Source organism: Ascaphus truei, chromosome 7, assembly GCF_040206685.1.
Source record: "Ascaphus truei isolate aAscTru1 chromosome 7, aAscTru1.hap1, whole genome shotgun sequence".
Lineage (NCBI taxonomy): Eukaryota > Metazoa > Chordata > Amphibia > Anura > Ascaphidae > Ascaphus > Ascaphus truei.
In genome coordinates this window covers 8,215,218-8,281,292 of record NC_134489.1, presented here as the reverse complement: position 1 = coordinate 8,281,292, position 66,075 = coordinate 8,215,218, and the positions used below count along the sequence as shown (strand labels likewise).

The 66,075-nt window shown below is 44.3% G+C and overlaps 1 protein-coding gene across 1 annotated transcript; it reads right to left on the bottom strand.

The window, feature by feature from the left end:
* Nucleotides 1–5,632: 5,632 nt before the first annotated feature.
* On the bottom strand, nt 5,633–38,617 carry LOC142498611 (cytochrome P450 2G1-like). The gene is made up of 8 exons (XM_075606816.1): nt 38,385–38,617; nt 31,443–31,605; nt 30,027–30,176; nt 23,104–23,264; nt 17,609–17,785; nt 16,990–17,131; nt 15,445–15,632; nt 5,633–5,833 (listed from the first exon to the last, which is right to left on the bottom strand). The coding sequence occupies exons 1-8, from the start codon at nt 38,562–38,564 to the stop codon at nt 5,633–5,635; spliced, it is 1,362 nt and encodes a 453-aa protein (XP_075462931.1). The 5' UTR covers nt 38,565–38,617.
* Between the last annotated feature and the right edge of the window lie 27,458 nt (nt 38,618–66,075).

The following is a 66,075-nucleotide window of genomic DNA, read 5'->3' as shown; positions in this document are numbered from 1 at the left end:
TTGTAAATACGACATTTACACACACACACACACACAGACACACACACACACACACACACACACACACACACACACACACACACACACACACACACACACACACACACACACACACACACACACACACACACACACACACACACACACACACACACACACACACACACACACGTAACAAGGACTAATTGTAGTATAATGTAATACAATAAATAAACTTATGTCGAAAACAAATGTTGTTCTTACTAAAAAAAATAAACCGGGCTGGGGGCGGGGCTGGGGGGGGACTAGGGCGGGGCTGGGGCCGCGACTAGAGCAGGGCTAGGTGGGGAGTAGATTTTTTTGTTCTGCGATTTGTAGATTTTTGGGTGATTTGTCGACCACTGTATACAGTATATATATATATATATATATATATATATATATATACAGTGTTCGACAAACCTATACAATTGCTCGCCCCGGGCGAGTGGATTTAACCCCCGGGCGAGTAAATATTGGCCCAAGCAGCACACGTTTGGTACAAGGTGGCGAGTAGATTTTTTTGTGTGGCGAGTAGATTTTTTGGGGATTTGTCAACCACTGTATATATACAGCTAAACCCCGTTATAACGCGGGTCTCGGGGTCCACCCCGAGACCACCGCGTTACTAACGGGGTCGCGAGAAAAAAAAATGGCCGCCGCGCTTTAGCTCATATTCATCCCGCGGGACAGGAGATGGGAGCGGGCATGTCCCTCCGCTCCCCGCTTCCCCCTGTCACCGCGGGACAGGCCGCGGGGCAGGAGATGGGAGCGGCGATGTCCCTCCTGTCCCCGCTTCCCCCTGTCACCGCGGGACAGGCCGCGGGGCAGGAGATGGGAGCGGGGATGTCCCTCCTGTCCCCGCTTCCCCCTGTCACCGTGTGACAGGCCGCGGGGCAGGAGATGGGAGCGGGGATGTCCCTCCTGTCCCCGCTTCCCCCTGTCACCGCGGGACAGGCCGCGGGGCAGGAGATGGGAGCGGGGATGTCCCTCAGGTCGCCGCTTACCTCAGATCCCGCTGCCTGCATGGAGGTGGTAGCGGGGGGTTTCTTCTCCCCACCTCTGTCCCTGGCGCTCCCGCTGCCTGCGCGGGAGGAGGGGGGGGGGAGCGGGTGGTGGTGCTGGTCGCGGCCTTTCCTCTGCTCCGACCCCACCCCCCGTCTGTGTAGAGTGAGAGAGTGTGTGTGTGTATGTATATATGGGAGAGAAAGTGTGTGTGTGTATATGGGTGTGTGTATGTGGGTGTGAGTGTGTGTAAGTGTCTGAGTGTGTGTGTAAGTGTGTGTAAGTGTGTGTAAGTGTGTGTAAGTGTGTGTAAGTGTGTGTGAGTGTCTAAGTGTGTCTAAGTGTGTGTAAGTGTGTGTAAGTGTGTGTGAGTGTGTGTGAGTGTGTGTGAGTGTCTAAGTGTGTGTAAGTGTGTGTAAGTGTGTGTAAGTGTGTGTGAGTGTGTGTGAGTGTGTGTGAGTGTCTGTGAGTGTGTGTGAGTGTCTGTGAGTGTCTAAGTGTGTGTAAGTGTGTGTGAGTGTGCGTAAGTGTGCGTACGTGTGCGTGGGAGTGTGTGTGTGTGCGTGTGCGTAAGTGTGTGTGAGTGTCTGTAAGTGTGTGTGAGTGTGTGTGCAGTGTGAGCAATGAGGAGTGTGTGTGCAGTGTACAGTGTGTGTGCAGTGTGTCAGTGTGTGCAGTGTGAGCAATGAGCAGTGTGTGTGCAGTGTGCAGTGTGTGTGCAGTGTGTGTGCAGTGTGTGTGTGTGCAGTGTGAGCAATGAGGAGTGTGTGTGCAGTGTACAGTGTGTGTGCAGTGTGTCAGTGTGTGCAGTGTGAGCAATGAGCAGTGTGTCAGTGTGTGCAGTGTGAGCAATGAGCAGTGTGTGTGCAGTGTGCAGTGTGTGTGCAGTGTGTCCAATGAGCAGTGTGTGTGCAGTGTGCAGTGTGTGTGCAGTGTGTCAGTGTGTGCAGTGTGAGCAATGAGCAGTGTGTGTGCAGTGTGCAGTGTGTGTGCAGTGTGTCCAATGAGCAGTGTGTCAGTGTGTGCAGTGTGAGCAATGAGCAGTGTGTGTGCAGTGTGCAGTGTGTGTGCAGTGTGTCCAATGAGCAGTGTGTGTGCAGTGTGCAGTGTGTGTGCAGTGTGTCCAATGAGCAGTGTGTGTGCAGTGTGTCAGTGTGTGCAGTGTGAGCAATGAGCAGTGTGTGTGCAGTGTGCAGTGTGTGTGCAGTGTGTCAGTGTGAGCAATGACCAGTGTGTGTGCAGTGTGCAGTGTGTGTGCAGTGTGGCAGTGTGAGCAATGAGCAGTGTGTGTGCAGTGTGTGCAGTGTGTGCAGTGTGCAAAAAAAAAAAATGAAAAAAAAAATTTTTTTAAAAATTTTTTTTTTTTTTTTTTTTTTTAAAACGGGAGCCACGGGAAAACCGCGTTATAACCGAATCGCGGTATAACGAGGCGCGTTATAACGGGGTTTAGCTGTATATATATATATATATATATATATATATATATAATATATATATATCTATATATAGTTGCATGATGAAGCCACTGTACAAATGAATGGATGAAGGGTGGGTTAACCCCTTAATTACCTTTGTGGTTATTATCCGATAAGGTGATTAAGGGGTTAATTGATATCACAATGTAATAGCAATGTATTGGCTATGTATTTTATTGGCAACGGAGGACAAGGATTTTGTTGTTGAGGGGGCTTCATATTGATCATGTCAGTAGAACTTGATTTCATTTATTATGCTACTTAATGTGTTTAATAATGGGCAAATAATCTATTATCACTATCTGGATAATAGTTATTTTGCACATTATTGTACTGTTTGTGTTGGGGATTGATGTATTTAATGTATAGGACATGTTTATTTATTTTTACATACAGGGTTGTTTCCTCAGGTCTGCGGGAGACATATGGAGACCACCTGAGGTCTCCTCGGACTTTTCACGGGTAAACAACTGCCGGGTCCACGGGGGACACCTGCTGGGAAGAACCGGTGGCCCCACATCTGTGGGGGCACCATGGACCCATAGGGACCATCCGAGGGCCCCAAGATCCCCATGTGAAGCACCCGAGGCCCCTCAGACACCTGTGGGTCTGACCCGGGGCCCACCAGACAGACACAGGCCTACCCGTGGGGACCCCATTATGGACCACGGTGACCCACGGAGACCACCTGGTGGACCATGGCACCTGGCGGGTCCACCCACAGCCCTCCAGACCCTGTTTGAAACATGGTGCTGGGCTACTGTAGGTCTGTGAGGTGACCCGTCAGGCCCACCGGGGACTCCCGTGGGTGTGGGGTATTAACCCTGTATGTAAAATAATAAATCATGTATTTATGGGGGGGCACAGGGGGTGGGTTATCTATGTAATAAATATAATGATGTTTATTGTGGGGCTGTGTATTGCTTTTATTGTGGGTACTGGGGGTGGGGGAAGGGGGTATTGGTCCCAAAGGTATGTGGGTAGGCCTCCCGGCTGGGTAGTGTATGAGGGTGGTTAGGCTTCACGAGGTGGGGGGGTAGTGGGGGAGGGTATTTATGCCTCCCAAGTGGTGGGTGAAGGTGGGTTAACTCCTTAATTACTGTAGCGGTTAATAACTGCTATGTGATTAAGGGGTTTGTGGACATTACATTGGCTGTTTTTATTCTTGTTCATGGTTTACAGCATCAGAGTGGACATGGACAGTTATGAAGATGAGGATGGCCTTCACCGTGGCAGATGGACATGGGTGAGTGCAATTTGTATTTAATGTATTTATTGTTCTTTATGTATTTTAGATGGGCTCATTCACTATTATCCATATGTGGATAATAGTAATTTTGCACATTACTGTACTGTACTGTATGTGTTAGAGGGGGGTGTATTTATTGTAAAGTATTTGTGTTGGATTTTTTTGGGGGGGCACAGAATTGGTACAGCAGGCCTGCGGGGAACACCCGAGGGCCACCGCCGGCCTCTAGTATCATTGCTGTGCATCCCAAAAATTTAATATATGTAATGCGGGTATAGGGGTTGTTGGGGGCACAGGGGATGTATGTTGTTTATTGCAATGTTTATTGGGGGCAATTGTCCCCAATAAACATGCTATTATGCCTTAACCCCTTCATTGCCTTAGCGGCTATCCGCTATGGTAATGAAGCAGCATTAATATATTTTAATAATATTGTGCGAGAGCAGGGGGTCCCCTGAGCTGAACCGCATTGATTTCTGCCTCAGAGACCCCTGCTTCCCGAGTTACAGGCCCCGGTATGGGGCATCGGAGGCCAATGTTGCCGCCATCTTTATAGCGTCCAAGACGTGACGTCGGCTCTATAAAGATGGCAGCGACACTGGCACCCGATGACCCATACCGGGGCCTGTAACACGGGAAGCAGGAGATCCCTGAGCCACAAATCAATGTGGTTCAGCTCAGGGGACCCCCTGCTCCCGTTCACTATTATTAAAAATACATTAATGCTGCTTCATTACCATAGCAGATAGCCGCAAAGGTAAGGAATGATTGTTTATTTATATATGTGTTTTACTCAGTGTAGATGTGCAGAGGGTCTCCGGATCTGAACCGCTTTGATTTTAGGTCCGGGTACCCGCTGCTTCCCGAGATACAGGCCCCTTTATGGGGTGCCGGTATCCCTCTGCTTTGTTTACATTCCGTGGTCACGTGATCAGGACATTTAAATGCAGAGGGATACCAGCACCTCATAAAGGGGCCTGTATCTCGGGAAGCACGGGGTCCCCGGACCTGAAACCAATGTGGTTCAGCTCCGGACACCTCCTGCAGATCTAAGCTATAAGTAAAAATTGTTTTGATATATTTTTATTCTTGCCGATGTTTGAGCAGAGAGAGTGGCGGATCTCTCCCTGCTGACATCTCGGCAGGGGACGGCGTATCACCAGGTTATCGGGAGACAGACTGTCTCGCCACCGGCTACTCTGCGTTTTGCTTTCGCAGTGATTTGCCAGGGATTCGGCCTTTCCTGAATACTGCGAGGGCAAATCGCCAAAATCATGCCGATATTGAACCCCTGCCGAGAGCACTTTTTCGGCGCTTACTGCATGAGGCCCAGAGTTAGGAGAGAGTAACATGATTTTAGCAGCATTGGTTAGCATACTGCTGCGGCCCCTCCTATCCTCCTACTTACCCGGAAAAATGCGGGGATTTTTTCCGTTTCTCTCGGAGTTTCCCGTGCGGCGGCCGCATCATCAGACAAGCGCTAATGGCGCTTATCATTGAAAGCGCCCGTGGCGCGAGAAAACTGAAGAAAAAAAGCCACAGGAGGATAAAGGCGGCCGCCACTGTAGATTGTAGGGGAAACAGGTGAAAGGCAGCAAGGCCACACAGTAGATGGTTACAATAGTCGAGATGGGATAGAATGAGGGCCTGCATTAGAGTTTTAGAAGTAATGGATGTACAGTACTAGTGTATACAGAACTAATAGCATTTTTCAGGGAAAGATCTAGTCTTGCTGTTTCTCCTGACATGAAATTGTAGCATCAGGTACACGGTAACTGAGCGAAGCTCTGTGTAAAACTTTATCTTATTGAAGCCTTACAGTACATCATCAGATTGAGCATTGCATTTAATGGCATTCCTCATAACTGTATTGTATGTAATGTCCTTAAACAGTAAACAGAATTTCCTGACCCAAAGCTGATCTTGTGCAACAAAGTATTTTACCTGTGGAAAATGGCAGAAAGGCGTCACTTTTCTTGAAGCAGCCATTGTCATCCAGAAAGTGGCCGGGATTGAATTTGTTAGGAGTGGCAAATTGGCTGGGGTCCCAGAGAACAGAGCACAGCAACGGATAGACATCAGTACCCTGTATATGGGTGAGAAATGTATTTAGGGCAGTATTTGTAGTATGATCCCCCAAGAATTGCCCTTGGTATGGCTTTGTTTTTTTTATTCCTAAAGGTAGGGGAATTAATGATACTGTATGTTTATTGGTGAAGTTTTCTTTATTGAAATGTGTGACAACCGCTAACAGTTTTTTTATTACATAATGACACTCAATTAAGTACACAAGTGTAGCCGGGATCCCCATACCACCAGTTGTTGTTGTTGTTGTGGGGTGGGAAGGGCCGCAGTACAGGGAACACTCCGATATCGGAGGTTCCGCGCAGAGAGAGTCGCCATGTTGAAGGTTGGCGCAGGCGCAGGACCGGCCCGGCAGGAGGTTGCACATGCGCGGGCATATTTGCCAAAGCCCGCGAAGGAGGAGAGCTCTGATAGGAAGGGGGCGGGTCCCAGCAGCCCCGCGAGAACCGTGACGCGCGAGGACCAATCAGGCATGAGTAAGGGAGGAAAAGGGGTCGAAGGGCACGCACGTTGTTCAGAGCTAGCGGGAGGAAGAAGGAGAAGGATCTCCGGTGTAGGGAGGCATCCAGCTTCTACCTAGGCCTTATACCCCAGGCCCAGATAGGCCCTGAGCCCCAGTAGTGTGAAGCTGAGATAGGGACTGGCCCTAGATAGGTTCCGGTTCCCTTACTGTGTACGTATCGCTAACAGAGACATTACCTACTCCGCGGAAGGTCTGGGCTCAGACTCCGCTGCTGTGCTGATACGCGTCTGGGTGGGATCGCCCCGGACGCCTATGGCCGACATCACCTCGGCTCCACACTGATCCTTTGTGAAGACTGTTGCAGGACCGGGTACTGGAGGGCCCGGCAGGTAAACTACAAGTGCACCAACTGTATCACCATTTATTCAGGACACAGTGCAGTCACACACACATGTTCATTGTCTCACTTGAGGGTGGTGGGGATATTGCACGAGGGAACTGGACACGGGGTGGGATCACCCAGTGAAGGAGGGAAGTGAGCGTCCTGCGAGACGCAGTGTATAGTGTCCCCTCTAGTGAGGGACACCTGTTAGAGAGAGAGGGAGGCTACGCAATATCCATTCATGTTAGTAAAGGTATTGGTTGATTATATTGCTGTTTGTGTGTGTTGATGTACATAAGTGTCCTGCGAAGAACCACTTCCCCTCTGGCGGAAGCTGTCGCAGGTGGAGGCGCTGCACCAAGTAACAAGTATTGCGCGTGCCCCGGGCTCTCCGTGGTAGACGCTTAGGCCCTGTGAGCCTACAGGTTATACAGCATACGGTAGCGGCCTGTGTTCACTAGGAAACAGGGCTACACAAGGTACAGAACTTTGTTTCCCTATCCATTTAAAAACATGTATATATCCGTTAAACTGCATTGCACAGGAATTAACAGGTAAAAAAATGTAGTTATGAAAGTGCAGAATCACCATAAAGACAACCTGCAAAGCAATTGCATTGAAGTGCAGAGGAGTCTAATTGAACTGATCACAATGTCTTACTGCCCGCATTATGACAACGGGTGCACGCGCAGGAGTCCCAAGCCTCCAGCTGGGAACTTGCCAACATCACTTGTATGGGCACCTGCCTGCGTGCTGCAGTTCTATGTTTTGTACATTAGTACTAGAATGATGGGTTAAGGGCGCATACAGTATAGGGCTAGTAACTTTCACTGCTTATTGCAGCAAGTGTACTCACGAAAACAGTGCCTGGACCCGGAGCACTTCTCATTGTCTGCAGGGATTTTACACCACTCAATATGAGTCTTTTAGGCAACAGGATGCAATGGCGGGTTATCTTAGGGCACGGGAGGTTGTTTACGAGTGCATGTACCCGACATTAGAGGGATTTGGTTGGTGAGAACAGCAGTTCACCTGGGGTCACTTCAGGTTATGTAGTCCAAGACATAACAACAACTCCTGCACACCAGCTTGCCAGTTTATATGTGGTAGTGCGTTTCTGGTGCATTACAGCTACATGCTTGGAGCAATAGGACACACATTGCTACACTAGTAGATTATATCCAGGACACCACCACACTGTATATATAGCACTATCTATGAGTACGGTAACCTGTCATCTGCAGCTATCAATTTTAATTTAATTAGGTGCTTTATTACTTGTATACACCAGTTACACTTACTCTGTGGACAAATACATCATCTGTCTTGTTTGTATGTTGGCTATCATACCTAATGGTGTGAATTTAACAGTAATTATACTGTAGAGGGTCACAATTAAGCAGACCTGACAAGGGTCCCCTATATAGGATGTACCAACCCTCTTTAGGGAACATGCTGCAATAGTTTGTCACTGCTCAGATACCATCAATTGTTCTTATTGTAAGGACAGTGGACTTTCAGTACCACTTTGTTGGTCTCTGGATACATTTTCCAGACACAGCAGGTGATAGGGCTTCTAATACCCCTTTACTCTTCTCTGTATCCTGGACACTTATGTAGGGTCTGAATTACAGGTTAACACTTATGTTTAATGGTCATTTTAACAACCCTTATTTTAATTGGATATTAATAAATACATTTGTCTAAATTTATCGCAATACAGCCAGGTTATGATTGAGTGCCCTTACTAGGTTACATTTTCTTTGTGCTTATATTCAGTTCTCTACCAAGGGAGCACCATCATAACACATTACATATCCAGCTGTTGCGGGGGTATCCCTCTAGTACACATGCCCGCAGTATGAAGACGTTAAATAGTAGAGATGAGCAAAACATTTCTGCCAATTAGGATCCGCCTCGGATCTAACGTTTCCTTTGGTCTGCGGATCAGTCCCAAAACGGGTGTGACACCTTTTTTGGATGTTTTTTTTATCACTGACAATCCACATGGCGGATTAATAATCCGTGATCAGATTGTTAATTTTTTTTTCTCATATTAAATCCAAGGGGGGAGAGAACAGGTTTTTAACAATCTGAGTGTGGATTTTTAACACTCTGCTGTGCGGATTTCGGATTCAATTCATTGTAGAATCTGAGTGTGGATCCTTAAAAATCCACCCAGATTCTACCTAATTGTCAGGACTCAGGGCACACGCCGCCCTCAGCGCTGCCTTCCTTATCTGTACCGCTGGCTGCGGTCTCCTCCGCCCCTGCTCGGCATCACGGCCCGTTCCTACGCCCCCCGCAGCTTTCACGCACGCCGCCGATGCTGAACACGCGCCAGCTCCTCTTACAGGGCGCACGCCTCTCAACTTTTAGGGGCGTCCTAAAAAATGATTAAAGGGATCTAGGCCAAAAGCTTAAGGCAAGGACCTCCAAGGTAGTATTTTCTGAAATACTACCAGTGCCATGCGCTACCGCAGGGAGACAGTCAGAGATCAGGGAGGTTTATGCATGGCTAAGAAAGTGGTGCAGGAAGGAGGGGTTTGGGTTTTTAGAGCACTGGGACTCCTTTTCTGAGAGGTGCCATCTATATTCTAGGGACGGATTGCACCTCAATGAAGAGGTATCTTCTGTGCTAGGGGGGAGAATGTTAAAAAGGTTGGAGGAGATTTTAAACTAGGATGGAGGGGGGAGGGGAATGAAACAGATAATGAACTAAATGGAATAGATGAGGATACAAGGTGGTATGGAGGTAGAATGGGGGCAAGTGCAAGTTTGACAAGCAGTGAGACACCCATAGTAAATACAGATAATACTAGAAGAATTCTAAAGACTAAACCAAGTGGGAGCAGAAAGGAAGGAGCAGATAAGATAATAGTACAGGCTGAAAAAAAACTTAAATGCATGCTTGCTAATGCAAGAAGCCTGACAGATAAAATGGGTGTGCTTGAATTAATAGCTGCAAGGGAGCAGTATGATATCATAGGCATTACTGAAACATGGTGGGATGAAACTCATGACTGGACAGTTAATTTAGAGGGTTATTCTCTTTTTCGGAAGGATCGAACAAATAGAAGGGAAGGTGGAGTATGTTTATATGTTAAACCGGATGTAAAACCTATTATAAGGAATGATGTCTATGAAGGGAATGATGAAAATGTAGAGACTTTGTGGATAGAAATTAGCAGTGGAGGTAAAAGTATAAAGAAAATGTTTGTGGGAATATGCTATAAACCACCAAATATCGGTGAGATTGAGGAAGCTAAAATACTTTTGCAAATGGAAAAGGCATCCAAACTGGGTCATGTTTGCATAATGGGGGATTTTAATTATCCAGACATAGACTGGGGCAATGAGATTAGCGTTACAACAAAAGGAAACAGGTTTTTGGGGGTGCTTAAAGACAATTATATGACCCAAATTATTAAGGAACCAACCAGGAGAGGGGCAGTTCTGGATTTGGTCATATCAAACAATGTAGAAGTAATAACAAATACTCAAGTCCTGGAACATTTGGGTAACAGCGATCATAACATGGTCTCATTTGAAATAAATTATCAAAAAACAGATTACTTGGGTTCAGCAAAGACCTTAAACTTTAGAAAGGCAGATTTTAATAAACTGAGGTCTAATCTAGTAGTAATACAATGGGATGATGTTTTTGCAGGGAAAAATGTAGAAGATAAATGGGCAGTCTTTAAAACATTGTTAGAAAAGCACACTTATCAGTGTATACCCTTGGGTAATAAGTATAAAAGAAATAAGTCAAAACCAATGTGGCTAAATAAACAGGTAGGGGAGGAAATGGACAAGAAGAGGAAGGCGTTTAGATTCTTTAAATCAGAACGGATGGAGACATCGTATCAGCATTATAAGGAATGTAACAAAAATTGCAAAAGGGCAATCAAATTAGCTAAAATTGATAATGAAAAAAGGATTGCAATAGAAAGTAAGGTCAACCCTAAAAAGTTCTTTAAGTACCTTAATAACAAAAATATGAGAAATTAAAACATAGGACCCTTTCAGTGTGAGATGGGTAGGCAGATTATTGGAGATAAGGAAAAAGCTGAGCTATTAAACAAATTCTTTGCCTCTGTGTTTACCAGGGAAGAATCAAGTTCAATAGTAGTGCCGCAGGAGGAAGCCACAACCTCCATATTTATGAACAATTGGTTAACTGAGGAAGAAGTTCATAAGCAACTTGTCAAAATTAAAATTAATAAGGCACCTGGCCCCGATGGCATACATCCAAGAGTTCTCACGGAGTTAAGCTCAGTAATATCAAAACCATTATATTTAATATTCAAGGTTTCCATTTCCACAGGCTCAGTACCACAAAATTGGCGTAAAGCAGATGTGGTGACTATATTTAAAAAGGGAGCTAAATCTCAATCGGAAAATTACAGACCTGTTAGCCTGACTTCAATAGTAGGGAAACTACTTGAAGGTTTAATACGGGATAATATTCAGGAATACCTAATGGATAATAAAATTATTAGTAATAGTCAGCATGGATTTATGAAGGATAGATCTTGCCAAACTAACCTTATTTGTTTCTTTGAGGAGGCAAGTAGGAATTTAGACCAGGGTAATGCAGTTGATGTGGTCTACTTAGATTTTGCAAAGGCTTTTGATACGGTTTCACACAAGAGGTTGGTGTACAAAACAAAGAAAATTGGACTCAGTAATAATATATGCACCTGGATTGAAAACTGGTTAAAGGACAGACAACAGAGGGTTGTCATAAATGGAACTTTTTCAGGTTGGGCTAAAGTCGTGAGTGGAGTACCTCAGGGATCGGTACTGGGTCCCCTGCTTTTTAACTTGTTTATTAATGACCTTGAGGTTGGGGTCGAGAGCAAAGTCTCCATCTTAGCTGATGATACTGAATTGTGTAAGGTAATAGAATCAGAGCAGGATGTAATTTCTCTTCAGAAGGACTTGGAGAGACTGGAAACGTGGGCAGGTAAATGGCAGATGAGGTTTAATACAGATAAATGTAAGGTTATGCATTTGGGATGCAAGAATAAAAGGCGACTTACAAATTAAATGGAGATATATTGGAGGAATCCTTGATGGAGAAGGATTTAGGAGTGCTTGTAGACAGCAGGCTTAGCAATAGTGCCCAATGTCATGCAGTAGCTGCAAAGGCAAACAAGATCTTATCTTGCATCAAACGGGCAATGGATGGAAGGGGAGTAAACATAATTATGCCCCTTTACAAAGCATTAGTAAGACCACACCTTGAATATGGAGTACAATTTTGGGCACCAATCCTGAGAAAAGACATTATGGAACTAGAGAGAGTGCAGAGAAGAGCCACCAAATTAATAAAGGGGATGGACAGTCTAACTTATGAGGAGAGGCTAGCTAAAGTAGATTTATTTACATTAGAAAAGAGGCTTCTAAGGGCATATGATAACTATATACAGGCATACCCCGCTTTAAGTACACTCACTTTAAGTACACTCGCGAGTAAGTACATATCGCCCAATAGGCAAACAGCAGCTCACGCATGCGCCTGTCATCACGTCCTGAACTGCAATACCGGCTCCCTACCTGTACCGAAGCTGTGCGCAAGCAGGGAGACTATAGAGCCTGTTACAGATGCGTTATTTACATCAGTTAAGCACGTATATAACGATTGCAGTACAGTACATGCATCGATAAGTGGGAATAGGTAGTGCTTCACTTTAAGTACATTTTCGCTTTACATACATGCTCCGGTCCCATTGCGTACGTTAATGCAGGGTATGCCTGTACAAATACAGTATATTCAGGGACAATACAAGGAGCTTTCAAAAGAACTATTCATCCCACGGGCAGTACTAAGGACTCGGGGCCATCCCTTGAGTTTGGAGGAAAGGACATTTCACCAGCAACAAAGGAAAGGGTTCTTTACAGTAAGGGCAGTTAAAATGTGGAATTCATTACCCATGGAGACTGTGATGGCAGATACAATAGATTTGTTCAAAAAAAGGTTGGACATCTTTTTAGATGGGAAAGGTATACAGGGATATACCAAATAAGTATACATGGGAAGGAAAAACAAAGGGGGGTAGGGAGTGATCAACTTAAATCTTGCTAATTAACTAAACAGTCATTCGATAATTATGAGTGGGTGCAAACTGTGAACTGAAAGTGAATCAGTAAAAAAGGGGACACAAAATGATTGTGTACCAAGGAAAATTCACTTAAATGCACACCTCTCTATTCTATAAAATTGAAGCTTTATTGCTAATAACTTAAAACATATATTATCGAGTGTTCGTGTAAGTGTAATAAAAATATATTAAACAAAATTAAACAGAGCAGTGAGATCCCTGAGATATATATTGCCACTCATATGCTTATTAGCAATGAGATGGTAGGGATAGAGACTGCAGATCAGCGAGGTGGAAATAACCACCAATATCAAGAGTTAAACACAGTTGGATGAGGGAGAGCCAAATTGAATAAACTCTCAGAGAACATACTACAGTAGCGACATACTTTATCGCACTAAATGCCGGCGGCATGCCGGGATCTACCCCAGCTGCCGCCAGTAATATCCGTGCGCCGCCGCGTTTCCCACACGCACCCCCCCTCCACCTCGCGCGCAATTTACTATCCTTCCGGACCCCGAGCCCGGCTTCTGCTCTGCCCCTCTGCTTCCCCGCACCCCCGCTTACCTTAATTTGATGTCCAGGGGTGTCGGGGAAGCCTGGGAAGCCGGGGAAGCCGGGCGCGCCTGTGACTGTGACGTCACAGTGCGCCGCCACGCGCCGCGGCTACCCGCTTCCCAGCCTCATACAGCCAGCGGCATTTGCTCGAATAAGAGCTGCCGCTGCTGTATGAACACATATTGATGTGCAATACAGTATTAAAGCTGCAGTTCAGTCTTTTTTTTTTTTTTTACATTTATTTTTTTACTTCAATAGTTTCATGTGGGCAATCTCTAATTAGCTAAAGAACAGTATAGCTGCAGCTCAATTCGTTTTCCATGTATTGATAGGTCGAAATTTGGTGACATATTAAAAGCTGGGATTTGTTTATAATCTGCTTGACTGGCAGTTGAAGCTCATGAATATTCATGAGCATTCCTGCACTGACAAGTGCTAGAGGGAGGGCAGGGCTGACAAAGGGGTGTGCCAGGGCTTGTGACAGGACATGAAGGGGCAGTGCCTTAGCAAATGGCTGTTAAAATAGAATACAAGAAAATTGGTCTTTCAAAGTTGTTTTTTTAAAAACAGAAAATGCTAAAAGTATTTTTTCTTACTACAGAACTGATTTATTAAAAAAAACAAACATGCAGGATATTGACTGAACTGCAGCTTTAATAGGGCACAATGCTAAGATGTTGCATTAACCACACCACGCTGTGTATAAATGGTTGATGTATAAATATACTTGTAATGGAGTATCACAGCATATACTGCAGCAAGGATCCACAATAATGGACCCCCACTGCTAGGGTGTAGAGCACTGTGATGATTAAGAAGCGTGTAGCATAGATGTTACTGCTGCGGCACAGTTTATTCGAGCATTTGCCCGTTCTGTGCCGCAGCAGTAGCCTGGCGCGCGCCCGAGTGTGACGGGCGCGCGCCGAAGCAGCGGAAGAGCGCCCTCCGATCGGGGCGCTCTCCCTACCGCTGCCGGGTCCGCCGGGTCCCCCGGAACCCCCTGCCGCTGTCCCGCGATCGCGGGACACCAGGGCTCCCTCGGGGAGCCCCTGGACACGCGTGCAGGGGGCGCACGCTCCCGATGACGCGTGACCGCGCGTCTATGACGCGCGGCACGCCGAGGGGCGGCCACTAGCAAGCCGGGAGATTTCCCGGCTTGCGGTACCGACCACACTTCAATAAAGTGTGTCGGTAGTGTACATATATTCAAACCTCACTATTAATACATATCTAAACTGTGTAACTGATAGCACTGATCTAACACTAAAACTAAAACAGCTCCATAACGGAGAACTTGATGGACCTAAGTCTTTTTTCAACCTCATCTACTATGTAACTATGTAACTATGTAACTTAATTTATGCATTGCACCGGCCGTGTAACTCCACCCCCCGGCCATCTCTGCTCTCAGGCTCACGTCCTCCTACCATACACCTGCAGCAAACCAGGCCATTATCCCCTGCTCTATCACAAAGGGCTCCTGGGCGCATCTCTGCTCTGCCCCTTCCTCCCATTGGCTCTCCTCAATTTATTACCCCTGTGATTCCTCTCCAATCTCACTCTGTATAGTTCGTCTGCCTAGTGCTGTTTCATGCTGTGCCTAGCTCTCTCTCTGTTTCAGCTTCGTTACCGAACCGGCTTGTCTTCCTACCCTCTCTGGCACTACGACCTCGGCTTCCACTCGACCATGCTTAACTCTCGGACCCCCTCGAACTCGGAACTTGGACATCTACTACCCGGAACTCTGTTACCCTTGACCTCTGGCTTCGGACCCTACTACGGCAGCATCTCTACGCCCGGATCTGGCAAGTACCCTACCTAACCTGGTACCCCTAGCCTTGACCACGCTACCAAATCCACACTCCGGGCACGTTCTCACTACTGCGGGTGCGTGGTTACTCACTTTCCACCTCAGTCTGGTCTGCGGGAAGAACAGTATGACACTAATGGAGGATTCAGATGAATCCTTTCATTTTTTTAGCACCCAATTCGTGGATGGATTTTTTCTAAAAAAACGGGAAATTCCGGGAAATGGGAAATGTATTTGAACTAGTTTGCTCAACTTTATTAAATAGTGCCAGGACAAGCACAAAGACAATTACTTTGGGGATGGTGTATCCTCGGAAATTTGTATCCTTTATGACTGAATGAGGGACATTCAAAGGAAGAACATCACTGAATCTCTGGATCTCATGGATCACGGCGTCTGTATATGGCATCTTTCCACGGTCCTCCATATTCGGGGCACGGTTCTGGCCAATCACACGATCAATTTCCTCGTGCAGTTTTGCTGTCAAAAAATGAATTTAAAGTTCTGATTTAAACAAAACACACACTGAGAAAATGTCTGCTCATGGAAGAGAGATCTAAATAGTACTACAAAATGCCCCAAATCAGGATGGTACTACACTAAAAGGATTATAGCCAAAGATAACCTAAAAGAAATCCTGCAAGAAGTGTTTACTCAAGATAGTGATAAAGATCACTTTTCATTGATTGTGGGGAGCAGTGTATAACTCAGTGTTTTTCAACCAGGGTTCCTAGGAACACTTGGGGTCCCCGGGCCTCCCTAAATGGCTTCTTCACATTTTCAGGTCACTTGTAAATGGTACCAAATACAAAATAATTTATAATGCATCTGATCTCAGACAGCTATTAGAGAGGCTGGGATTCTGCAGAATTTATAGGGTTCCTTAAACAAAAAAAAGGTTGGAAACCATACTATTACTGTTGAAAGGATTTATGTTGTCTTTCTGTTAGGTACCATTGTGATTTCCATAATAAGATGGTACACAGCAAGTGTTGTAAGGAATTGGACCTGGAGTAGTGTACGTTGGTTGCAGGGTGTGACACCTTTTAATTATTTAACAGGCACATTTTGAATTGAGTGGAATACAAGCTTACCAGACCTCACTCTTCATCAGGGCTACTACATTGTTGAAGAATTGATTATTCCCTCTTGGTGGGATATGGAGAGGTACAGCAATAACAATTTTACGTAAATAAGATTAAGGAGTTGAGTTAATATTTTACTGTGTTCTAGCGTCAACATATACTTGTGAAGAGCTCAATAGGTTTTTTCACTGATTTAAAACCTCTGAGTTTGCTCATGCTCCATTATGGTAGGTGTAAGATAAAACCACACATGTTATTACGCTCTTGGTACTTGTATAAGGTTGCAATGAAGGCAGAGTCATGGTCAAAGCCTTGAGAAGCATTCTACTGCCTCTGCATTTTTTTTTTTATACACTATGGGGCTCATGCAGAGCATAGATAAGGAAATAGCGCCATCTTCTGGCGAAAAAACTAGCCAGAAATCCTTAAACTCGGGAGAAAATGGCGCGATTTTTAAAAGTGCTCTGAAAATTTTTCAGAGCTGTAAAACTTGCCAAACTCGTGGCGAGAACCTGAAACTCGCCATGCTAATATAGCGTGGTATTCCAGAAGCTCCGAATCGCTGGAACACGCCAATATGTGCATTAGTATGGCGAGTTTCAAATAGCCAGGAAAAGTTGGCAATTTGCAGTTTTTTGCCGAAATGAGTTAACGACGTTCTCTGCATAACACCTTCACTAACGGCAAATCTGTGGCTATTTTACAGCCATTTTAAACTTTTTTAACGTTTCTCTCTGCGTGAGCCCCTATACCTTGTATCTCACGGTATTTTAGAAGGATGAGGAACCCATGTCTCAAGGTGCTGCTGACGGTCTCAGTCCCAGCAAAGAATAAGGTGAGAACCGACATTAACAGGTTCTTCATGGTGAATTCAGAAGTTGCATTCTGTTTGTCCTGAGAACACAATAAAAAATCAATTGATAGGTTAACTAAATAATCGAAACAATTACAGAACCGTCATTCTCTTGAAGATGGTGAGAAATATTCTATAGGAAACACTAACAAATAATCAGATACTGTATATAAATGTTGTTAGTTGTGTTTCAAATAAAATAGTATTACATTACATACTTTACATAACAATTTATGCATCATGATTTAATGTGTAATCTTGTATTTGTAAAGCACTTTAAATAACATTGAAAAATTCACAGCTTGTACTGTACATTCAAAATTAAGAAAAATCAACAAACCCACTCAATGTAGCGATTCTGTCTTTATGGGCTCATCAGTTTGAACCGGACCACATATTCTGTATAGTCTTTATTTTAAATGCATGATGTACTGTATACTGTACTGTACAAAAGGGTATGATTAGTGAGAAGATAAAATGTGTGAGGATGAGAGGCACATTGTTCAAGTTATAAATACCTGCTGCATTTTTATGAGGAAGCAGTCAATGTAGTCTCTGGGTGAGCTGGGATCCAACGTGTCCTGGTTCACCTTCACTGTTTCGGAAATAAACTCAAGCAGGTTTGCTAAGAGTTTATCTATTTTCTGATGAGGTCCCGGGACATGGTTTATTATCGATGGCATCATGTCTTGCAGCTGATAAAGTCAACAATTATGGGTGATTCAAACAGTATAAAAGTAATTAGATAATTGATTCTGTGATACATGTGGTTTTAAATGTGCAAATAGTAATTTAAACTGAATAAATAATGCTGTGGTGCTAGAGAAAAACTAAGGGATCCCAGTAATCACTGGGTCTTTATGTCACCAAGTGGTAAAAAGAACAGACAGTGGGAAATTGGCTTCTCTATGTCACTGTATCAATTTGTCATGCTGTTTGTTAGATGCCGCAACTCTGTCTTTTTGCCACTTTGTTATTATGAAAAGTTCATTAAATTGACATCCGGCTTTACTGTTGTGTTCTACATCCTGTTAAAAATAAAGTAATTTCTGGGTTCATACATGTTTTGCCACCATAGGTAAAACTTTGGACCGCCATAAAGTTAGTGTTGTTGTCCTTCCCCATGAGGAAGGCAGGTCATTACTGGGAGCTTGAGATTGGGGCCTTCCCATGTGCTCTTCCTTCCGGGGAGGAGTAGAGTGACTATACCTCTGCCTAAGCTAGGGAGGTGGGGAAGAGCTAGAATGGCTGCGGGTGCCCTAGGCCCGTAGTGACTGTCCAAGGACTATCTCCGGTGATAGTTGAGATAAGAGACTGTGATCCGGCAGGTGACTGCTGAGTACCTGTATTACTGCACTAAGAGTAGTAATAAACCTGTTCCTGTTTAGCAATATACCTCCTGCCTGATGTGTGATCTAACTGGGGGGAGAGTTACAGTTCTACCATGGGAGATCGCCTCCATACCCCTGGAGCCTACGGCAGATGGAGGCGTTGCACTGCTATGTATTACGTTGGGTCTGGACCCCAGAAGCCTGTTCCTGTGTCCCAAGGTTACTGCGGACGAGTCAGTCCTCTTGTTACCAGCAGGTATGCACCACAAATACCCAGTAATGGCCCCGATTTGCGATGGGGGGGGGGGGGGGGGAGAGGGGAAACACTGTTACATACATCAAGACAGAATTTCACTGTGCAGAAAGTTCATTGTCATTATTTAGGCTGCTAAGTATTTTTTTTAATGTATATCATTATATTGCATGCCAACCATGTAAGTACTGCTCTTAGTAAATAAGATCTAAAATAAGTAAACATTGGGAGAAGGAATTCCTTGTTCCATAGCGCTTCCAATCTAAAGGCCATATTTGACATGCTGTTAAGAGGCAGCTTCTGCAGTTTTAGTACAACAATTTAAAAAAAAAACGGCTAAGGTCTCTTCTCTTAATTCTACCTGTATATAAAGTGAAGTGAAACCTCAAGCAGCTATTAAAAAAATGACACTAGATTTTAAACCAAATAGCAAATGGTAACAGTAATGGCAAGTCCTAACTTGTAATACTTTTTTTACATTTAATAAAAGCTGAAATCTTCCAGTTTGTCTCTTTATTTTTTATGAACATAGACTATGTGGCATGCAAACTTATAGGAGACTTAGGGGCCGACTCACAAAGCTGTGATAAAATCAGTACATTGGCACCCGACTTTGGGCCTAATGCACTAAAGTCTGATAGAAAAAAATCATCCCAAAGGATGAAGGGGGAAAACCCCATGATAACTACTGGCAGACCTGTGAACACCAGGGTTTACTGCCAGTCCATAGGGTAGATTTAGTAGCCATGGGGTGTGGTGGTGGAGGGGTTAACCAGGCCAATAATAAAGTTATTATGCCCAGCTGGTTAACCCTAAACCTTGTTGGGACTGAAGGGGTTAAAAACCCAAAGGGGGTCAAAGGGGGTCAAAATCGCAAAGTCAATTGAATAAGTGGTCTGCGGACTAGCTGAAGTACCTTCTTGCTACAATATATCCGGCTGACTCGTTATCCACTTGAGGTGAAGTGGTGGCGCGCGTCTGCGGTTACCAATCAAAGCCAGGACGGATACATTGTATGCCGGCTTGTAACCCAGACCGATTAAAGGTCAAACCGCAACCCACATCACACAGCCCCTTCAATTAAGTGGATAACTTGAACTAGGAAAGGGCTAGTACTCTAATTTTTGGAGTGTAGCTATGGGCGGAATCTGTTCCCGGTTTTGGCTGGAGCTCACTCTTGCAGAGTTGGTGTGCTCTCAGACAAACCTTCCCTTGGATTTGGAAACACTATCACTTGTGCTTGCAATCACTGCAGCTCTGTCTCTCTGCTCTGGCATTGGAGGAATTCCCACACAACCCTGTCTTGGGATTGGCTATCTGCCCTTCTTATACTGGCCTCCCCCTTTGACTAATTGCTGAGCATAGTCTAAGTTGTACTTGGATGTAACTGTGTTTGCCACAAGCTACCGTGCCTTAGCCTTACCTTGTTCCTGAGACCTGCTGCATTCCCTCCTGGCAGAGGTCTGCATGCTGTGCTGAAGCGCTGGATCCCCAGTACTAGCCTTGCCTTGTTCCTGAGACCTGCTGCATTCACCCCAGGCAGAGGTCTGCTTCCTGGTTCCTGTGCTGAAACACTGGATCCCAAGTGTCAGCCTTGCCTTGTTCCTGAGACTTTCATTCTCCCCTTGCAGAGACAATATTATGGGCCGATCCCGCTCCTCGTGCAGAGGCCATTCCTGTGCTTCAGCTGCTACGCTGGAGCGGTGTGCACCTGACTTACTGTTGCCGAACTCCAGCCTGGAAATCGACTACTCTACCGTCTCCAACCCTGACGTGTCTATGGATTACACTTTCTTCTCCAACCTGGAACCGGCTACGAATGACTACGAACTGCGCAATCCTGAACTGGCTTCATGGTCTAAGGTCGGTGTGTTCACATCCCCCCCTCAGCTCCATGGTCCGTTCCCAGTTTGTGGCGAGCACGTCCATTACAAGCTGGTTAACAGAGTACCATGAACCCATATGAGTTTTATATTTGTTGCACATACAGAACATACGTATAAAAATAAACTGTATTTCAATGGTGTTTTAAATGTACAGGCAGGAACCCTCTCCTGTCAGCTTGGCAAGGAATCCATTAACATGACTGTTGCAGGGTACATGCAATCACACACGCAGGTTCTCTTGATAAGGCTTATTTATTGAGCCTTACAAAAAATACAACACAAAAAAACAAAATAGCTTCTCTTCAGCATACAAAAACAAAATAGCTTCTCTTCAGCATAGAAACAAGGCAGCTTCTCTTCAGCATGCAGGACACAGATAGTTCATCAAACATGTATTTTGCAAAACAGACCTTATAGCAGTAATCTCTTCAGCCTTTCAGTCTCCTGACCCGCTAGCTTGCATGTGTGTACAGCCTGGTGGTTTTGAAACACCTTGATTATGCAGCTGGGGTCAGACTAATTAAGCAGCCCTTCTCAATGGAACCTTAACCTCGTCACTGCTGCACTGCAAGCCTAAACATAGGTTTGCCAGGTATATGGCTGGTGACGTTCATTCACCCTGTCACAATGCCCATATGTTATGGATTATTGAGCTGAGGGATTTTTCATCTATGTACTTCAAAGGGCATATGTAACAGGGGATTTATCCCTGTTCAGTAAACTTGCCTCTAAACCAGGAGTGTGCTGGTTAATTGACCAGCACCTGGCTGATTGGAGGTTTGTTAGAGAAAAGGCTCCTCCTGTGACAGGAAGGAGAGACTCCTGAGCACACATGTGAGCTGAACAAGGAGACAGAAAGAGAAGAGTCCTGAGTCTCACAGATGAGACTGGCAGAGGGAACACCGACGTCTGGAGCCTGCTAAAAGAGACTGCAGCACGCTGCCAGCAAGACACAGGAGAAAGTACTTCTAAACCTGCATCCTGACATTGCCTTATCGCACAAAGGTGTGGACACCAGGAGAACAAAGAAGCCTTCCCTTACAAGAGACAGATAAGACTCTTCTTATAAGACTGTTATCCATGTCTATATATATATATATATATATATATATAAATGTCCCTATGATTTGGGCCGATGAATCGTAACCACGCAGTTAAAGAGAGCTGGACTACAAGTGCACAGTATATATACTCCAAAGTGGAGCGGATTTTGTTTGCTGATTTACATGTTTGCTGTGTTTAAAGTGACAGATGCCATAAAGCCTTATTTTAATTTCACCTTAAAACAGTCTCCATTGCATACCTCTGAACACGTCTCTTACAGCATATACATTATATAGGGTTTTGTAGGAGCTCAAATGCTATTACCTTGCACATCCATAGTGTATACAGAGGTAACTCCTTGATAAAGTGCCAAAAGCACGAAACGCGTAGGAGTGTTGTACTCTTACCGTTTTTTAATGCAGTTTAAATAAACATACGTTTTTTATTTGCCACATGACCTGGTCTTGTTGCTGTGCACCACACACTATATTTTTTCGTATTTCAAAGGGCACCCTGCTAAGTTGGTGCCCCAGTGTCTAGAGAAGTCCGGAGTTGAAAAGCCTCAGAGACCCTAGGTGTTAGGGTGGCCGGGATATTGCTAAGAATCAGATACCAGTGAAAAGTATGGGCACTTCACACTTGGTAGCCAAACGCCAGACTTACTGTCACCAGGTAAGGGGTTGGGCCCGGTATGCTAAGCAACTTAGGTGTCAAGTTAGCACATGCTCTGTGCAACCCGGGAAGCAACTTCTGCCCTTTTTTTAAGCTACTGGCAAGCCTGGGATATGTGGGAAAAATTGTTCCCACAGGTGGATTGGCTGTGTATGTTAGGGATAGGGCTTCTAACCCTATAAGAATGCCTGCAGCCCCATCCTCATCAGTTGCATCTAAGATTCATCTAAGATCAACCAAGAAATGTCCAAGTTACAGCGTCAGCGGTTCCGGAGTATGAGGAGTTAACGACACCGTAACAGAGATTTGCACCCCTCTTCCAGAATTCGTTTGAGCTGGGGATTCCCGAAAGAATCCTGTAAGGACTTTACGAAATTATTCCTTTCAGCGGAGATATAGGGGTGGCAAGTTGCGCCCCTAGCCAAGGATTGGCGCACGACTCAAATCGCGCACCCACTTGCATGCGTGCAGGGTGTCCAGAGACTTTGTTGCTAAGTCATTCGTTCCATGGACATTTGATTAAGTTTCCCCATCCCAGTAAATGTTTTATCCAGTGTAATTGTGAAGATTTGTTTTTGTCTGAATATAAATAAATTACACATTTGTTTTGCCTTCCTTGTTGTGGTCAATCCAGAATCCCGGTATTAATGTGTTGGTAAGACCTGGTCTACCGTGACAGGGGGTGCCCGTTACACTTCATTCAGATTTGCTACGTTGGTGCATTACATTTTTTTTAGAATATATGATATTTTGGGTTATTTAAAAGCTTTGTTGAGCAGGAGACCTGGTGCAGCCTCCCCCTTATCTAGAAATCTAAAGCCTTTTACCTGTCCCCAGGTGGAGCTCATAAGAATGAAGGTTTCATTAAACATATTGAGCAGCTTCAGAAACTTCACGTCATCGTACTCGTACCGGTTCCCAAAGACAACAGAGCAGATGACATTGGAGACAGCCTGGACGAAGATATTAGTGGGATTGACTGGTGACTCTGGAGTGGAGAGAAAATGTTACTTCTTTTTGCAAGATAATGGAATGAGATTACAGTCTTAGATTAGTCATATGGTACATTGCTGTCAAAGTCTGCAGACCCAAATAAGTGAGAGTTGTGAATTCTGGATCAAAATAATTAATGTTTTCATTGAAAAGTTCTGACTTGTAATAGTGAAGTTTAGTTGACAACCCATGTTACAGTGCAAAGTTTTAGCAGCTTTATTGGTCCTAAAATGTGTAGGTTTATTGATGGTGTAGTGGAACAACAGAGTTTTTATTATAGTCTGTATGACTGATGCAGACACGTGCAAGGTCTTGAAATCTTGTGTACACACTGCATCTGTGTAGAAGTCTCATGCTGGTTTATTACATGGTATTGCAAACTGCTGCTAATGTAACTACCGTACCGTAATTAATATTTTCATATTTACATATGTTGAGGGTAGACAGGGTAAAATGATTTACTGATGAACATTTCTCCAAACCAGTCTATCATTGGAAAAATATTGGATAACTGGAAACTAACTTATGTATTTCCTATTTCATTTGGTGGAATAAACTTCCATAAACACATTAACTTGAGAGCAGATGTAGTGCATTGGGCTTACCCAGTCTGTACAGTACTACGCTACCTGTTGGGAGGCTCAGATGCCCGTAGAATCTTTAACCTTTTAGAATATTTATGATCCTCTTGTTTCTATGCTAATCAGCTTTGATTTCCTTTGCAGACCACTAGTTTAGAAACGTTGTGGTAGAGTGTATTACAGCAGATCAAATGTACAGAAGCCCCCACAGAGCCTTAATGTGACACAGACCACCCTGCTGCAGTTAATTTCATGCTAGATGCTTAGTCATAAAGAAAAAAAGTGATCTGCGCTCAAAAAATTGTGTTAATGTGCTCTTAGTGATATAAGTGTTTAAAAAAGAGTAACCTGTTTACAATAAAGGAGGTTATGCTGCTGCGCTCGTGGTACCGCTCCATAACCAAACTAGTGCAAAAACAAAAAAAGAGACAGTGCAAAAAACCTCATTGTGCAATATATAAACAAAATTGTATTAATAAACTGGTAAGTATCACATGTACATCGATATGGTTAGATTAAGCAGAACATGTTATGGACATGTTACCAATCTGTGCTCAGGATCGGGGACTTCTAGGTTGGCTTGCTTCCCGCAGATCTCGTGGAACAGCTATAGACCGTCAGGATGCAGACTCAGCGGTCGTCACCACAGGGGAACTGCTGTTACAGATGAAGAAACCGCTCCGGTTCCGAACACCACAATGGGAAGTCTCATCACCTGCAGTTAACCTCTCGATCGCCAGCTGTAGATGCCACACAGGGGGGGGGGGGGGAGATATTCCGGCTCTGTCCACCGCAACGAGAAGCCTCACCATCAGCTGCTCACTCCTAAAATGCTAGACGCACATCCGTGACGTCATCGGGCGGCGTCAGCGTAGGATCAGTGTCGCACGCGAGTGAGTCACTGCGTGGGGGAGATTGAAGTCCCGCTAATGTCCAAATGCCCAAAGACAATATTAAGGCTTACAAATGGTAGCATAAATACTTCCAATATGGAGAAAGATGAATGCGCCCTCAGTCCAACGCGTTTCGTGTTTACAACACTTCGTCTCCCCCCCTGTGTGGCATCTTCAGCTGGCGATCGAGAATAGGAATACCAATGTAGTTTTTCTAAAATAAATCTGTTTCTCCCCCCCCTGTTCTGCAACCACAAAACTTTAGAAAAGACCCCCTTTGGGGTCTACATGCTAATGTCTGCCAGCTACAAATGTAGGGGAAAACCAGTGTAAAAAAAACAAGCCATATTTATCACAGAAAAGGAATACCATTGAAAGCTATGGGACTGTTTCCTTTGATAATGCATTTCTTTTGCACAGACTATGCCCAATTTTGGCAGCTGGGAGACTTTAGTAATTAACCTCCTTTGTGATATAATAGTTTGTTCCCATGTATAGATGCATGAATTACTTTTCCTCCTTTGACACACATATTCCAAAGTGCCAACTGAGGGGATCTGATTACAGATATCATTCCAAACTTCAGAACATCTTGGCGGTTTAACCCTTTGCGGTCCAATTAATTTTCATTAAGTGCGCCAGTAGGTCTAATTAAAATTTCAGGGAAAAAAAACACATACAGCTTTTTTTGTTGTTTTTTTGCACACACACTGCACACACTCTCAGCGCACACTCACAGCACACTGTGCACACTACACTCACTGCCCACATGACACGCGCTGCCCGCACGACACTCACTGCGCGCACTACACTCACTGCGCACACTTCGCACACTACACTCGCTGTGCGCACAACACTCGCTGCGCACACTACACTCGCTGCGCACACCATACTCGCTGTGCACACTACACTCACTGCGCACACTACACTCACTGCACACTCACTGCACACACTGCATGCACTACACTCACTGCACGCACTATACTCACTGCGCGCACTACACTCACTGCACGCACTTCACACTGCACGCACTGCGTGCACTACACTCGCTGCGCACACTACACTCACTGCACACACTGCACGCACGCACACACTGCACACGCACACACTCACTGCGCACACACTAACTACGCACACACTCACTACACACACACTGTACACACTCACTGCACACACACACACTGCACACACACACACACACACACACTGCACACACACACACACACACTCACTGCACACACAGCACACTCACTGCACACACAGCACACTGACACCACACACACATACCACACACACACCACACACATGCCACACACACACCACACACACACACCGCACACACACCACACTCACAGCCCCCTACTCCCATTACTCCGGTGTCAGCTGCTGGGAGTTATCGTGGGGCTGCCTGCAGGGATCGGCGCAAAGTTGGAGGGGTGGTCGGATCGGCGCAGGGCTGGGGGGGTGGTCAGATCGGCGCAGGACTTTGGGGGTGGTCAGATCGGCGCAGGACTTTGGGGGTGGGCGGAGCGGTGCAGGGCTTTGGGGGTGGGCGGAGCAGTGCAGGGCTTTGGGGGTGGGCGCATCGGCACTCGGCTGTGGGGGTGGACGGATCGGCGCAGGGGGGGATGGATCGGCGCAGGGGGGGGGCGGATCGGCCTAGGGGGGGACGCATCGGCTCATGGGCGCATCAGTGCGGTGCATGGAGAATGCGGGGGATGTGCTGCGGGCGCCTCTCTCCACACTCCACAGCTTACAGCTTTCAGCTTTACTCCCTCCTCCCTCCACCCGGTCCGACATTGGACCGCAAGTGGCAAATATTAGGGTTAATGCAATAATATTCCATCCTTTATTTTACATTGGGATTGGCAAAGGTTTACTTTACATTCTATTTAAGTTACCTACATTGGCTTGATTGTTGACTTTAAAATAATCTAATTCAGCATGTTTTCTAACTACAGTTATTGACAAAGAAACAGAGAAAAGAGGATGGGTGCACCAGTTTCCCCACGAAATCTTAATTTTATTAATCCAGAAATTAATATACACTGTACATATGCGTGTGTGCGCGAGTGTATTTTATCTTTTATATACTGCTATCTTTTTGATTTCTGTATGAACAAAATGAAGGTTTTTTTGGGGGGAAACTGGAGCACCCAGTTGATGCACCGAACATTATGAATTCTCTGAATATGTGGATAAGAACTCTGTATCTGTTTTTTTTTTTAATTTAATTTTTTTTATAGATTTTGTACCCCAAATGAATTTCTCGTCTTTAGAATTAGATTGGTTAAGCAGCTCTGAGCTATGTTTGCAATGGTGCCTCCCTTATACAGCTATGAAAAAGATTGCATTTTCTCTTTGATAGATATGGACACATTTTTAGAGGGCTTAATACAACTTGACAAATGTCACCCTTTTAAATTCGTGAAAAAATTTACTTTGATCCAAAAAGTTTGCAAAACGTTTGGGTGGTGCTAAAAAGTCAATGAACATAGCATTTTTGCTCAATTTTGTTACTTTCACATTTGAAATTCACTTTTACTTAGAAAAAAAACATTAAGAAAAAGTGTCAGGAGTGCCATTTCACACGTTTCACAGGAAAAAGTGTGGTTAATTTCTCTAAAACGTTTGGGTTCAAAAAGTTCAAAAAGTTCCAGTGATGTTTTAAGTTCTCTGCTGTTCCCCACGCAGCATGAACGCGGCCAATCGCCCCAGGCACCTGCGCATATCGCGGAAGTTTTGTTTCAATTTCATGGATTCTGTTTCTTCGTTTGCAGATAAATGGATGAATTGTAATGTGTACATGACTGTGCTACTGTGCTACTGTGCTACTGTGCTACTGTGCTACTGTGTTACTGTGCTACTGTGCTACTGTGCTACTGTGTCACTGTGCTACTGTGTTACTGTGCTACTGTGCTACTGTGCTACTGTGCTACTGTGCTACTGTGCTACTGTGCTACTGTGTCACTGTGCTACTGTGCTACTGTGTCACTGTGCTACTGTGCTACTGTGCTACTGTGCTACTGTGCTACTGTGTTACTGTGTAAATGTGTTACTGTGCTACTGTGCTACTGTAGAGGATTAATTGAAGGGCCCTTCTCTACCACCTCAGCTGGGAAGCTGTTCTATTAATACACCACATTTTCAATGAAGAATTACTTTGTCACATTTCCCCTTGAGCCTCCCAACCCCCACCTTCAGATCATGACTAATGTTCTAGCACTTCTTTGTCTCCAAAATATATGCTTCCCTACTGCACTTTTTTGGCCGTTTCTGTAATTTTCTCCTTTGTTCTTCTTTATTCAAGTGCAAGAGTTTAAAGAACACATGCTTGTTTCACACTTCTCTACTCTTTGGCAAACATATTGCATAACTGGTATGTAAGGCTGAGATTATACCAGATGCCGGTGGGTGGCAGTGTAATCTGGTGACGTCACTCTGTGCTGCCGCCGAGCAGCATCTTGATTATAGCAGGGAAACTGAAAAGCAGAGACAGGGAGGCGTGGCGGAGGCGGGGCCATGAGCAGTTCGCCCTCATTGGCTGAACCATTCATGTGACGCAGCGGTCACCTGCCCAAAACAAAATCCTCTGTCTCCTCTCCAATCTGTCACTTTGCAGTACGGTGCTGCGCGGCTGTCGCCATTGGTATAATCACTATGATGGTAGCAATGTAATTTCTTTTTCCCTGCGCGGCATCGCTCTGTGTTTTTTTTTTAGTGTAATCACGGCCTTAACTGGATGTATTGCGACAGTCAAATATATAGAAAGATGTGTCTCTCATGTATTGTCTGTGACACAGTACTTTTTGTTAATAGACTAACAACCTCTACAACAAACATTTAGGAACTAACCTTCTCTCATTAGCAGGTTTCAAATAATGAACTTTACTCTTTTAACTCCGATACCACCGATATGGCGCTATCGCACGGAAAGCACTATTCAAGGGCTAATAAGTTTATAGTGGATATTTCTAAAATTCAGTGGGAAAACCCCAAACATTGAAGAAGAAAAAAAAAGGGACATTCAATGTTCTAGTCATACATTTGGTATTGTTGGACTCAAATAAAATAAACCCTTAGGGTGCCACCGATCTTCCAAGAACATAATCACTTGGGGAAGCGATTACATGGTGATGATAACAGAAGTGGAGGATGCTCCACTTCTCTTCCGATCACGTTCACCTCTTGGATTGAACGATTTCTCCCAAGAAGACTTGTGTCAAGACATTCCATGTCATAATGGCACCCTAGGGGCTAATCATCCAGTTTCAGGTCTTAAGAGAAAATAATGGATCTAGTGATTCATAACATTTCATAAATGCTTGTTGTTATTTATAACTTGATGAAATGAGAAGGCTGTCACTGTAAAATGTTGTCAATTATAAAGGTATCACAGACATTAGATGTGGTCATACTGTACATTTCTTTCCAAGGCAGTTAGAAACATTACAAAGATGATACGTAATGTAGAATTTCTTATAAAGTCCTTATACCTTCTTGACTGATAAAACATACATATTTTGAGAGCCGAACGCACCTTGAAGAAGAAACCTATGAGGTTTTGGAAAGTTCTGTATACATCTATGAAGAACTCTAATGTTGTTCCCTTAGAACAGGGGTGCGAAAACTTTTCCTGGTGCGCACCCATGCCGGCTCTCCTCGGCGCCTCGTGCCCCCCCCCCCATGCTCAACCCCAGGGTCAACGCGCAGGGTCATGTGATGTCACGTTGCCATGGTAACATGATGTCACATGACCTCGCAGCGTCATTTGACGCTGGGTTACCAGGACGACGCGATACAGGAAGTTAAGTGGGTTATAGAGGGCCTCGCACGGTCCCCCGGCATTTAATTTAAATGCCTGGGGGGAGAGCGCAGGGCCTCTTTAACTGCCACGCTCCACCAGAAAATCTAGCACACCCCGTGGGGGGCGTGCCACCCAGTTTGCGCACCGCTGCCCTAGAAGATCTCACAACCTATTGTAGTGCCAACGAGTATTCTAAAACAAATCTGGGGCAAGCACCAACAAGACCCAGGTACATCCTGGGTACTTCCTGGGTACATGCTGGGTACATGCTGGGTACATGCTGCAACATTTCAGTGACATTTCTGCAGACAGACTAATGGCCCATCGGATTAACAGCGGGGGTCCCTGGCAGTCCCATTCAAACTGATAGCCCTAGATTTTCCAAGGCAAGTTTAAGGCAAGTTTTAGAATACTCGTCGGCGCACCTGTATAACAAATCTACATGAAAGCCTAACACTAGACAGTCTTATTCATACGTTTATATGTCTTGAGCTCCTCTACCAGTCGTAGAGCCTCCTCCTGGATCCTCTCCTCAATACTCCTTTTCCCCATCCCGAAATTCCTCAGGGTCAAAAGAGAAAAGCATCGCAGCTGCTTCCAGCGCTCACCACTGCTAAAAATAACCCCTGTAAAACAAACATTCAGTACTGTATCCTGGAGCATGTCATGTATATGTACAGTAGTATTAACAACCTTTATTCCTGTCATCATTAACTTGTTTTCCAATGAGACTAATGAAAACCAGAACATGCAGGGATCAGATTTTAAAGCCAAGGAATTTATTGAAATCTTAAAGTACAGAATTACAGTATGTTGACAATGCTGCATGTACTGTAGAGTTGTTGACTCTTGTGAGAGGCTTCCTTTCCAAGAGAATCACCACACTATTTAATTCTGCTTTGGGTTTCTAGCAAATCATGGAAGTCAGAAAGTGTAAAACCTACTACAGATAAGTACTGTAGTCTGTAAAAAGAAACATTACATTAAAGGTAAGTGTGACTGTTTTGCACATAACTAGCTACAGAATGCATTGGAGTTGCCTTTTTTGTTTTACTAAAGCAAAATAATTGAAAAAAAAATGAAGTAAACAGAACAAAGAGAACATTTAACTTAGGGCCTCATGCAGAGAGCAGCGCTATTTAAAATTGGAGAGGGGAATAAAAAGTAGGTTTAATGGAGAGTTTTATTCTCCATATGCAGAAATGGGCGAAATCCGCAATTTTTAGCATTACTGCATGTGGAGAATTGTAAATGAGGAGATGCGCGTAGCTGAAAGGGAAAAAAAAAATCGCGCATTTTTATATTTTTCCCTATAGCCGGCGAGCTCCTGCTTCTTGCCAACTTTAGTTGGCGGAGAAAATTGAAGAAAATCGCGCCAAAAACAGCCACTAGATGGCGAGCGCGCCTTTCTGAATTCGGATATTTTTCAGACTGGCGAGATGTAGTTTCTCGCCAGCCGCGCGGCGAGATTTTCAAATAGAAAAAAAAAAATGGCGCGTTTTTCCTACCTCGCCATTTTCAGCTGTTTTTTGCGCGATTTTCTCCGGGAAATGGCGAGATTTTAAATAGCGCTGCTCTCTGCATGAGGCCCTTAGAGGCAAACAGCATGCCAGTTAGAAAAATGTTTTTGTTAGAAAAAGCAAAAGAAGAAGCCACACAAGTTTGAAAAAAAAATATTCTCTTTAATATAAAATGTTGCGGAAACTCTTGCTTTAGAATTAGTGGATGAATAATTGAGAAAATAGGAATATGTGAGGTTATGGCTCTGAGGGCAAGCATATGAAGGAAATGGGTGATCCTAATACAGTAAGACTGGAATTGAAGTGGTGGGAGAGAGTGGGATGTACATTACAGTACCGCTAGAGAGAATGTAATGTACACAGGTTTCTCACCATATCCCTGGATAATTCTGTCCAGTGTAGGCAGCCTTCCTCTGCCACTGAACTCGTCTCCTTGATCAATGAGGGCTTCTTTCACTGCTTGGTAGCCACAGAGAATAATAACAGGACGTGACCCGAAGTATAAAGTGTACACTGAGCCGTACTTCTCCGACAGCTGTAAAGGTAAAATAATGGGTTTTACTTTCATGACATCATAGTGTCTCTTATTTAAGACTCCACTGCTTTTGCAATGATAACATTGATCAGTATGTATATGTATAAACATAGAGAAAGTAGCGCCAACCAACCACCAAGATCCACAATAATACAATGTATACAAATAAAATATATATTAATATGCAGTAGTCCTAGTGTCTGAAAAGTCCTGCTGCCAGAGTCCAGGGAGGTGATTCCAACACCTCCAAAGCAATTTGTAAAGAAAAGGGGAAGTCCTCCAGCGCATGGGCTCAGTTCACCATTCCAAGCAGATATATGTGGGAGAAAACAAACAGACACACAAACAACACAGAACAGAGTGTAATATCTGTCTGTGTCCTTAAACTACTGCAGCACCTTACTAACATAAAAAAAACTCAAACTTGTATGTGCATCTCCACACTAAAGTTGAGGGTGCAGCATTCCCCAGCAAAGTAACTTATAAAGAGTAGAGAAAAACGGACATGGCATAATACATTTTAATAACAATACAGTAAGTAAATAAAAGTGGATGCACTCACAAACGACTGTTAAAAAGGCATTGGTGAATTGCTTTCCAGCCTTGTGTTCCTCCGCTCCAGTCTAGCTCTCCCATGTCTGTCCCTCTGCATTGTGGCTAATGGGTTGCTCCGTGGTTGTTGACTCAGCTGCTCCCGTGTGCCTCTGTGTCCCTGCTTCACAGTGGCTATCTCAGGCTTCACACAGCCTAGTTTGTGCCTTCAGATTCCGTGCCTAACAGGGTCCGGTTTGCGCAGCGTCTCAGAGGTTGGTCAGGGGTTAGTTGATTCATCAGTTGCCAGTTTCTAGGAGTACGGTGGCTCACACTGGCCAAAATTCATCAAACGCGTTTCGCAATTAGCAACCTCACTGAGTCCATGTTCGTGCGGGTGTAGGTAGGACCGTGCCATCTCTGTGGGGCTCAGTGCGAGTGGTAGCCCACCTTGGGCTTAAGATGGGTGTCCCGTACCTCTTACACCTTGACTCAAGGCTCACCTCTCCCCCAGGAAAGTCACAGATGGAGCAGATGCACTGTAGGAAGTCTTTCCCCTTTAGTCTCACAAGCAGGAAGCCTTCTGGCAGGGTATATTGTGAGATTGCACACTCAGCCATAATAGGGATGGTTCAAACAGGAATAGGTCGTAGTTAGCTCCTGATCTGCTGACTCACCACGCACAGCTGAGGGTGCAGTAGCTCACCGCTGGCTACATCTCTAATGGTGACAAAACATTACTTGCCTCCTCCCCCTGGTGGATCCAGGAGCACCGGCACATTGTAGATAGGTGTGGCTTCCCTTTCACGCCAAGCCACTCACAGCAGGTGGGCACGGCTTTGCTTTCACTCCGAACCCAGCCCTTAGTGGGCGGAGATTCGTTTTCACCGCTGAACCAAGCACAATTTTGCAACAGAAAGCTTGTAATTTTGCAAACCTCCCCATGCGGTCCTGCCGCTTTGGGAGGATCCACTCTTTTACTTGCTGTAGCACCTGATCATCGAGAGCCCCCCACCCACCGGGATTCTACACATATGTGGACAGTTCAGATAGAGCGGCTTCCTGTGCTGGGGACTGCTTAAGTATTTGCTGCAGTTCCTCAAACTGAGGTTCTAGGCAGCCTGAGGTCAAGCGCCCCTCCTCAGACACTACCCTCCATACTTTGAACAGAATTACTAGTGGTTGGACCAGTGATGCCATAGTCCCCTTCTGAAGTTTTTTGGTCCCCAGGATCCCAAAATACCCCCAGGAGCCCTACACAACAGTCCTCTGAAAATGGCCTTGATACGGGGGTTTTCAACAAGCACCTTTCAATTTGGCATGACTTGGAACATATTAGGGAGCAGCACAGGCTGCAGTTCCACTTGCATGGAAGTTGGTCCCTTGCTGGCCAAGAGTCCCCTGGGACACTACACCTTGGCCCCCCCTTGTACATAACAGGAGCGTACCTCCTTTCTCTTACTGTTAAAGCCTGTCCTAATTATGATCTCAACAGCGCCTCCAGATGTAACAGGTGTTCCCACACCCCAAGGGAGATTTCCCTGTTACCTTAACTCTCATTGTGCTATACCGTGAGGCTTAGAGGATTGCTGAGTGTCTGCCGATGGTAGTGGAGAAGACAGGACAGACTTTCAGGATATTCTCAGCTCTTTCTTGGTGCAGTGCCTCCATTTCAAGCAGGCCCGAGCAGAGTTGGTGCAGTTCCTGCAGGAAAACCATCTTGCACTCCCTCTGATAAACTGCAGTCACAGGCAGGATTATAAAAACAGCAACTGGTCTTTATTGAGTACAGCCGTACACAATCAACAATGCATTTCCTCTGGTCCCTGGAATAAACACTTGAGGCATCAAAGGTCTATCCATTGCTCCCCTACTCCCTGGTGGAGTAGGGGGTAACAGCTCCCCCTCCTCTGCGGGAGGGGATAGAACAGCACTGCACTCCCTTGAGGGGAGAGGGGAGAACTGACTGACAACTCCCAACTTTCAATTCTCAACTGCCTCTCCCACAATTACCAGGGACGGGTCTTCAGGTCGCAGCCCCAGGTGGATGGCAACTTGGCCACAGGCCATCCCCCCTATCACTCAAGGAAGCTGCTTACTACAGCAGGGCATAGATTTAACCCCAACACTGCCTGCACTGGTACCAGGGCTTATGTGTTAGGCAGGGCAGATTAGTAGCCAGGGGGATACATGTCTACAAGTACATACACTGCAAGTGGAAAGAGAGAAGCAGGTACTTTCAGCCAGCAGTAAATATTGGATAGTGGTTATCAGAACATCTTATTTTCAGGGTCTACAAATGCAGACTTGTCAAGCAGCACTAGATTTAGCAAACACCATTGTCTCCTGCCTTATTTTCATAATTTAGGTGACACCCTTATTCCTTTCTTGACATAGCTTTCTCTGTAATAGCTTTTCTAAATAATACTTGTAAAGACAATGTTCTTTATTTAAAAAAAATATAAACTTAGATGTAGTATTTTTCCGGTTAGAGGGGAGTTATATTTATGTGTAGCCTTCTAACATGTAACTTGCTCTACAATATAGGGAGGCACCATCTCTGGATTATGCTAATGCCATTGGGTGCCACAACACACTTGTTGAAAATGACTCATATATATTTTCACATTTTTTTAAATTTCTTTTTTTTACATATTCTAGTGGAACATCTGCCACCAAATGTTCAGTGTGCCCATTTTCTCACATCAGACAAACACACACGATCTGCTGGTCAATGCTCCCTCACAATGGCCCAGATTCACAAAATGGTGCTAAGATTTAGCACACCTTTACTCCCATGAGACTAAAGGTATACTAAAGTTTAGCACCCATTTGTGTAGATATTGTCATTGATTTCTCTATGAAATGGATCATTAGGTACTATTTCAATTGAGGTCGATAAAAAAGAAAGATATACATGGTAAAAATTGACCCTTTTTATCTTGTGTGCCACTTTCAAATGTATGGTTTGCAGAACCCCAATCCACTTATTTTAGATACAGATGTACATTAACAAAGAAACATTAGCAAAGCTTAATGTTTCCATCATCGGAATAGAAAAAAACATTGTATGGTGCTCAAAATAAACAGCAATACTGGATGTAAATAAAGTCTTTTAGAATGGAATTAACCCAACGAAGGCATATATTTGATGATTCCAAAAGATGCGTACTGGCACAGTATAATCCCACAAGGCAAAGCAGTAAGGATATAATTATAATAAAGCACCTTCCGGTGACCAGTAAATGAGCATCTGTTAATATAGGAAAACAATAATAATAAATCCAGAACAAAATATGGGTAACTTGGAAAGGACTCACATGGGAATGAATATCCACGATGAAGAGTAAGTCCAAATTGTCCAGGATCCCACGGGTTAACTGTGCCTCCGCCTGTAGATGGATGTATAGAGTAGGAGAGAAAGAAAAACGGAGCACCAAATCCAAACCTGGCAATGCCAGAAAAAGGTTCAAGGATGCGTTCCCATAAATAAAAGCTTATTTTAATGGATCAGAAACCAAAAACAACCACACCAACGCGTTTCAGACTATCTCTAGTCCTTTATCAAGGTGAATAACTACTTACCCTCCTGGAGTGTCATTTATACCTGAGAGGGGACCTAGCACGCCAATCGCCAATACTTCCGCATATGTGACGTGTCGAGGCCATTCCACGTCATTACGCATGGTCGCATCATAATAATGCCGCACCCCCCTTGCTGTCGGACTTGATTTGCATATGTATTATGATGCGACCATGCGTAATGACGTGGAACGGCCTCGACACGTGACATATGCAGAAGTATTGGCGATTGGCGTGCTAGGTCCCCTCTCAGGTATAAATGACACTCCAGGAGGGTAAGTAGTTATTCACCTTGATAAAGGACTAGAGATAGTCTGAAACGCGTTGGTGTGGTTGTTTTTGGTTTCTGGTCCATTAAAATAAGCTTTTATTTATGGGAACGCATCCTTGAACCTTTTTCTGGCATTGCCAGGTTTGGATTTGGTGCTCCGTTTTTCTTTCTCTCCGACCCTGGTTGCCCTGGAGCAGGAGGATTAGCACAGTGGGGGAATCTGATCTGGAGGCATGGACCCCCATAGAGAGACCTCAGCAGACAATGCCTCAAGAGCCACAACTTTTTTTTCCCAAGCCGTGGCTCCAGAGACAGTAAATCTTGCTACATCTGTATAAAGCGTAAAACATTATTTCAATAATAAGCAGCTTTCTGTGTTATATGTTATTTTATAGAAATGCTCACATTGTATTTTAATCACACAGCACCCTATACAGTTTTAGGTTTATAGATCCATAGATTTTCCTTCCCGTTCTATATACATTACAGCAGGCCTGCCCAACTCGTAAAGTAAGAAGGGCCGAACTGCTCCAAGGAAAAAAAATCTGGGCCGCACGGGTTAAATCATCATCATCTCTCCTCCAGCACCTCTCATCATCATCATCATCATCATCATCATCATCATCATCAACCTCATATCTCCCCCAGAACCCCTCACTATCAATCTTTACGATACTCCCCATCTATCTCTCATACCCCCATCTCTCCCCCTCACACACACAATTCCCCCTCCACATCAAACACAATACCCCCTCCACATAAAACACACAATACCCCCCTCCACATCAAAAATACAATACCCCCCTCCACATCCCCCCAGCCCATTCCATGTCAGCATCCCCCCCACAAGTCAGCATCCCCCCATGTCTCTCTTCCCTCAATATGACACTCTCTCCCCCTCCCCTCAATATGACACTCTCCCCCTCCCCTCAATATGACTCTCCCCCTCCCCTCAATATGACTCTCCCCCTCCCCTCAATATGACACTCTCCCCCTCCCCTCAATATGACACTCTCCCCCTCCCCTCAATATGACACCCTTTCTCCTTCCCCTCAATATGACACTCTTTCCCCCTCCCCTCAATATGACACAATCTCCCCCCTGCAACTCACATCACACCCTCCCCCTGCAACTCACATCACTCTCACCCTCCCCCTGCAACTCACATCACTCTCTCCCCCCCCTGCAACTCACATCAGTATCTCCCCCCCTGCACCTCACATCACTCTCTCCCCCCTGCACCTCACATCACTCTCCCTCCCCTGCACCTCACATCACTTCCCACCCCCTGCCCCTCACGTCAGCAGCCCAGCCCCCCCTCACATGTCAGCAGCCCCCCTCACATGTCAGCAGACCCCCCTCACATGTCAGCAGCCCCCCCTCACATGTCAGCAGCCCACCCCCCTCACATGTCAGCAGCCCACCCCCCCTCACATGTCAGCAGCCCACTCCCCAACCAGCCCGTTTTTCACACCCACCCCCCACCAGCCCGTTTTTCTCACACACACACACACCTCTCTTAGATCAGCTCAGCACATCCTCTCCCCGGTACTAAGCCCCGCCCCCGGCATGCTCTGACCTCCCCGGGAGCCTGCTATTGAAAAAAAAACACAGCTGCCACATCCTCCTCATGCTGCTGCCCCACGCACCACAAAACCCGGGGGCGGGGAGAGAGAGGGAGGGGGCTGGGAGGGAGAGGGAGGGGGCTGGGAGGGAGAGGGAGGGGGCTGGGAAGGAGAGGGAGGGAGGAGGGATGAATCGCGGCCGTATGTTGTGCAGGCCTCCATTACAGTATAATATTTATAACTACCCTATACTTCTTAATTGTACGTTTATTTGCATCTTATTTCCCCAAAATGCACAGGACTAAAAAAAAAGGAAAAAGAGAGAATGGCAGCACATTGAATAAAAAGCCTCAGCAGAGGCAGGTGTGGTGCGCTATAAAGGGTAAATAGTTAAAGTCTGTGAGGATCCCTAGAGATCCAATATACCGGCACAGTACGAGAGACACTCAAATAAAGTAAAATCACTTCTAGACGAGTGAGACAACCAAGATTGTATATGTATATTCTTGGTTATCCTACTCATCTAGAAGTGATTTTACTTTCATAGGATCCCCTTCAACAAGAAATTATTTGTCCCAAGGACCTTCCTGATATTCCCCTCTATAAGAAGGATTTGTCCCCATAGATTTTCATGGGATCCCCCTTCGTAAAAATCATATGTCTCCATAGAATTTCTTCCCACAACGCCCTCTGCAAGAAAGGATTCATATCCACAAACATGGGTCCCCTTCATATACTGTAAAATCAAAAGTCACATTATCCACCTCGTTTTAGCTTTGTTTAGATTAAAATTGAAATCAGAACTGGAAACATGTAGGTAAATTACTTACATCCATCAGAGACTTCACCAACCTCCCTCTTTTGATCTGCAGCAAGTTTCCAATCACAGGTAGGGGAGTTGGACCTGGGGGGAGATTACGGTTCCTATACATTGTACTCCATGTTGAATAGATTAGCATACATGATATCACCACCGCCAGGACAACGGTCCCGAGCCCCGTTATATCCATGTTCTCTTGAGTTAAAGCATCCAGCTCTTCTGTCTGTGGTGTGTGACATATACTGTATATATATACTGTAGGTACTGTCCAAAAATTATCATTAAAGTATCCAAAGTTCACTTGAGCTGTTTGGCAACTTGTTAGATCTGTAAATTGTGCTAAAGAGACAATAGGTTGAGGGAAGGTCAGATCATGTTTGGGAGATCAACAAGGCTCACATTACACATTAATCTAAAGTACATTATAGGACAGTTCACCCAACATGACATACAATAAAAATGTAAAAAGACCCAAAGCCTGCAGTATACTGTAGTTTTATAATTCAACTCTCACCTCAGTCTGGTGGTAACTGCTATTTACTTAACTGGCAGATTGGTGAATCCTGGCCTAAGTGACAGAGCTGTAGGAGCCATATTATATTGGATTTGGGTTAATGATTTAGAATTAAAGCAAACATTAAAAAAAATACAAACAATATTGTGATCAGGGAAATCGCATAGAGGGGTGAAAACCAAGACTGCATTGTACAGTATGGAGAAATAAAACCTGTCAGAAAGAAAACAATAAACATGCATGGAAAACTGCCCCTTTAACTAACAATGAAAATAAAAATGCCTTGTTACTGTAACTCAGCTCTTTGCATTCAGTAGCCGAATATTACAAGAAATGTCTTCTGTTTGTGTCTTGAAGTAGTGGTTCAAATGTGGGCATCACATAATTAAAACCAGTGGACCAATGGCAGTGCATTTAGTTTTTTCCCTCTTTTTATTGAATATATGATAAAGTATGTATATACAAGTAGGGGTTATGTATAGTGTTTGATTTCCGTTTTCAGATAAGAGACAAATCTACAAAAGGTGTCCCTTTCTATGCGCCGTACGACTTTATAATAAGTGAAATGTCATGATATACTTTGCCAAAACTACCATTAAAAAGGGCCTTACCTCCAGTCCTATGTTTAATAAAAACTGAGAAGGGATTTTTAAAAACATTTAGGGCCTATGCTAGTAGCCTTCACAAAATGTGTTGCGTGGCCTGTTACGCCGCCAGTTTTGTCAGTGTAGTTATCACGATATTAAGAAAGACTCTGAAGACCTGAGATAGCAAAATGACCAAAACTGGTGAGGAGCACTGAGTGATCTGATGTTCGCCTTTCTCAAAATGTGTCACCCGTGATCTGCAGCGATCTGGCCCAGCTACATAGAGAGCAACATAGAGAGAGCCGCCTCTCCCTGCGCATATCTCACCAGCGACCGCAGGGTTTTAATACCAATTTTAATATTAGTGTACGTAAGCAGGGGGTCTCCGATGCAGAACCGCGCTGATTTCAGGTCCGGGACACCCTGCTTCCCAAGATACAGGCTCCGTTAATGGGTGCCGGTATCTCCTATGCATTTAAAATGTCCCGGTCACGTGACACGAGACATTTAAATGTATAGGTGATACCGGCACGCCATAACAGGGCCTTTATCTTAAGAAGCAGGGTGTTCCTGGACCTGAAATCAGCACGGTTCTGCATCGGAAACCCCCTGCTCATGTACACTCATATTGAAATTGTTATCAAAATAGCTTCATTACCTTAGCGGCTAGCCGCTAAGGCAACGATAGGGTTCAACTTCAATAGCTGTTTATTGGGGGCAGAGGGGGTGGATGAAGGGGTAAAAGCCCCAGGGTGGGTGGTTAGGCCTTCCGGGAAGGTTGCAGGAGTTAAACCTTCATTACCATAGTGGTGTGAACCGCTAATGTAATGAAGGGGTTAACAAGTCCTGCTACCCCATGGTAGGCCTAATGACCCACCCTTGGGGCAACTACCCACTTCACCCAATCCCTCTACCCCAAGAAACAAAAATAAACACAACAACCCTACTACCCACCTCCTCTACTCCAACAACCCCCCCAACACATACAGTACAGTAATGGGCAAAATTACTATTATCCAGATATGGATAATACAGCTGTGCCAGCCTTTATTCTAAAGCCTCGCACGCCGTACCGCTATGAATACCGGATCATGACGCGGTATGTTTTCCAAGCATTTAGCAATTGACTCGGGTTTCTATCGGTTTCCTATCGCATGCAGAATCCATTTATCGGGCGCTGAAAATAGCATTTTAGCGTTGTCTGCAATACCGTCTTGAAACTCAAGTGGGCGATCGCGAGCTGTTGTCTATAAAGTGTAATAGCAATTCAACCTACACAGTACAGCCGTACAGTTCTGAAAGTCTGTGTGTGTGTGTACAGTAATTGTATTTTGAAGATTTATATTTGAAGCAGAGATTAACGTTACGAGTTCATACTGTATACAGTAGCCTGAGGCTCCTTAGCCATACACATAAAAAAATTATGAGGACACATACTTTAATGTATGCAGGATACAAAAGGGAAAAGAAGTACAGTATTACAAAAATATAACGTTGCGTCTTCTTCCGAATATAAAATATTTTTTCCGCTCATGCGAATTGGAACCTTGTTGAAACACATACTGTATGCATGTTATTACATTTCTATATGTATTGTTTATTAATCAATACTTTTGCTAGGCATGCTCATCTTTTCCTACTGTTTTTATTTTATGCGCATGCGTGTATGTCTCATTGGAACCTTGTTGAAACGCATATGCGTGTCATCACATTTATGCGCATGCGTGTATGCCTCATTGCAACCTTGTTGAAACGCATATGTGTGTTATCACATTTATGCGCATGGGTGTATGTCTCATTGGAACCTTGTTGAAATGCATATGCGTGTCCTCACTTTTAGGCGCATGCGTGTATGACTTCTCATTCAATTTGAATTTCAAGTCTGAAAAAACAACAACTTTTTTTTCGTTTCTCGACATGGGCTTGCATAACAATTTTGGCTATTCTGAGATTCAATCACTACTGTAGCTTTTTAATTCTACACTAGTCATGTACATACTGTATGAGTACACTATACACTTACACAACCAGAACTGGGCCTTTTGAATGTAGGACTTCCTTTTGCACCGGATAAGAATTTTGATTTATTTATGACGATAGTGGATCTCTAAAAATTTACCAGAAAGCTGACGCTTAAAAGATACTTTAAACATTAAGATAGCATTAGAAGAGGTAACACACAATCAGATGATATTGCCATCCCCAACTCTGAAACATTGGACACTATTCTGATTTTTTAAATTTCTGAACAACTTACGTTCAAGGACCACTGCCACATACAAGAATTGGTAGAACTCCTGGAAGATCAACAGGAATTGGATTATGATTCCCAAACATTTTTGGGCAGGAAGGAATCAGGACTACAAAATTAAGTCCAAATTTTGTCCAACTTTCTTTAAAGGGGATGCTATTAATATTTTTCAGTCAGCTGTGGAACAGGATCTACGACTGCTCTCCAAAGGTATTTATACCACCACCAATACTAAACAACGGTCAGATAACTTAAATTCTGTACAAACACAATCAATGAGATCACTTAAAAACAATAGATCCATTGTTATAAAGAATGCGGACAAAGGTGGAGCAGTCGTGTCCTTGACCGCACTGACTATAATCAAGAAGTTCTACGGCAGTTATCTGATACTGATTCCTATTTGAGATTGATATACGATCCCACACAGGCCTTTCTATTGGAATTACAGGATCTATTGGATGAGGGAAGAGCCTTCCAGGTTTTATCTATTCAAGAATTTGAATTTTTATACTGCACATATCCCATTGTACCCATTTTCCAACACCTGCCTAAAGTGCACAAGTCTCTCACACATCCTACAGGCAGACCCATCATTGCCAGCATTGTGTCACTGGGGAGAATTAATCACAGTACATTGTTCACTTTTTGCAACCACTGGTCTCCACACTCCCCTCTTTTTTGCTTGACACCTCTCACGTTCTTTCCATTTTTTCTTCTTTCACATGGGCCCCTCATTTCATTTGGGTTACACTTGATGTTTCTTCTCTTTACAGAAAGTGAATCCCTGCGCTTCTCCCTAAGGGATAGCAATCAATGGGGAATATAAATTTATGTATGGTGTAAATACCTAGAAGAAAAAAGGAGACTTTTGGTATACATCCTTTGATCAAATAATGCCAAGCCTGCTAACCACGTCAAGGTAAGTCTCTTTAGCTGGTCCCTACGCTAAATGCATACTAGTGTTATGTGAAATAAGCCCAGAAGGGGTTAAAATATCAAAGCATATGCTTATATAACCTAGTGCAATTAAAACTGGTATATACCAGTACAGATACTCACATGTAAGTGAAGTGAAATAAGGGGACCTTGCTAGGAGATTATATACCTAGAGTAGGAGGGGCTGGCCTGCTGACAAACTGCTCAATAAGCAGTTGCAGGTGATTGGCTAAATATATTAAATTACACCATCATTGCCAGCATTGTGTCACTGAGGAGAATTTATCACAGTACATTGATCACTTTTTGCAACCACTGGTCTCCACACTCCCCTCTTTTTTGCTTGATACCTCTCACGTTCTTTCCATTTTTTCTTCTTTCACATGGGCCCCTCATTTCATTTGGGTTACACTTGATGTTTCTTCTCTTTACACCATTATTTCACATGACCACGGACTTACAGCTACACGACACTATTTAGAATCTGATCATACACTTTCTCCGGCACATACCATATTTCTCTTAGATAGTATTCGATATTTGCTCACTCACAATTACTTTATGTTTGATGGACAGTTCTACCTCCAGACACGTGGGACGGCTATGGGCTCTTGCTTTGCACCATCCCATGCTAATTTATTCATGGGTTGGTGGGAGCGATCCCACGTGTTTGGAGATAGGAATCCCTATTGATATCTTATTACCAGTTATCATTGCTACATTGATGATTTGTTAATAGTTTAGCAATGTACCATCACCAAATTACACACATTTATTCTTTTTCTCAATACCAACACTTTCAATCTCACTTTCACTCATCACTTTCACCATCACCACATTCACTTTCTAGACTTGTGCCTTTACGTACTGTAGGTTTGGATTTTAAAGTACATTCTGATATTTACGTAAACCTAACTCCAAAAATACCCTTTTACATGCTTCTAGCTGCCATAGCTCTAATTTATTTAGAGATATTCCATATGGACACCCTCTACATTTGGAGGCACTCAAGGGATTCAGACCTAGGGTGCCCGAACTCAGTAAAAAAAAAATATCGCTAGAATTCACGTTACCTTCCCGCACAGAGGTGTACACGTGGGCGGTAAATAGGCAAGCTCCGCCCTCACAAAGCCTGTCTGTAGGACAAGTTCCCGCCAATGCCTCATCCTGTGAGGTATGTCTAATACTAATGCAATATCCAGGCTTAGAAGATGCCAGAATCTTGGGTCGTCGCACCGACACCAACGTATGATGGTGCACCGTCCTAGTCACAGGGATGTGAATTGTCAGCAGAGAAAGGCCCATCCATCTTGCTGTTCCCTGGGGCTCTCAGTTCAGGGCGTCCGGTTATCTATCCAGAAATTTTGATTAAACTCGAACCCTGTAGTCCCAATACAGACTTGCTAGAGACTAGTATGTGGATGTCCCCGTCCCCACCCGAAAGTATATGTGAGGATGAGGTCAGCGTATTATCCTTTGCTAATTGTCTCTCAAATAGGCGGAGCTCCAGCCCCAACCTCAGTCCAAGTAAAATGGGAGAAATTCAACTATTTGCCCAGGCCATACAACAATTGGGTGGATCCAAGCATGAATCACCTCCCCCGCAACCCAACCGAAAATTAAAGCTCTTTTTTGGGGTAAAACCTACTCCCACGAGTTAGGAGGCTTTTGAAGTGTGGAAGGAATATGCTTCACAGGTACTGGAAGAGTGGACTTGTCCTGATGCGGAAAAAAGGCAATGAATAATGGAGTGTCTACGTCCGCCTGCGTCCACTACCATCAAGATGTATAAGGATCAGCATATGGAGGTTACAGCACAACAGATGATGGAATCTCTCATCCGGGCCTACGGTAAGGAAGATGACGTGAGTGAGTTATGGACTAAGGGGGCTTTGCACTAAGCTGTAATATGTCATTTTAAGAACGCAAAGTGCTCTTAGAACGTGATGTTCCGCCGAACGCGATTCACAGAGCCACGCAAACAGGCACTTTGCGTTCTAAAACTGACTTTTTCCAGGAAATTTTTCAAAGTCCAACTTTGCTCGTACGATAACCTGTTTGCGTTCGATCCTGCCCTTCTAGGGGATTCACTAAGCTACACAAACTTATCATACGTGAAAGTTGCGTTCAACAAAGCTCGCCAGCTTAAGGCAGGTGATAGAAAACCTTTGACATCCCTTGAAGAAGTACGCGCATGCGTACGAAACGCGTCGGGAAGTTTCGAGTTCTTAGAGTGTTTTTAGCGTGGTGAAGTCTGCAGCCTTATAAGGAGAAATCTGCAGTTTATAAAGTGCTCCAACCCGGTCACGGTGATATCGCGGTTGCTGAGGAGGATCGGAGCCCGTGGTGGGACTACAGCGGAAGAGACGTCACGTCCGCCTAGAGGCCCCGTCATCTGAGTCATCTGCCTTCCATCCTGGTCACGTGTGGACGCCAAGCAGGGAGCTCCGGTCGCCATCTTGAGAGCCCAGCTGCATGCATCCAGTCCGTTGCCTTGACTTATCCAGCATCTTGTGAGTAGGGTTGTAATTTTACCCCTCCGGATGCGGTTTATGCACCTTTCACACCCCAATAAATTTGCTTTTTATTAATTATATACCTGTGCTAGTGTTTTACGTTTGTATGTCTTGTATGTATTTTGTTGTTAGTCTTGGTCCACACATCCCCCCCAGTGTTTATTTACTGCACCATTATTGTTTTCTTCTCTTCTTCTTTTTTCCACATATATCCCGTCGAGGTGAGAATCATCTTAACACATCATCTCAAGGACTTGCCATTTGGATCCTATACCCACTCGGTTTGATTTTTGTACTTTTTTGGCGCCGGTTTTTTCCTTTTTTTTCATCATGTCACTCTGATTGGTTGTACCACCAGTCACTCACCTGGCTGCCTATATATAATTATAATTTTATTTGTTTTACCATTAGCGCTGTTTTGCACCTATCCTTTTTTCTAGGTGATAGAAAAGCTGGACTTTGAAAAATTTCTTTGTTTACATTTTTGCATGCGCCATACAACAGTCCGGCGGTTGTCCCCAGCTGACCCCCGTGTGGGTCCCCGAGGGAGGCTGGGGGTCCCGTGGGTGTCCCTGGCTCACCAAGATGGGGTCCCCGCGGGAGTCCGGTGGTCCTCACGGCCGTCCCGGGGTCCCTGCGGACGTCCCGGGGTACCCGCGGGCCTACGGTACTAATGTTGTGCCTCCAACAAAATAAACAATATTTCTAACTAAATACACCCCCCTTCCCCCGCCCCCTAACACATACAATACAGTAATGGGCAAAATTACTATTTTCCACATATGGATAATAATGCATTTGCCCATTTTAAATACATATAAATTACAATAAATACAGTAAATACATATTACACTTACCTTTTCCAGGCACCCACGATGACGGCCATCTTCATCCTCATCTTCATCCTGCCCATGTCCCTCCGGTGCTGCAAAACATACAAAACAATCAAAATAGCCAATGTAATGTCCCCTAACCCCTTAATCACCTTAGCGGTTATTAACCGCTACAGTCATTAAGGGGTTAACCCACCCTCACCCACCATTCGGGAGGCCTAAATACCCTCCCCCACTACCCATTCCGTGAGGCCTAACCACCCTCACCCACTACCCAGGCGGGAGGCCTACCCACATACCCTTGGGGCCAATACCCCCTTCCCCCACCCCCAGTACCCACAATAAAAACAATACACAGCCCCACAAAAAACATCATTATATTTATTAATACATAACCCACCCCCTGTGCCCTCCCATAAATACATGATTTATTATTTTACATACAGGGTTAATACCCCAGGCCCACGGGAGTCCCCGGTAATTACCTTTGCGATTAGGTGATTACGGGGTTAATTGATAACAGAATGTAATTGCAATGTATTGGCTATGTATTGTGTTGGCAACGGAGGACACGGAATTTGCTATCGAAGGGGCTTCATATTGATGAGGTAAGTAGAACTTTATTTATTTTATTTTGCTAGTTAATGTGTTTAATAATGGGCAAATAATCTATTATCCCTATCTGGATAATAGTTAATTTGCACATTATTGTACTGTATGTGTTGGGGGGGGGGGATTGATGTATTTAATGTATAGGTCATGTTTATTTTTTTTACATACATGGTTGTTTCCTTTTGGTCTGCGGGGACCTCTGGAGACCACCTCAGGTCTCCTCGGGCTTTCCACGGGTACCAGGCTGGCGTGTCCACGGGGACACCTGCGGGGAAGAACCGGTGACCCCATCTGTGGGGGCACTGCGGACCCGTAGGGACCACCCGTGGGCCACCAGACCCCCGTGGGAACCACCCGAGGCCCCTCAGACACCTGTGAGTCTGACCCGGGGACCGCAGACACCCACGGGCCTACAGTGGAGACCCAATTGTGGCCCACGGTGACCCACGGAGGCCTCCTGGTGGACCATGGCGCCTGGCGGGGACCACCCATAGGCCTCCAGACCCTGTTTGAAACCTTGTGCTGGGCTACTGTGAGTTCTACGGACACCCGGCAGGGCCACCGGGGACTCCCGGGTGGGTAGTGGGGGAGGGTATATAGGCCTCCCGGGTGGTGGGTGAGGGTGGATTAGCCCCTTAATGACTATAGTGGTTAATGGCCGCTACGGTGATTAAGGGGTTAGGGGACATTACATTGGCTATTTCGATTGTTTTGTATGTTTTGCAGCACTGGAGGGACATGGGCAGGATGAAGATGAGGATGAAGACGGCCTTCATCGTGGGTGCCTGGAAAAGGTAAGTGTATTTATTGTGATTTATATGTATTTTAAATGGACAAATGCATTATTATCCATATGTGGCTAATAGTAATTTTGCCCATTACTGTATTGTATGTGTTGGGGGGGGGGATGTGTTTTGTATATTGCTATGTTTAGTGGGGGCAATTGTCCACAATAAACATGCTATTGTGCCTTAACCCCTTCATTGCCTTAGCGGATAGCCGCTAAGATAATGAAGCTGCTTTAATGTATTTTTATTAATAGTGTGCAGGAGCAGGGGGTCCTCTGAGCTGAACCGTATTGATTTCTGCCTCAGGGACCACCTGCTTCCTGAGTTACAGGCCCCGGTTTGGGGCATGGGTGCCAGTGTCGCTACCGTCTTTATAGAGCCCACGTCCCATCTTGGTCGCTTTAAAGATGGCGGCGACATTGGCCTCCGATGCCCCATACCGGGGACTGTAACTCGGGAAGCATGGGGTCTCTGAAGCAGAAATCAATGCGGTTCAGCTCAGGGGACCGGCTGCTCCTGCACACTATTATTAAAATGTACATTAATGCAGCTTCATTACCATAGTCGCTAAGGTAAGGAATTGTTGTTTATTGATATGTGTGTTTTGACAGTAGTGTAGATGTGTAGGGGGTCTCCGGAGCTGTACCGCATTGGTTTCAGGTCTGGGTACTCCCTACTTCAGGATATACAGGCCCCGTTATGGGGTGCCGGTATCCCGTGCAGAATGTAAATGTCACGGTCACGTAACGCGGAAGCTTGAAAGTGCAGGGGATACCGGCACCCCATAACGTGGCCTGTATCTCCTGAAGTAGGGGGTTCCCGTACCTGAAACCAATGCGGTTCAGGTCCGGAGACCCCCTGCTCATGTTTATACACTATTATTAAACTGTATTTGTTTTGTGTACGATCGCCTGTATCAGCCTTGCATGGAGATGGCAAATCTCCATGCAAATGTTCCAAGCAGCTTTTTTTTCTATCAGCTATCGTACGTAAAGTTTAAGAATGCTAGCAGGGGGGGAAAAACCAACATGTGCGCTGTGGCTGTTTTGAGCACGTATGATAGAAAATGGGCTCAAGGCCTTAGTGAATCGCGTATCCGGCTTCACTTTTTATCGGACGTGCTTTTTTTTCCCAGCCAGACGCAAAAGCACGGAGCTTAGTGCATAGCCCCCTATGTATTATAACCTCTGCCAGAAGGATGGGGAAGAACTATCAGAGTTCATACAACGGATCCAATTGATCTTGTGGGATGTACGCTCCCGCCAAGTCATTAAGGCCTCGGAAGTGAATAAGTATAGGCGCACTCAATTCCTGCGGGGAGCCATATGCACTCATCATATTGTAGTAATGATCACATGCTCACTACGAAAGGGGGACCCCTCTACCCTAGAAGACCTACTGGACGAGGTGAAGAGTCATGAGGCCTACACTAGGTTGCACACGCCTTAGAAGACCAAAGACTCTTGCAAGGACGAGGCCAAGGAAGTACTCGCACCCAAAGCAAAGGGAAGCTTGAGCGGAAAGGATACGACCACCCCCGAGGTGTCTGGGTCCGCTCCCAGGTAACCTGGCATTCCGGGTTCCCGCCCAGACTTCCATTGTTTCAACTGTGGCGAGAAGGGCCATGTTGCAAGGGTCTGTCCTAACCCCAAGAAACCCACTAAGGTCCAGACCTACACCGTAAAAGGGCAGAATCAATCTCGTCCTTATCAGCCATACCCGAGGAGGATGAGGGAGAGTCTGAAGCCCCCACAGGAGAGCTCCTTCCCCAAGATGCTTACAGCTGGGTAGGACACACGGCTATAATAAGAGTCGTTGTAGAAGGCGTGTATGCCCCAGCTTTGATGGACACTGGGTCTCAAGTGACCATTATTTATCGGACATTCTACAACCAACACCTCAGCCATCTGCCCCTACAGTCGGCTAAAAAAATGAAGTTGTGGGGTCTCAGCAACGAGGATTATCCCATTGATGGAGTGATAGCCGTGCAGATCAACATATCACAGTTGAACACCAATCGGACTCACCCAATGAGAGTGGAAGACCTGGTTTGTCCCGAGCCCCAAGAACACCCGAGTGCTCCCATCGTATTGGGAACGAATGCTGATGTAGTAAGGTCAGTGATCTGAAACTTTCTTCAGGACACAGGTGAATTACCTCTGTCTGCACTGCAGCTCCCTCCAGCCCTTAGGGATGAATGCTTACGAGTCGCTTCCCAGGAAGAATACTGGGAGATCTTCAATCACGAGCAAGGATTGATAGAGATTCCACCAGGGGGAGTGAGACACATGACCGCCATGGTCAGATACTGGGGCCGAGACACTGCAGACACCTTGTTCTCGTTAGAAACCACCCCTGAAAACGATCTGAAGAGAGGGTACAAGATGGTATCGGAGATGAGGGAATGGACCTCCTGAGAAAATCATGGTGTCCCTGCAAAACATCTCCCCACATCCGATGCCGTTTGAATTCAGACAGAGACTGGGCAGGATATACCCGGTGGCCACCATGGAGACAGTAGTGCACGTCAAGGCTGCTACAGCCCAGGAAGAGCCCAAAGGGTTACCATTTGACTTTGAGGATTCAACCATCTCTGAAGAGTGGAAGAAGTGGCAGAGTGCACAGCTGGAAGAATGCCGAGAAGTGTTCTCTACTAGTGAGTTAGATGTGGGCTGTAGTCACAACACTCAACACACGATCAGATTGAACGATGCCACTCCATTCCGAGAGCGGTCCCGGTGAATTGCACCCTGGGATGTGGATGACGTAAGGAATGACATCAACGAGATGGAAACGGCTGGCATAGTAACGGAGTCACAGAGTCCCTACGCTTCTCCAATAGTGATAGTGAGGAAGAAGAACGGAACCGTCCGCCTGTGTGTTGACTATCGTACCTTGAATCAACGTACCATACCCGATTAGTACACATTACCCCGGATCGAGGAGATACTTAATGTGCTGTCGGGCAGCCAATGGTTCAGCGTGTTGGATCTACGCTCAGGCTACTATCAAGTCCCCCTGACCAAGAAAAAACGGCCTTCATCTGCCCTCTGGTGTTTTACCAGTTCACCAGTATGCTTCAAGGCATTTGTGGTGCTTCTGCGATGTTCCAGAGGCTGATGGAGAAGATGATCGGGGACATGAACCTGCGCGAGTGTCTCGTCTCTCTGGATGACATAATCGTGTTTGGGAAGACCCTTGAAGAACACGAGGCCCGTCTTCTGAAGGTTTTGTATAGTTGGGAAAGGAAGGCCTGAAGCTATCTATAGATAGGAGATGGAGGTTCAGCAAAATTGGCACTTATGTACGCCTCATAGTTTCTGCCGAAGGAGTGGCCACCGACCCGGCCAAGGTGGAAGCTGTGGTTAACTGGCCAAGACCCGACAATGTGATGGAGCTACGAGCGTTCTTAGGGTTCTGTGGCTATTATCGAAGATTCGTCAAAGGATATTCTAGCAAGGCCAAAGCTCTAAATAGTCTACTCAAGATCTACCCAGAGGAGCCTCGACAGAAAGCTACATCTCCCCGAACGCCCTTTGGAGATAAATGGACCTCCGACTGTGAGAAGGCGTTCCTGGGACTGAAGAAAAGTCTGACGGAAGCTCCTGTACTGGCCTATGCTGACCCGAGAAACCCTATCCTGCATATGGATGCCAGCTTCAATGGGTTGGGAGCGGTGTTACATCAAAAGTACCCGGCGGGTCTGCGCCCAGTAGCATATGTGAGCCGAAGCTTAACTCCAAGTGAGAAGAACTATCCGGTTCACAAGTTAGAATTCCTCGCCCTCAAGTGGGCAATAGTGGAAAAGCTTCATGATTATTTTTATGGGGTCTCCTTCAAAGTGAGAACAGACAACAACCCCCTGACCTACATCCTAACAATGGCCAAACTGGACGCCACTGGTCACAGATGGTTGGCCGCATTATGCAACTACCAGTTCACGTTAAAATACAAACCCAGGCATCTGAACATAGGAGCAGATGCACTTTCTAGAAGACCGGGGCTGAGCATCTTGTCCAATGACGGACCTTGGGAAGAGATTCCTGGACCAGGAATGAAGGCGATGTGTTCTACTGCAGCGATAGTGGAAGATAAGGTGGCGTTCTCGGAGTTATGAGTAGTGGATTCACTGGGATGCCGACCCCAGGCCCTTCCGGATGCATACTGCCACCCTGATGGTATGGGTTTTACTCCAAATGTGATATTCACTTGGAAGGAAATGGTACTGGCCCAGATAAGCGATCCAGTGATAAACGCGGTCCGTGAGGCTTGCCATAAAGATGACCCTTCTATGATGAAACAGGTCCCCAAGGACATCTTTGCCATCCTCATGAGAGAGTGGGACAAATTTGAAATTGATCGTGGCCTCCTGTATCGAATCGGTCCCTACCACAATCATCCTGACCGACGACAACTGTTCCTGCCCCGGCATCTGCAGCGACTTGTCTTACACTCCTTACACAATGATCACGGACACCTGGGGTGGATAAAACTATGGGATTAGTAAGAGACCAATTCTTCTGGCCCAAAATGAAGGAGTCAGTAGAACAGCATTGTAGGAAGTGCGTACGGTGCATTCAGAGAAAGACACTGCCTACCTGTGCTGCCCCAATGGGCCATCTCAAAAGCTCTGGCCCCATGGACTTAGTCTGCATGGATTTTTTTATGTATAGAACCGGACTCAAGAGGCATAGGCAATGTGCTAGTAGTGACAGACCACTATACCCGCTACGCCGAAGCGTTCCCAGCTAGAGATCAGAAAGCTACCACAGTGTCCAAAGTGCTGTGGGAGAAGTATTTTGTGCACTATGGTCTACCAAATAGGATGCACTCTGATCAGGGATGAGATTTCGAGAGAAAGCCGATTAAACAATGTTAAATATTCAGAAATCCAGGACCACTCCTTACCATCCTGAGGGAGATGCGCTCCCCGAAAGATTTAATGGGACATTGCTAGACATGTTAGGTACTCTAAAGGATTCCCAAAAAGGAGAATGGAGCAAACATGGGGAGGCCTTGGTGCATGCATACAATTGCACTCGGCACGAGTCCACCGGGTACAATCCGTACTTCATGATGTTTGGGAAGAGAAGCCAGATTGCCTGTCAAAATCCACCTTGCAGTTATCTACAGATACCCAATCCGGCTCATTATCAATATGTGAGAAGACTCCAAGATAGTCTACACCGTGCCAATCAGCTAGCAGAAAGAGCCACAGCTAGACTAAATGCCAATAACAAAAGGTGATACGACCACAAAGTACGTTATATGGAGCATCGACCTAGAGACGCGGTTCTCCTATGCAAATTGGGGATTCCCGGTAAGCACAAGCTGGCTGATCGTTAGAGAGAGGGACCATTTCAAGTAGAATCTCAAATGCAGAGCCTCCCTGTCTATCGCATACGCGACAGCAGGGTAAAGGTCTGGCACCGAAATCACTTGTTGCCTATCCCACAACTGGGAGAAAGTGATCCAGAAACAGAAACAGTAGTAAACGACAGTGAGCCTGAAGAGTCTACAGAGAATTCATAGTCAACAGCTGAGGCGATTCAAGATCTTCTGGAAGGAACTTCCAACGGAGATTGGTGGGCACCTCCCGAAGGAGCAACGGGTAAAGGGCCTGCGACTCAAGTACCAGCAACAGGCGAGTCATCAATTCAACAATTAAATCCTGATAGCCTGAATTTTGTGCCACACAGAGACAATGTTCAGTTACCTTCAGACTTTGCCCAAAATGGTTCACCCTCTACCCGAGAGTCCAGGCCTCAAGCCTATGATGGTCTCTCTCAAGTTGAAAAAATGGAGACTGAGACTCGCAGAAGCCAGCAAGGGAGACGCCCTCTCACTAGAGTGGCTTATGATTCATTAGGGGCACCTCACTATGAGTCTCAGCAGCCAGCAAAAGCTAAGCTGGTTTGTGATAAATATGTTTGTAGAAATTTACAATCTCGTGTAAAGTTGATTGATAAGTTATACACAAAAAACTGCATTTTTATTATATAATGTCTTTGTGCATGTGTTGGTTCAAGCGGGGAAGTTGAGGTTTTCACCAGGGGGGGGATTTAGCCAGGTACCCTCCGGTCTCCCCGCGCTCCTGTTTCCCCTTCTTACCCGCAGAATGCTGATGGGGCGAAGGAGTCACCGGTGGCTCCCACCATAGGGCACCACCATGTTAGGCGTGCGCGCGCACGAGTGCAGAGTCGCGGATGCGCAGAAGCGGCGAGGAGATGAGAAGTGCCTGGAAGGTTGCGCATGAGCAGGGCAATGACACGGTGGCCATTAGAGTCGTGCATGCACAATGTCCTATGTGCACACGGTTCCACTGTTAATTGTGCAGCAGAAAGACTACAACTCCCATGATACTTAGGGAGAAAGCTGCCTGGTGACACACAATAGCCAATGGAATGGCTGGATTTCTTCTGAGGAAGGAAGACTACTATTGCCTGCTTGGACAGGAAGTGCGGATTCAAGACCTGGACACTGAAGGTGCAGGTAGTGTCCACGGAGCAATGAGACAGATTAAGTGTATGATATAGGGAAAGGCCTTAAGACAGGGACTTAAGACACTATACTCATAGAGAGAGAGATGCTGCAGGACAGTGCCTGACTGTCAGTGCAGCGTGTATCTGAAAGAGTATCTGACTCCATAGCAGAGACTGTTCTCAAAGGATCATCTGGCTGGGGATCCCTCCCCTGATGAGTCAGAGGTTGTAATCATTCCTGCAAGGAGCAGCGCGCCGCGCCGTGGGACCACGTTGCAGAGCTGCTGACTACCAAGGATTATCCTGGTCAGAACTATGACCAGGAAGGTATATTAAGTGCACCAACGGGCCCCAACACAGGGAAGCGCTATCCCTCACACTCACTTTATTGTTTGTGGACTCTCGAGGGGTTAAGTGCCCAGGCACATTGCTACTCACAGGACAAAGGGGATGCAATGATTGACATGTGTGATTTTGTAATGTTATTCATGCAGGGGGATGCAATGATGTAATGAGAGTTATGCATAAGTTAATATATGCCTAGTAAATACTGTTTTATCCAACTGTGAGTGTATTTACTGTATATGCTGGTTGTTCTGGTGAGGGCACACTCCCACCACGCTGGGATCCCTCATCAGTGGAGGCGCTGCACCGTGTGTAAGTATGCCCCAGGCTCCCAGTGGCGGAGGTTCAGGCCTCCTATTAGCCTCACAGGTGACAGCAGCCCATGTACTTGTAGTACCCCAGGGGTACACCCGCTACATGTGTTAACACATTGTGTTCCATTTGATACACTTGGACTCTAGGGGGGCTATACACTAAGCTCAATGGCTTTGCGTTCTGATGTTCCAAAAAAGCAGGTTCGTTAAAAAGTGAGGCCGGGACGCGATTCACTAAGGCCTTGAACCCATTTTTTAACGTACCTGCTCAAAATAGCTCAAAACACCCACAGCGTACGTGTTGCTTTTTGTCCCCCTGCTAGCGTTCTTAATCTTTACGTACGCTAGCTGACAGAAAAAAAAGCCGCATCTAACATTTGCATGGAGATTTGCCATCTCCATGCAAGGCTGTTACAGGCGATAGTACACTAAATAAATAAATTTAATTATAGTGTACATGAGCAGGGGGTCTCCTGAGCTGAAATTGCATTGGTTTCAGGTCCGAGGACCCCCTACTTCAGGAGATATAGGCCCCGTTATGGGGTGCCGGTATCCCCTGCACTTTAAAGCTCCCGCGTCACGTGACCGGGACATTTAAATTCTGCAGGGGATACCGGCACCCCATAACGAGGCCTGTGTATCCTGAAGAGGGGGTTCCGAGGCTGAAACCAATGCGGTTCAGCTCAGGAGACCCCCTACTCATCTACACTAGTATTATAACATACATATCAATAAAAAATAATTCCTTACCGTAGCGGCTATCCTCTATGGTAATGAAGCTGCATTAATGTAAATTTTAGTAATAGTGTGCGGGAGCAAGGGGTCCCCTGAGCTGAACCGCATTAATTTCTGCCCCAGATACCCCCTGCTTCCCGAGTTACAGGCCTCGATAAGGGGCATCGTGTGCCAGTGTCGCCACCATCTTTATAGCGCCCAGGACGCGACGTGGGCTCTATAAATATGGCGGCGACACTGGCACTGATACCCAAAACCAGGGCCTGTAACTCGGGAAGCAGGGGTCTCTGAGGCAGAAATCAATGCGATTCAGTTCAGGGGACCCCCTGCTCCCGCACACTATTATTAAAATTTACATTAATGATGCTTCATTACCTTAGCAGCTATTCGCTAATGCAATGAAGGGGTTAAGGCACAATAGCATGTTTATTGGGGACAATTGCCCCCAATAAACATAGCAATATACAACACACATCCCCCCCACCCCCTAACACATACAGTAATGTAATGGGCAAAAAAACTGTTATCCACATATGGATAATAATGCATTTGCCCATTTTAAATACATATACATTACAATAAATACAGTCAATATATATTACACTTAACTTTTACAGGCACCCACGATGAAGGTTGTCTTCAACCTCATCTTCATCCTGCCCATGCTCCCTCCGATGCTGCAAAACATACACAAGAATAAAAACAGCCAATGTAATGTCCCCTAACCCCTTAATCACCATAGCGGTTATTAACCGCTACAGTCATTAAGGGGTTAACCCACCCTCACCCACCACTCGGGAGGCCTACATACCTTCCCCCACTACCCCCCCACCCTGTGAGGCCTAACCACCCTCACCCACTACCCAGCCGGAAGGCCTACCCACATACCATTGGGGCCAATACCCCCTTCCCCCACCCCCAGTACCCACAATAAAAACAATACACAGCCCCACAATAAACATCATTATATTTATTAAATGCATAACCCACCCCCTGTGCCCCCCATAAATACATGATTTATTATTTTACATACAGGGTTAATAACCCAGGCCCACGGGAGTCCCCGGTGGGCCTGACGGGTCACCTCACAGACCTACAGGTTACCAGCATCATGTTTCACACAGGGTCTGGAGGCCTGTTGGTGGGTCCCGCCAGGTGCCATGGTCCACCAGGTGGTCTCTACGGGTCACCGTGGACCACAATGGAGTTCCCAAGGTAGGTCTGCGGATGTCTGGGGGCCCCCGGGTCAGACCCACAGGTGTCTGAGGTGCCTCAGTGGTTCCCACGGGGGTCTGGAGACCCACGGGTGGACCCTACGGGTCTGTGGGGCCCCCACAGATGTGGGGCCACCGGTTCTTCCCCGCAAGTGGTCTCCAGAGGTCTCCCGCAGACCAAAAGGAACCAACCCTGCATGTAAAAAAAATAAACCTGACCTATACATTAAATACATCAACCCCCCCCCAACACATAGAGTACAATAATCTGTAAAATAACTTATCCAGATATGGATAATAGATTATTTGCCCATTATGAAACACATAAAACATGCATAAATCAAAACATGAATTCTTAATCTTAAAATCACCACATTGCATGCTAAAATAAATCCAGCAGCAATTGTAGATATAAACCAACAAACCAGCAGCTACACAAAAGTATATGAAATATCACAAAATTGCATTGAGTGTGTACATGATGCAATTAATCTGTGCATCATGTAACACTATGCAAAATATATGTAACAATAAAATACACTATGAACAATGTCCCCTAACCACCAATGCCATCATGAAAATCAAATAGAAACTAAGCAACATCAATACAATTAGCATCAATCAATTAATCAATTTCCTAAACCAATTACAATACAATACAAATCAATTATACAATTCCCTATTCAATTCCTAAAGCCAAACCATTGCCAAAAGGATTCTAATTGAAAGTAACCACCATCATCCTAATCTAACTACCAGAAAGAAGCCATAAAAATAACCTGTAACTAAATACAAATTAGATTATTCACACCAATGTCAAAATAAAGCTGATAAATACATTAGCCATACATGAAAAGAACATAAACATTAGCAAAACAATCAATTATTATCCCTGTATGTCTTTACATATAGATAGATATACATAACATACAAGGGCAATAATAGAGCATAAAAAACAATGCATTGACATCCAAAAATCACATATACAGTAGAGGCAACGTTTATTCTAACATTTGCCGTAAACTAGCCGGGTTACATTCTGGGTATGTGCTGGGTATGTGCTGGGTGTGTGCTGGGTGTGTGCTGGGTATGTGCTGGGTATGTGCTGGGTATGTGCTGGGTATGTGCTGGGTATGTGCTGGGTGTGTGCTGGGTATGTGCTGGGTATGTGCTGGGTATGTGCTGGGTATGTGCTGGGTGTGTGCTGGGTATGTGCTGGGTATGTGCTGGGTATGTGCTGGGTATGTGCTGGGTATGTGCTGGGTATGTTCTGGGCTAGTTTGAGGCACGTTTAAGGCATTTCTGCATTGACTAACGACCTATAGGATTAACACAGCAGGGATCCCTGGCATTCCAATTCAGTTTGAATGGGACTGCCAGGGACCCCCGCTTGTTATCTGATAGGCCATTAATCAATGCAGAAATGCTGGGGCTAGTTTAAGGAAAGTTTAAGGCATGTATTCAGAATGTACCTGGGTGTTTCCTGTTTTTTGGGGGGAATTGCCACTGGTTTTTGTTCGAATAAGAGTTGCCTCTACTGTAATACACCCATTCAGTGTCCGTGAATGTATTGAGAAAAGCGCAAATAAAAAACACAGTCTGAGGTTATTTTGAAACAGAATAACACGTGAATTTATTCAAGTCAAATGAACAACGGAGACAGCTTCAAAGCAAAAGCTCTCTAACAATAACACGGTATGCCATATATTTATACCCTAAAACCTAAAGCTCCACCCCTTTATGGGGGGGCTTGCACGTCACTAAATATTACTTAATTTTGTAATACATAACAATACTAAAGCTGATGTCATTTTGTAATACATAACAATACTGGATAACTGTCTGTAAGCTAAAAATCATTATGGGGTTAAATGTGATGTCAGTTCTGCCACTTGGCACACTGTGTGAGAAACAGTTTATCTTAGACTACTAACGAGACTTTCTCATAATATCTAGCCTGTTTACACTTTCAATTTGAAGCTGATTGGATGAGGAAAGATCAATAAATTTAGCTAAGAGTGAAAACATTCCATTCTCTGCTTCACACATTTGTTTATACAGAAATGAAACACAGAAATGAAGACTCACAGAGACAAGACAAGATGGCGGATTGAAATATTCACACAAAATGGCTTCATCCTAAATGCTGTTATGTTGGTTTGCCAGACCCCCTAATGTCTCAACTTTGTCAGTCCCTCCTCTGATTCTTTAAAACATTGTTTTTGAGAATTATTGGTATGATTTTAGTCCAGAAAAACGTTGGGAGGCACAAGGGTGCTCCATCTCATAATATTGCCTGAGGTTATAGGACAGTGCACGAGGGTGCCTGCTAAATGTAGTCATAGTCTCGTATGGCGTTACAGCCAAATTCTTTTCCAGAGTTAGAACATTGTACTTGGCATCTTCTTTCTTCAAGGGACTGCTGTAGATTGGTTCTGCAAACAATGGCATTATGTCTGCAGAGGGGGTGGCACATTTGAGGATCATGCCTTTGACAAACGTAACACAAACATAGATGATAACGAGTATCACAATCAAACACATTACCGCATTCAAAAATTTCGCTCCTAGTGATCCTGCCAATCCAGTTAGCCCCAAAGGGTCCTAGTCTGTGTCACCTTCCTTCCTAAGTCTTTCTTGAATTTCTTCTATGTTATCTAACTCATGCTGTACCTTGCCACTCTGATCTTGGATGAAAACACAACATTGTTCTTTAATTAGGGCATATACACCTCCTTTTGATGCTAAAATTTAATCTAAAGCCATTCTGTTTTGTAAGGCCATAAGCCTGATCTGAACCTGTTCTTGGTTTAATTATGAAATTAAAAACTGCTAAATTAAGGCCACATCCTTCCTGTAAATTGTTATCTGATCTAAACCTGCATTTTTACACAGGTTTCATTGGTTGGTGGAGACAATTGACCCTTAAATTGATTCTTGTTCCTAGTGTGTGATACACCCTTTAAAGAGGTTCCCTTAAAAAATGGGAAAATACAGAAATTATACACATAATACTAAAAACCTTATTTTATGCAAGCAACCTTTCTTTGGATATGCAGTTGCTAGATAAAGGAAATGGCATCTATCTCTCATTATATATTTTCAGAATCATCACAACATACTATTACTGAGAATTGAAGGGGTTTGGTATCTGTGGAAGCGAAATGCATGATCCTCACCCCTGCACGCATTGTATACATCATTCACTCAGAATATCAGAACAGATGATGTCTGCGATGGGTCAAAATGGCTGACTTATGATCCTTTCCTTGTGGCTGACACACGCCCCTGGGTGACCCCCTCCTTTCGGTGGAGGTGCAACACACTTCTGGATCAAAGTTTTGTTGTATATGACACATACATAGAGAGTGATGAGTATTGCCAAAACACATACAAGAGCTTTCACAAGCCACGCTTCCAGGAAACCAATCCTCCCATCAATGCTCAATTGTACATACACCTTAAATTTCTAACTTAAAAACACTCTAAAGAATAAAAATATTGAGTTTCTGAGAAATGAAATGTTCTGATAGAAATCAGGAATATTGAGTCTCTGAAAAATAGAATGTTTTGAGTCTTTGAAAAAATGAAATGTTCCTGATAAGATCAGGCCTCTGCCTGGTATCTTATTTTCCTCGTTGGTTAACGGTCAAAGTTTATGTCTCGTCAAAACGTTAACTTGATGCGGCTGTGCTTTAGGTGACTTTTGGTCTTTGGTGGAGCTGGAACGAGCTTTACTGTACTTTGGGTCCAGGGAAAGAGCTCTGCCACTTTGATTGCTGTATTGGTGGTTAGTATTGGCCTTTTCATCTGGGATGAAGAGCATGCTTGCGTAGGAAATATTTAACTATTAACCCCTCCTCGAGTAGGTGCACTTTCAACTTTGCCTAGAGAGACTCAAAAAATGTATTAGTGGCATACAATAATTATTAATTGTTTTATTACCAATAGATGGTCCTTAATTTGTTCCTTTGAACTACTGATAGTCATAAGTCATCCCATAAGTGTCTCATAGGGAGATAATTTATACCTAGGAACAAATTCTTGTATCAATGTGTTTACTACTGTCTTAACATCTGCATATAGACAGACAGAGGTATCTCCTATTAATGCTCCTCATATTTAAAACTAAGCAGCTAATGTGGACTTGACTGTACAACAATCTAAGTTCCTAAGACCTTGGGCCTCAGCCATTGTCAAACCAATTGCTTCCATAATGAAATCTATCCTGTCTACAGGCCATATCCCTAAGACCTGGAAAACTACCAGAGCTGTCCCAATCTTCAAAAGTGGGACCAAAAACACTGTCTCAAACTACAGACCAATCTCTCTTCTTCCCATACACACTTGCTCTCATTCATGCCTCACTGTCATCTCCTCCGATGCAAATGGTTTCAACCTTTTCATTAAATACTAACTAACCTTAACACTTGCCCCACAAATTAAACATCCCAATAGCCTGCACTCATGGCTATTATTCCATACACAGTCACTCCTACCACCCATTGTGGCCAAGCACTGCCATCTACAGCACTTATTCCCTCACCTGCTATCTCTGTAAATTTCCCTTAAACCTTAGATTGTAAGCTCTTCAGGGCAGGGATTTCTTTTCCTATTGTCTTATTTTGCTGCACTTACTATTCTATTATAATTCCCTCTACTGTATTCTTTGTGAAGTGCTGAGTACATTTTTGACGCTATATATAAATAAAGTCATATACTACAATACTATCCAAAGTCATGGACAAAAATGTGTTCACTCCCAATTAAACAATTACTATACTAAGACAAATGCCCCTAGCCAATTCCAGTCTGGCCTCCACACCAAACACTCCATTGTAACTATTCTTCTAAAAATGTGAAATGCCTTGCATATAATGTATACCCTGCTCACTTATGTAACTGTATTTGCAACTATGTATCACCTGTCCTTTAACTCTATACCTAGGACATATCCAAAAACGAGAGGTGACTCCAAATGCACCACTTTGGCAAAACATTCTACAAATATTTTAACAATAACTACTGCTTATAATAAAATAGAACACATATGGAAAAAATAAATGGTTAAAAGTTATAAAATATATCACATATTCAGATAATAGTCAAATGCTTTTGTATAGGATTTCACACTAAATTTCTTGTAATATAAGCTCTTTGCACAGTGCCGTACACACTGACAGCGTTATTTTTTTTAAAGACACTCAGAGAAAAATTTCAGAGCTTGTTTATCTTGGGCATTTTGCCAGCCCGGGCGTTTCGCCAAAAGACCTTGAGAGTGCCGAGCAGATAACAAAACAGTTTCTCAGTCTTCTAAATATTAATTACTGGATTGTAATAAAAATGGAGGTCTCTCCACAGCAATAAAAACGAAAAAATTGGTGGCCTCTCTAAAATAAAAATATGGCCTCTCAAAAATAAAATGTGGCCTCACAAAAATAAAAATGTGGCCAATTAACTAAACTGAGATTAGATCAATTTATGAACATACCATATATAATTTAAACAATACGTGCGAGCTTAAAACCTCTTTGCAACATATCCTAATCCTATAGAAATGCAATTGACGTGTTTTAACTGGTCACACACAATACAGAAACCACAATACAGACACACAAAGAACATAGACACAAACTTCTCTCCTACACAGCAAATCAGCTTCTCATATAAATAACCTGCTTCTAAAACTATTTTTTTATGCTCCGGAGCTTTTGAGTTTTGAGTTAACTTTTTGTATCTTTTGCACAATCTTTTGGAGAAAAAAGGGTGATTTTTGGCACGGTCTGTGCTGCTGTTATTCTGATTCTCTTTCTAGTTGCCATTAGAACAGAAGGAAAAAGAATATTTTCTGGTTTAAAAGACCTATTCGTGTGGCCAGTACGAACAAACCTTTTAAATTCCATTCTTTTTCTTCTACTCTCTCTCTTAGGGCTGCTCTGCAATTACTGGCAACATGTCCTACCTTTTTACACTTATAACACTTTCTGTCCCTTCCAAACACTTTCTGTCCCTTCCAAACAATATATACAGTCTCTAATTGTATCCCAATTTCTGCATATAACCTTTCATAAAAATAACCCTCAATATCTACTTCCTAAACACCAGCGTATGCCTTGATTATCTATCGGCAAATTCACTTGCTATTTCTTTCCTATTCACTTTCTTTTTCATTTGTTATTATATTAACTTCTGTCCTTGCAATGGTACAAATTAATGCAGCGGGACCCTTCTGTCCCTCAACATAATTCTTTTGACCCATATTAACGTAAGGTATGTTTCCCTGTGGGATTCAAAAACACACGAGACGGCGCTCCCTGAGTTTATCAATCCCACAGAAAAAGACCCCTCTTTCATTTAAACATCTGCGTAATTTGTTGATAATAGTACAAACAGTGCCATTCACTGGCCAACAAAATATATTTATATTGTCTCTTTTCGTTCTCTGTATTCATTCTTTATTATTTTCATCTGCAGACACACAATCCTTTGAGAATTTTTGGTTTCCCATTATTCCCCTGTTACAGAAATCAAATTTAATTGACCTGTACAATACTTCTTCGGTTACAGAAATCAAATTTAATTGACCTGTACAATACTTCGGCTACAGCAATCAACTGTTAATTGACCTCTACAATTTAGCGTTACAATAATCAGCGCAAGCTGATTACGTACAACTCTTTTGGCATGTTATTGTTCTGAATAGTGTAAATATGCAAATAAGGACCTGTCACAAGACTGTTCCCCAATCACATTTTCTCACCATAACTATACCAAAGAAAAACTTGAATCACTTCAGCGGGTCCAACCCAGTCCTGATAAACCTTATACTTTTATAACATGGATACAGATAAGACTTTCTAACCAGATATCCATGAACTCACTTGGTATGTTAATGACAAAACAGAGCAAATGTACAATCAGGGACCCGTCCTGCTCAGACAACAAAAATATTTATCACAACCCAGGACGGTCTTAAAACAATCCCTTTAAGCACACAAACACTCACCTTCATCACCAAAACACCAAAACTTTTAACGGGACTCTTACCTTAGCCCCTAACAACTCTTAACAACTCTTACACTTTAAAATGAATACAGAAACAGAGAATAATAAATTCACGTGAAACTGCTAGGGATTCTTACTTGTCACATCAGATAAGACACCGTTCAAAAATCAGCTCCATGCACCACTCAAAACAATTTAATCAGGCTGTTTGTCTAAAAAATGCAGGTAGCCTTACCTTGATTCATATGTGAGCGCTCAGGTTTGAGTGATGGAGGAGTGATTCATCCGGGTGCTCAATTCCGATGATATTGAGTCCCTATTTCGGAATGCGCCATCTGAGAAAAGCATAAATAAAAAACACAGTCTGAGGTTATTTTGAAACAGAATAACACGTGAATTTATTCAAGTCAAGTGCACAACGGAGACAGCTTCAAAACAAAAGCTCTCTAACAATAACACGGTATGCCATATATTTATACCCTAAAACCTAAAGCTCCACCGCTTTATGGGGCGGCTTGCACGTCATTAAATATTACCTCATTTTGTAATACATAACAATACTAAAGCTGATGTCATTTTGTAATACATAACAATACTGGATAACTGTCTGTAAGCTAAAAATCATTATGGGGTTAAATGTGATGTCAGTTCTGCCACTTGGCACACTGTGTGAGAAACAGTTTATCTTTGACTACTAATGAGACTTTCTCATAATATCTAGCCTGTTTACACTTTCAATTTGAAGCTGATTGGATGAGGAAAGATCAATAAATTCAGCTAAGAGCGAAAACATTCCATTCTCTGCTTCACACATTTGTTTATACAGAAATGAAATACAGAAATTAAGACTTACAGAGACAAGACAAGATGGCAGATTGAAATATTCAAACAAAATGGCTTCATCCTAAATGCTGTTATGTTGTTATGCCAGACCCCCTAATGTCTCAACTTTGTCAGTATGTATAGCCATAGATACATAATAGATACATTCACTTGCATTAAATGAGGCTGAAAAAATAAAAGACATGAATCAAAAATCAAAAAAACCTGTAAAAGTAAAATTAATAAACTTTTATTTTGTTTACTTACCATTAGATGCCCTCTCGCCGAAATCCAGGCGACACGGAAGCACTGGAACCAATCCACAGGTAACCATAAAAAAACAAACCCTTACAATTCATAATGGTGTCTTCTTTCTTCTATTTGTAATCCTTCCCGTCAGTCTTAGGGTCTTCTTTTCTTTTTTGGGGTCTTCTCCGTCTTCTTCCATCTTCTTCTGCCACACCCTTCTTCTCTTCTTAGGAGGGGAGGTGTTCCCTCCTCGGCGTCTGGCTTCAAAATGAGGTGACATTGGCTTTAATAGACGACAGAGAAGCCCAATGCTACATCCAACATGACAGAAATACACAGTATAATTCTTATATATTCTCTTGAAGTAGGGTCATTTAGTTTAACCCTTTGGCCAAAGCGTTGTAAGCTTGCGAGCCACGTCAAGAAAGACACCTGTTCGCAAGTCCTAACACTACCAGATAAAATACTAATATACCTCTATTAGGATTAAAATTCTCATTTACCTCTATTAGGAGGGAGAAAGACCACAGTGAGTCTATATCCAGCAGAATGAGGCACTTGCAAACTAGGGAAGTGGGGAGGGGCGGGCTTAAAACCTGGGAAGGAGGAGCCACTAACCTCCACCAGCTGGAACAGCTGAAAATGGGTTAACAAAACACAGAACCCCAGTAAGCTCTTTTTGGGAACCCCTGAGCCCCCACAAAATATATATATGTATATGTGTCAAAATGGAGTGCTATTGAGCGTGGCATATGTATACAACAGACGACAGAGAAGCCCAATGCTACATCCAACATGACAGAAATACACAGTAAAATACTTATATATTCTCTTGAAGTAGGGTCATTTAGTTTAACCCTTTGGCCAAAGCGTTGTAAGCTTGCGAGCCACGTCAAAGCAGACACCTGTTCGCAAGTCCTAACACTACCAGATAAAATACTAATATACCTCTATTAGGATTAAAATTCTCATTTACCTCTATTAGGAGGGAGAAAGACCACACTGAGTCTATATCCAGCAGAATGAGGCACTTGCAAACTAGGGAAGTGGGGAGGGGCGGGCTTAAAACCTGGGAAGGAGGAGCCACTAACCTCCACCAGCTGGAACAGCTGAGAATGGAACAGCTGAGTCTGCCTTGACGTGGTTCGCAAGCTTACAACGCTTTGGCCAAAGGGTTAAACTAAATGACCCTACTTCAAGAGAATATATAAGTATTTTACTGTGTATTTCTGTCATGTTGGATGTAGCATTGGGCTTCTCTGTCGTCTGTTGTATACATATGCCACGCTCAATAGCACTCCATTTTGACACATATACATATATATATTTTGTGGGGGCTCAGGGGTTCCCAAAAAGAGCTTACTGGGGTTCTGTGTTTTGTTAACCCATTGGCTTTAATAGGCCTACTAGCTGATATACCCGGTGTTGCACGGGATGTAAATCCGTAATAGGTATTATTATTTATAAATAGTTGAAAAGAAACATGAAAGAAAAT

Excerpts from the sequence above, each read along its gene's own strand:
- LOC142498611 (XM_075606816.1), bottom strand. The coding sequence starts at position 38,564 with ATGGATATAACGGGGCTCGGGACCGTTGTCCTGGCGGTGGTGATATCA. Across the intron at positions 31,606-38,384 it reads TGGTGAAGTCTCTGATGGAT|CTGTCGGAGAAGTACGGCTC; the intron begins GTAAGTAATTTA and ends TTACCTTTACAG. Across the intron at positions 5,834-15,444 it reads GAGGATACACCATCCCCAAA|GGTACTGATGTCTATCCGTT; the intron begins GTAATTGTCTTT and ends ACCCATATACAG.